Source organism: Mytilus trossulus, chromosome 13, assembly GCF_036588685.1.
Source record: "Mytilus trossulus isolate FHL-02 chromosome 13, PNRI_Mtr1.1.1.hap1, whole genome shotgun sequence".
Taxonomy (NCBI): domain Eukaryota; kingdom Metazoa; phylum Mollusca; class Bivalvia; order Mytilida; family Mytilidae; genus Mytilus; species Mytilus trossulus.
The window spans coordinates 12,827,731-12,895,230 of record NC_086385.1 but is presented as its reverse complement, the minus strand read 5'-3'; the positions used below and the strand labels follow the sequence as shown (position 1 = coordinate 12,895,230).

Below are 67,500 nucleotides of genomic sequence, written 5' to 3'. Positions count from 1 at the left end.
CTGCTATCCAAAATATCATAATTAACTACAACAATTCTTCGAGAGTTGTTCGACTTGAAGTGAGCCCAAATTTGGTTCCATTCAATCATATTAAATTGTGATTTTAAATAATCATCGCTCAAAATCACTAAATACGAATTTGAATTTGCAACTTCAGTGAAAATCTGTTCGACTTGCACATCACCTGGAATGAAATCTCTAGGAGGCAAACAGACTTTGAAGCCATTTCGTTCTAAATTTTTAACGACAACTGTTGTTACCCATTTCATTGTATTGTAATTTTCAGTATCGAACGACAAGTACACATCAAATTTGTTTGGTTGCTGACTGGTTTTATTATTGAATCTGCCAAAGAACCGACTTTTGATATTTTTCGAGAGTAAATATATTTCGTACTTCCGTGTTAAGTAGAAAAACACAGATACAATTACGATTAACAATGAAGTAAAAAGTGCATATTGCACAGTTGACCGCGGATTTTTATCGGCACAAAATTGAGAGATAGAAATTGCCTCAACGTCTTTATCGGGAAAACGACAGGTAATAACGTTATTACCTCTACGTCTTCTGTTCTGATTTTCAAGCCAAACCCGAATCCACTTCATATCACAGGAACACGTGATCGTTATATTTCCGAACTGAACTGTTCGTTTATTTTTAAATAGCTGTACATTCTTATGAATCTGCGATATACCATTGTGCTTCAGATTGATATTGCTAATTTTCAGGATTTTATAAATGAACGGGTCCACTCTCTTTATTCGGTTATAAGACAAATCTATTGAAGACGTTCTTTCTAAATAAGTATGGTATTCGAAAACTGTTATTGAATTATGACTTAAATCAATATGTAAACCATTATGTTCCGGTAAAACACTTGGCAACTTATATTTTCCCCTCATAGTACAATTGACCACAAGTCTAGACCTCGATGGCTGTTCAAAACAACTGCAATTAAAAGGACATTTGTCTTTCATTGAGATATTACATATGAAAAGGTCTGCACTAATATTAAAAATCCGTCTACCACGAAGAAAGGGTGGATGTTCACAAGTTAAGTTCCGTTTTTCTTTAAAATTTTTGCTGCCAAATTTGAACTGTTCCATGAAAGGCTCTATCTTGCAATCACAATTTATAGGATTATCCTCAAGGTTTATAGGATATTTGAAAAAAGCACTAAAAATAATATCTCGAGTAAAACCTAATTTCGAAAAATTAGGTATTTCCGAAATTCGGTTAGAGTTTAAATTTATATTTCCCCCACTTTTTGAAAGCTTGAATTTAAAATCCAATTCATTTGTAAACTCCGATATACAATTATTACTCAGTTGTATAAAGTCAAACGAATAATCGAGATATAAGTTTGTTGAATCAATACTTCTTAGAAAATTGTGATGTAGAGAAATCTTCATAAGAGAACCTGGGCGGTAGTTAAATGTATTTGGCTCTATATATTGTATCTTATTATAAGATAAATCCAAAACTCTCAAATATTCCAATCTCCTGAATGTTGTATTTCTTAACACTGCAATTCTATTTAAAGACAGGTTTAATGTGTCCAGCATATGAAAACATGCGATGTGAGTAATATTTTCAACCTGGTTTTTTGAAAAATTTATATCCACTATTCCTTCTAATTTACAAAGACTGATTGGAATAACTTCTAAATTGCCCTGCTGGTATAAAATCTTGTAAAACAATGTGCCTATAGCGCCATCGTTTAATATAACAGAATCGTTTTCTTCTTTTGATTTCAAGTGTAAAATTCTAATCAACTTCTCAATTATCCAGGATGGTCGTGCATATTTCACGCAGCAATTGGCCACATTTCTCCCTGCAAAACTACGCCGTTTTGTGATACTTTGTTTACATGATTTTGGACACATCAGGTATTTACTAGCAACTGTATATTCTGTCCAATGGAAATATTCAGCGATCGGTTTTTTAGTAATATCACTAAAGTTTGCTTCTAAAAACATGTGAAAACTAGAAGTAATGAAGAACAAATTCATCTGAAAAAGAAGGTACCACTCATTATTTCAAAACTGATCACTTGCAAAAAGGAAGATATGCAGTTGGCAATATAAAATAATAGTATATGTCACAGAAAAGAAAAAAAAAGTTTGAAAAAGACACATGAAGAAAAAAAACACAAAAATACAAAAAACATAACAACAGTTCACGCATTACTCCACTGGAACTGCTAAATAATGTACTACATGAACCGGATGTAAGCGCGTGTATCTTTGTCCTTCTTTGCTCAATATATGATACATGTAGTCTTATTAGGATAGCGTTTCTCGTGATGAATAAGACATAGTAAACGTTTAAGTTTTTGACCATAAACTTTGCATATCTATGGACAGGTCATTGACAGGTAATTGTTTTTAAGAATTCAGAGGATATTACTTTTTCAGAAATACATAACAATAACTTGATTTTTTAAAATTTGTTCATCAGAAAAAAAAAACTGTTTTTTAAAGCCGTCAACACAATATGAAGTACATAATATAAGTTCTTGTTATATTTACCTGACTTTATATTGGAGTAATTTACTGTATTATGCTTTTGTTATATCATATGCGTCTTTGTATTCAATGATGTTCATTTTTTTTTCTGTTAAGACGGTTCTAATAATTATGTCAAATTTGACATATCAATAAAAAAAAGAAGATGTGGTATGATTGCCAATGAGACAACTATCAAAGACCAAAATGACACAGACATTAACAACTATAGGTCACCGTACGGCCTTCAACAATGAGCAAAGCCCATATTGCATAGTCAGCTATAAAAGACCCCGATAAGACAATGTAAAACAATTCAAACGAGAAAACTAACGGCCTCATTTATGTAAAAAAAATAACGAAAAGCAAATATGTTACACATAAACAAACGACAACAACTGAATTGACAGGCTCCTGACTTGGGACAGGTATATATTTTTTAAAAGGCATTCTTATCTAATCTATGGGTAACAATAATACCTTTAGATGCAGTGAAGGTAAGATATTGGTTTAAAAAAAAAACTAATCAAAGATAAAATACCAGGCTTTCAATTTTGTACGCCATACCCCCATTTGGTCTACAAAAAACTCGTCGGTGACGCTCGAACAAAACTGTTTTAAAAATTAAATCAAGTACACATGAACAGCATTGATGACCCAAATTTCAGAAAGTTTTGTCAGTTACAGTTAAGGTATTCTATTCCTGAGGTAAAAAATCTTTAGTGTTTCGAACAATTATATTTTGTAAAAAATGAATACAACAGTTTATAATTTTCACGCATTTATAAATAAGACCATACAAAGGATATCATAAGAATATCCTTCTCATTCATGATTTGTTTAAGGTGATACCTAACACTACAGGGAGATAACTCTGTAAAATCAGCTAAACGTTTTAATTGCGTTGTGTTTTAATGGAATATTAAGCTTCTCAGTGATCAAAATAAGTGTTTGTCAAACTGCTATATAACCAGTGTAATTTGTCTGATAAAACGGTTGGTTCAAATTGTTTGAAATTTTTATATTTTTGTCAAAGGGTCAAAGTAAGTACTTTGTAAAAATTTAAGGAAAATTAAACCAGCCAAATTAGTTTTAGTGAAAGTGTTGGGAACCACATTAAATATTTCTTAATTGTAGTTTATGGTATTTGATATGAAAGAGTACATACATAAATCGATTTTGATTAATAGTGTAAACAGTTAGAAAATGACCATGATAGTGAAATTAATTCAAAAACAACGATTGGTCCTACCTCGTTTGAAAAAACAAGGTTCTTGATTGATCATTTATTAACTTACCATATTACAACGCTCCATCATACTTCTCATTCAAAACACAACTACTGAATTAATATATGTGTCTATGTATAGGTCATTCGTATTTTTGATAAGCAGAAATTTAATATTTGGAAGTTATATCCTACTAAGCTTCCGACCACAAATGAAACTTATGAAAAAAATCCCCTACTTATAGTGAATTAAATTTTGCAAATTGACACGATATAATTGGAAGATAGTTCTTCGATGAAAGATTGTTAGGCTGCTGCTTTGCCAACATAAAAAAATCTTTTCCGTAATTTTCAGGTGACAATAGTGGGCTGCGAGCGAAGTTAAAAACAAAATTAATGAATCTGTAGAAGAATTTTCTTTCGGTTATTGAAATTGAAAATTACAGTATAAGCAAAATTATTAAGAATCAAATATAGCATCTTTTGTCTTTCATACATCCATCACTTTAATTCATTGTATTCATATGCGTGTTGCAGTGAATATAGAGCCCTTCCTGTTTTGAGGAAGTTTAATTTAATAAGATCTTCTTAGTAATCAGTTATCCTTAAACAGAAGAAGGCGTGACACCTTTTAGAAGAATCCTGACGTTGTGAGGCATAAATGTAGTTGATGTCACTCCCAGCTTTTGTGTTGTGAGATTATGACGTTAAAGGAAAGATTTCAAACCAGTTAAAGAATGTATTGAACATGTTCAGAATAGAACATCATCTTTATTGAATCAACAATAGCTCCACAAGCCATCAACGACTCCATTTCCCCACTCACCATTTGACACTGAACTTGGTCCTAAACTTTCAACAATGTATTGTCATTACCGCGGAGTTTTTCACAAACACACTAAATAAAAATGACTATTTTTATCTCGTGCGACTGAAGCGTGTTTTTGAATTACCTTCAGCATAAGTTTTCAAACCTAAAAATATTTGAAAGTCAGGGATTTATCAATCGGCAATCCTCGGGTTAATCCGCTACTCTCCTACGGAATCTGCCGAGTTGTGACAAATGACTCTTGTATCAATCGGCAATCCTCGGGTTAATCCGTTACTCTCCTACGGAATTGGCCGAGTTGTGACGGATGAAGGATGCATAAAACCCAAATTGTAGCCTGAATCTGCATATGAATTATAGTGTTTGGCATCAGGACGTTTTATTTTTGCAAAACAAAATCGACATAGTTGGTGAACTAATTTTTTTGGGGTCGAATTTGTACTCGTAATAAAACTATACCGCTTCTTACCTGAAACGTTCTCTTAAACTAAGATCCGAAAATAAATTAGTAAAAAACCCCACGTTTTCGATCGAAATTTAAAAAAAGAATAGAAACATGAATTTGGTGTTGCCTATAATATGTACTGCACTAATAAACAGGACGATGATTTTTAAAAAGATTGTGTAGTAGAAGGACAAACTTGTATTTTTCTTGATAACGGGATCTTACCAACCTTCCGGCCTCTTACACTCGTTACACACACATTTCCTTAAAGGATGTAAAAAACCTCTATAATGTAACTTTTGTTCTTGTATATCACAACAAAATATACTACACCAGTCATACAGGTCAAAGTTCGGTTAAAGAGCAAGCTATAAAGGGCCCAATAAATAACTAGTGTATAGCCATTCAAACAGGACAACAACGGTGGAATCCAGATAAAAACGAGAAACGAGAAACACCTATAAACTACATCAACAAAGGACAACTACTAAACATCAGATTCCTGACTTAGGACATATTAAAACCAGTGAACTTACGCTGAACGAATAAATTTTATATATGATACAATCTTAATACAAAATCAATAAAATAATGGATGAAAAACAAGTAAAATCACCATGATACTGAATTCAGAGGAAAATCAATCGGAAAGTCCTTTATCACAAGGCAAAACCAAATGACAAAACAAATAAAAACGAACGGACAAGAATTGTAATATTCCTGACTTGGTTTAGGCAATTTTAAATGTAGAAAATGGTGGATTTAACCTGGTTTTATAGTGATCCATTTCCTGTTATATTGGATAATTTATAAAATAAAATCCCAGTTTTACATAATCGTACATACGAAACCCTTTTTCGTTTTCAGTGCTCTTCAACTTAATTTTTTATTTGAACTGTTTGCCTTCGATCCTAAACTATGTGTCATATTTAAATGAAACGCGCTTCTTGCGTTTTTGATAAGAAGACATCTTTGATCATTTTGAAGACATGATAAAGGCAATGGAAATGATAAATCAACCAACTTCCTTGGATTTTTTTAAATTTATTTTAGCTTTAAAAAAAAATACTATTTTTTCCACATTTACCTAAATATAATTAAAGATATTTTGATCATTGGTATCTTTTTCCTTTTTACTAAAACCGAAACTTCAATTTCGGTAATTTTAGACTGAAAATGCATGATTTCACCAAAATACAACTTCATACCCATTGATATATATATAAAGTCTTAAATGATAATTCTTTACAAATAAGAATCCTAGTCATTGGTGAATAAGATCAATGTTTATCAAATGTTGCATTTATACAACATGATTTGATCCCGAAATACATTTCTTATACAATAATGGGAATTGTATGCGACTGTCAGTACGATGTTTAGTTACATTTATCTAAAAAAACAGATTAATTTGATAAATTTGCCGATGTATAATACTATTCAGGATCGAACCTAGTTTACAAAACCAATGAATAAAAGAAATCAATTCACTACTTAATATATATATATATATAGGTACGTCTGAGTTAGTATCCATCGGATCGCCATCAATGATGGTGATACACGGCTGTGTACATAATGTATATACAACTCGTCTAAACATCAACCCAGCAATGTTAGATCTGTAAATTTGCTTTCGCAAATTTTTGCTTCTTCCCTCGCCGGGATTCGAACCCATGCTACTGTGATATCGTGACACCAAATCGCCTGCACTGCAGCCGTCCCGCTAGACCACACGACCACCTGGGCTCTACTACAGGTGGTCGTGTGGTCTAGCGGGACTGCTGCATATATATATACAACTTGTCTAAACATCAACCCACCAATGTTATCGCTTAAAATTTCAATACCCTTATGGAAAAAAACCCATGTCAAATTGATACGGAAGAATATGAATAATCAGTCTTTAATCTGTAAATTTGTTGTTCGTAGCTTCATTTCTAATTCATTTATCAGTTTGTTGTTAAAGTTACAAAAGTCACAAGTCTGTTTAATTCTAACAAAGGCTTTTAGTCTTCTATCTTTGATATTCCAACTATCCAACATATCATAATTTATAACAACAATATTGCGCGATATGTTTATCTTGTAATGAGCCCAAATCTTGTTCAATTCAATCATTTGAAATTGTGATTTTAAATAATCGTCACTCAAAATGACTAAATATGAACTTGAGTTAGCTATTTCGGTCGAAATTTGGTCGACGTGCACACCGCCTACATCGAAATCTCTTGGAGGAAAACAACATTTGAAGCCATTTTGTTCGAGATTGAAAACGACTGTCTTGATCCATTTCATTATATTGTCATTATCTGCATTGAAAGAAATATACACGTCAAATTTAGTTTGTTGACTATCGTTGTTACTGTTTCTATTGAGGTACTGACGTTTGAAATTCCTTAAAAGTAGAAACAGTTCGTATTTCATTTTCAAGCATAGCAGTAATGATACAAATATAGATATCATGAAGCTAAGTAGTACATATTTAACAGTGGACTTCGGTTTGACAGCGGAACAAATCTCAGAAATCGAAATCGCATCTATATCTCTACCTCGTATATGACAGTTAATGGAGTTATTTACTCCATGTCTTCTGTGCTGGTTTTCTAGCCATGATCCAATCCACTTCATTTTACATGAACACTTGATTGATATACGTCCAAACGATATTTTGTGATCATTTGTCATTAAAAGTACATTCTTATGAATCTGAACTATTTTATTATGCTGAAGATTAATATTCCGTAGTTTCATGATTCCATAAACAAATGGATCTACACTTGCTATTCTATTATAAGACAAATTAATTGAAAATGTTCTATTCAGAAAAGTACGGTATTCAAAAACAGAAATAAAGTTATGACTTAAATTAATATCTAAATCATCTTGTTGTGGACAAACACTTGGTATTTTATACTTTCCAGTCGAAGAACAATTAATCACAACCTTAAATTTCGATGGTTGTTCATAATAATTACATTTAGGAGGGCATCCGTTTTTCATAGTGATATCACATGTTAATAGGTCTTCATTGATATCAATAATCCTCTTCTCGCGAAGTAAGGGCGGCTCTTTACAAAGTACATTACGTATTCCTGTGAAGTGTTTAGCAGCAAATTTCATGTGTTTGATAAATCTTTCAAGCTTACAATCACATCTTATTGGATTGTTAATCAAATCTAGGGGATATTTAAAAACAGTGCTTAAAAAAGTTTTTACGGTCATTCCTAATTCCTGAAAATTCGGCATTTCGGACAAGTGATTGCCGTGTAATCCTATAGTCCCCCCACCCTTTGATAAATTGAATTGAGTAGATAATTCATTTGTCAGCTTCGATATTCTGTTGAGATCCAACCATATATAGTCAAACCAATAATCGAGATAAAGGTTTGATATATCAATTCTTTTCAGAAGGTTTCTTTCAAGATCAATCTTCATGAGAGAACCTGGACGATAATTAAACGTATTAGGCTCTATGTATTGTATCTCATTGTCAGATAAAACCAAAACTCTCAAATATTTCATCATCCTGAAGGTTGTATTTTCCAATCTTGAAACATAATTAGAGGACAGGTTTAATGTGTCAAGAATGTGTAAACATTCTATGTTATCGATGGTTTCAATTTGATTTCCATGGAAATTGATTTTCACTATTTTGTTATTGTTATTGTTACATAAACAATCTGGAATTTCTTTTAAATATCCTTGTTGGTATATAATCTTATAGTACGACATTACATCAGCTCCTTCGGCATCCGGAACACACCCATATTCATCAGCTGGTTCCAAATGTAGTACGCCGAGTAAATTCTTTGATTTTGAAATCATCCAATATGGTAAAGCATTTTCTACGCAGCATGTGACAAGATTGTTCCCTGCAAAATCACGCCGAGTTGAAATCTTGTGTTTACATGCATCCGGGCACATAAGAAAGTTACTAACAATCGTATCTGTTATCCATTGAAAATAACCAGGAAAAGATTCTTGATCAATCTCGCTAATATGTGATGTTGAACACATTTGAACATAGAAAACTATGAAGAATAATTCTATCTGAAATATAAAGTAAGTACACTTGCATATTGAATCATTTACAAATAGTGAAAACACATATTCAAAAGAATGCTAAAAAAGGAGATACCTGGGTAGCATGCAAAACGCTGATTAAACACTTTCAAGGCTATTGAAATGCAAATGAAAAATTCGAACAGACTTACAACGCACTTTTACAAAAGCATAATTCAAATTACTTTTTTAATGATTTTGTTTCCTAATGATGGTTTCATCTAAATATTCAAATGTGTTTAAATATATCTTGATATCCATATCATTAACGGTAAACTTGATACTAAAACTTATGAGAAAAGAGAAGATTTTTCATGTCCTTTCGATTATTATACATGTTAAGTTGGTGACGTTCCCTTGTCACCATCTAACGGTGTTTATATATCTCAACTTGTACGATTCGCTTGTGTGTTTAACAATGTTTAAGATTTAAACGAGAAAAAAATATGCATTACTGAAAAATTATTACACGAAATTTTTCGATATCACAAACTAGTCATAACATTCACTGAATGTTATCATCGGTATAAAGACATCATTAGTAAATATAGCTCGACATGCAGATTTCTTATATGTTTAGGTATTTCACATCCAATTTTTTATGGAAATATTCTTTATCAAGCACACAAATGTCAATAATTACCTCAGATGCTTACAAAACTCTGAGAATAGACTTATTAAGAAGGGATATAGATACGGTATTGTTGTCAGGTCATGAAAGATTGCATATTTTGGCGTTAATATTGATTCACTTATGGGGTATTTACATCGGAACTAAATACATTTATTTAGAAACCATTTGTTGGCATGACACGGGTTATGTTCTTCTCATATATGTTATAATGGAATCATACTAAAACCCTGACGGGAAGAATTGTGCTTGATATTTATATGATGAAGACATACTCTTTCAATGAGTTTAATTGAAGTCTAGAGCTGGCATGTCAGTTAACTGCTTGTAGTCTTTGTTATTTATGTTTTTCTTCATTTTGTTTATTTTCTTTGGTTACATCTTCTGACACCAGACTCGGACTTCTCTTGCACTGAATTTTAATGTGAGTATTATTATGCGTTTACTTCTACATTGGCTAGAGGTATAGAGGGGGGGTTAATTTCTCATAAACATGTTTAACCAAGCCGCATTTTTGTGCATGTCCCAAGTCAGGGGCACCTGGTCTTTGTTTGTCTTGTATTGTTTTCAATTTTAGTTTCTTGTGTACAATTTGGGGTTAAGTATGGCGTTCATTATCACTGAACTAGTATATGTTTTTGTTTAAGGGTCAGCTGAAAGACATTCCAGGTTCGGGAATTTCTCGCTGCATTGAAGACCTTTTGTTGACATTCTGTTGTTGTCTGTTCTATGGCTAGGTTGTTGTCTCTTTGACACATTCCCAATTTCCAATCTCAATTTTATTCAATATTAGTTTAAGAGGTTGTGGTATTATTACAGCTGTCCAACTATAAGCGCAATAAACAAAGGCAACTGTTGTATACTGCTGTTCGAAATTCATAAATCATTTGAACAAAAAATCCTGGTTACAATCTAAAACTGAACGAAACTCATGAAATAGAAGAGGAGAACTGCGACACGACAGAAACACAACACATAAAAATGTAACACACAGAAACAAAATATAATATAACAATGGCCATTTTCCTGACTTTGTACAAGACATGATCAGACACAAATGGTGGGCTGGACCTGGTTGTGCAGCAAGCCAAACCTTGTACTTTTATGGCAATGTTAAATATAACTTTAAAATGACACCATTACATGACAGGACCTCAGTACAAATAAATTGCACGAATTATAATGTTATACACCATACGTGCGTTTCGTTTATTTAAAACTCACCAGTGACGCTCAAATCAAAATATTAAAGAAAGCCAAACAAGTACAAAGTTTAGGATCATTAGTGACCCTACGAAGTGGTGCCAAATACGACTAAATCCATGCCATGGATAAGAAAAATCCTTAATCCCTAGAATAGTTCTTACTTTTGCAAACAGTAGATTTATCAGGTATTTCTGAACACTCGTTTCGTTTCCTATCTTATGAAAGTATATGTTGAATAGTCTTGATACTATTGTATTGTAAATTATTGTCATTCGGAGAGGACCAATCCAATTTACTTTGAGTAAATAAAATATGTTTAAACTAAACTATTCTTGACAGAATCATTGTTAAGAAAACATCAAATGCAATTTAGTGTTCTAATCTCGGTTTTAGGGAACCTGCAAACTTTAAGTATTTTTTAACAAAAACGGAGATGCGAAATGTAGCAACACACATTGGGGAATATTTTCCTTAATTTATATCTCTCTCCCTTTCAAAATCAGATTATCTGAAGGGTATAAGAAAGTCAAAACGGAAACATACATATTGTGTTGTCATTGAATTATACATAATATTTTACCCTCTTGTAATCAGTTTTGCACATACGTTAGAAGTTGTATCGTTCTGTTAAAAAATGTACGAAGTATACAAGAGGGACAGTCAAACTCATAACTCGAAAATAAACTGACAATGCCATGGATAAAAATGAAAAAGACAAACAGACAAATAATAGAGAAAACTAAATAATAAGCAACACGAACCCCACCAAAAAACTAGGGGTGATCTCAAGTGCTCCGTAAAAGTAGGCATATCCTGTTTCAAATGCGGACACGTCGTGTTACTCGTGTTATAACAAATCAGGTAAATAGTCTAATTCGGTAGGTCACATTCATGAAATTAAAGGGGATTGTAGTTACGACGTAAGAAACATATCCTATATCATTTGTGAAACGGTTATTCCATAACGGTTAATCAACTCGTGATGGTGTCCATAAAATTTACGAAGGGATGATTTCAAATTCATTATTTGAAACTCTTGGTTTTATAGCTTCTTTGTGAGCAGAAACCCTCTATTAAGAAAATCATGATAGGAAATGCAAGCACAGGGATATCGTATCAATTGGGCGATATATACCCCGTATGCAGATACTGCTGTAATGTTGCTACTTAGAAATGAAAAGTTCGCAATTGGAATGCTATCATCATCTTTTTTGTCGTCCAGTTTTGTTTTCAACCGACCCTCTTTGTCAAATTCTAGATGTAAGACAAGATATGAGGCCGACTGAACTGTATCTGTTGTATCTTTATATAAAGTTTGATGGAATGGATGCGTTCAACAAAGTCACCAATTTTTGAATAACGCAGCGAAAGAACATCATCTAAATAGCGGAAAATAGAAGTAAAGGATTATGCTAATTTCTTATCTTTCTCCCCAAGACGATCCTGTGTTGAGTAAAATGAGACAGAAGATGCTAGATATCGCTTGCTTCTTTATATATAATCAGAAAAATCCAGAGAAAATCGCAACGTTAATATACGAAAGATAGAAAAAAGTAAAAACACTAAAATACTGAACTCCGAGGAAAATTATAAAAAGATAAGTCCCAAAATTAAAATAAACTCATTTTTATATTGAATTGTCATCTTTATTGATTTTTTCAAAAGTCTACAAAATATTTAGTAATTCAATTATTTTTTCATTAATGACCTTGCGGCCTTAAACCTTTTGAAAATGATACATCCTTTTTTTCCATTTATGCTACCGGCCTCGAGCCCATTAGATTTTCAAAGTTGAATTTTACAAAAAATTGAGAGTAATTTCTTATATAAATAAAAGCAACTTATATAACACATACACTAACTTAATTTCAAGACTTTTTTTTATTAAGTACCGTGACAATAGAGCGTTGCAAATATGTAAAATTAAAATTTATTCTTATATGAAAATTTCTTGAAAATGAAAAAAATAGCGATTAGTCTTAGTCGGCTAGAAAAAAATAAACGCAGTATAAAGTATTCAGGAAGATAAACCTATTTACAGTATGGCAGCTATGTGGACCCTCTATTTGACAGTTAAATCTATTTAGATAACAAATGATTCCTGAATTCGATATATGTATGTCCTTTTTGTAAACCACATTCGAATGTAGTAATATTAACCTTCTTTAAACTATTAACGCAAGCTTGAGTTTAAATACAGAAATAAGAAAGAAACTTACCAATATCATGATGGTACTAAAATCAGCTATTCGTCTCTATACATACTAAACCGTTGAATGAAAATGTGTGTCTACAAACAAAGAGTTGCACTCTCTGTTAAGTAATATTTAAGTTGCATACTTCTACAACTTTAACATAAACATTTCTTAGATTGTTATCATATTAAACAAAATAGACTCTGCATTTGTTCACTTGTTTTCAAAATCATTGTTATTTATTTTTAGATATTCTTCATTTTAACAATGAGCTTAAGTCATGTTACTGTTTTCCACAAAAATAAGTAGTTTGAAAATAATTTAAAGTACATCTATGATTCATTGTCTTATATTGCATTTTGATTTTGGCAACTTTAAATACCATTAAGAATGATTTTCAGCATTTATAGTCATGTTTTTTATAACAAATTTAACACTAACAGAGGTAACAGTAGTTTACCGACCATCATAATGCAAATCAAAACTTCGACCAAAATAGCGAAAAAGAGACTCATAAGTGGCGATAATTGATGGTTCCAAATAACAAGAGTACTCTGCTATATACGAACCTTCAATCACGCATTTCCAAACTCAATAGCAATTTTCAAAATTGGGATTTAGACATGAGTACCGGTATTTTAACATCTAAAACTACTCAAACCTGTCCATAAAAACTCATGCTCCAAAGACCAAGTTGTTGCTTAACACATATCCTTCATACATGCAAAAACTCTATTGTTCCCACAACCAAAAGCACAAACAACATCATTTTTGTTTGTAAATCACAATTTAAAAAATTATATGATAAAAAAATTAAAGTAAGGCATTGCATATTTACTTTGAAACTCAATTTATACTCCCTCTATATATACCAAAGATATCTTTAATAACTATAGATATGTTCTAGTTTTCCCGTTGAATTTTAACGGAAGACACTAAACTTAATCGTCCTTCGTTTAATTTTTAAATTGTTCCTAGAAACAATGTTTCAAATCTCGAACACATTCGCAAAGTGTCACTTTTTAATTTCTTTTCCTATCCAGACGGACCCTTATGTAGAAAATGACTACAATGACACAATAGTTTAAGTTTTGAACCCTCTGAGAGAATCTTTTAAGATTATCTCAAACACATATTTAATTGTTTATTTCTTTTTTTATTTAAATGTATATCTTACATTGACCCAGCATCTGTGTTTGTGGATTTCTTTTTCAGTCATCATACTACTTTTCAAAATTACGATTAAATTATTTCAAAATAATTTTACAACAGTCAGGAATAAAACAAATTAAAAAAGATTCCTAAATTACTGAAAGGAAAGTCCATAATCAAATATAAAAAATCAAAAGCTCAAACACTTTAAACGAATGGATAACAACTGTCAAAATTCAACCAGAATATTATTCCTTTAAAATATATTTTATATGTATTTATACAAAACAATTATATGACAATATAATTTAAAATCAATAACAAGCGAAAATATGATATGTTTAAAGTGCAAAGCAAAACAATGGAAGATTTTAAAAACAATTTATGCCGAAAAATTTACATTTTCCATTAAAACAGTTTAATCAAGTGTTAACATGTCCATTTTGACAATGTTCTGCTAGTATCAAGGGAGTTAAGAACATTTTGTTTGAATACACATAATATTTAACCGTAAAGTGCATGTCAGACTTTTTTTTATAGCTTGTTATACGGTATGAGTTTTTGTACCTGTTGAACTCTGGTTGTCGCATTGGCAATCACGCCACATCTCTTTATATTCTATTTTAGTAGATGATGAATGTACCTCTACCCTTTCAGTGTTGTAGGTATAAACGATATAAATGAGAGGAAAATAACCGGGCTGCAAAAGTTTGAATTATTCGAAATACTAAGGATCTCTTATCCGAGGCATATATAACCTTAGGCGTATTTGGCTCAACTTTCTTGATGAGTATTATGTAGACGCTTGGGTAGCGTAATACATTTCAAGCTTGGTACCTTTGAAGGTTATAACCACTTTAATTTTCCTCAATTTTCGGGTATTTAGTATTCCTCAAAACAAGAAAGCATGCAAAGAGCTCCACATGGGTTAAATTTATAGATGTTCAATGCTATTGGGTCGATTGCTGTTCATTTTAACTATATGTCTCCTTTCATATTACTAACACAGATTTTAGTTATTTGCCATATAATTTGTTATAACCACTGACACTGTTAAACTCACAGAGTAGCATCCCGAAATCCATGGGAAATAAGATCGCTACAGGTGATTTTCTTTTGTTTTATAATCTTTTATGTTATCGGATATGTTCCTTAAGTCGTAACTACAATCTCCTCTCCTGTCATGAATGTGACCTACCGAATTCGACTATTTCCCGGATTTGATATCACATAAGCAACACGACAGGTACCACATGTGGAGCAGGATCTGCTTTCCCTTCCGGAGCACCTGAGATCACCCATAGTTTTGGTAGGGTTCGTGTTGTTTATTGTTTAGTTTTCTATGTTGTGTCATGTGTAGTATTATTTGTCTGTTTGTTTTTTTTATTTTTCGCCATGGCGTCGTCAGTTTATTTTAGATTTATGATTGATAATTTATTCTTTGTCCCTCTTTTACCTTGGTTGAAGTTGTATTTCTGTATAAAGAAGAACGGAAAACAACTGTTGCCTCTCTTTTTGTTAATTCATAGAAGTAAAAATGATAATTCATTCTTAATTACCTTTAAACCTACCAGAATCAAAATGTTATATAAGACAGTGGTTCTTCGATATTAATTGAAAATGAACTGAAAATGGATTTCAAAAACTGTACTTTTTATGGACATGTTTGAGCTAATTGTCAATTTGACGAGTATCTAAAAATGATAACAATGATATCGTTTACAAGTGCGCATCTGCAGAGTTTTTTTTATAATTTGAAAACAATCTAAGAAATTTTTGTTTTACTTGTCAAAGGTTTGGCAGGATGCAACTTAAATACCGGTATTACATAACGGAAAGAACAAATCTTTGTAAGTAGACACACATTTTCATTCAACAATTAAGTACTTACAGAGAACAATTATTTTATTATCATCATAATTATGGTACGTTTGTGTATTATTTCATTTTTTAAATCGAGAATGCGTTCGTGGTTTTGAAGGAGGAACACATTGCTAAATTCGATTATGGTTCCAAAAAAGACATAGATATATTGAGTTCAAGACGGTCTCTTTAATATATTCCAGTGTCCTATAAAAAGTTAAGATTTGATGGAAATTCGGGTTACAACATAACTGTCAAACTGTTAACAGACTTATCTTTATAGATACATTATTCTGCGTGGATCGCTTTCAGACCAACTTCGTAGCGTATTATATTTGCTATTTGTCTTTATTTCAAAAATACTCACATAGGGAGAAATTCCGATTTTTCATTTTTGCGAAAATCTACTGTCGTCCTATTTTATCCAGAAATTCGCGGCATGGAGTTATTTTACGATATTTGTACTACAAAGAACTTATGCAGCAGAATATGCAGGACGGCAGTATAAATGTAAGAAAAGGGGGATATATCAGTATCAAATGGGTTTAAGCTGCAAGGTCGTGAAACATGATTTAAATAATGATTTCTGAGAACTTTTGACAAATCAATAACACGACAAATCAATATATAAATTAATTAATTAGTTAATGCAAATTTGATATTAGTTTCTATCTTTCGAAAACTAACCATGGTAACGTTACGGGTTTTTTCTCCGTTGTTCTTATAATATCAAAAGAAGCAAGTGATATTCACCAACTTGTATCTTAGTATAGAATTTGCTTATGTTTTTGTAAATAGAAATTTTTGAGCTAAGGAAGTTTTATATGAAAAGATAAATGGGTGTTGTGTGGCAAAGTAGTTTTTATGAAATCGTACGTAAAACACAAAGAGTCCGTACATTTGACAAAAATTCCCAAACCTGATCTGAGAACATTCTAAAACGATACAGTTTTTTTTACGAAAATTTGCATACCGGCTATTTTTTACTTAGTTTATTCCAATATATCATAGAAAAAGTATTTCATTTGCTAAATTTAGAGATCGATAGTTCGAAAATTGATACATTTACTAAATTTTGTGTATTCATTTCATTCCTTACACATGTTAGACAGACATTCTTAACTTTTTGGTTCCAAAATATAAACAAAAGCGGATTTTGAATATCTTTTTTATATTCTTATCAAAAATAAAACAAGTGTGTCCTTTTACAACACGATCTAGTTAACAAAACATCGTCCTGTTTATTTTTCAAGAACGTGTTATATGTTTGACGTTTGGGGAAATAGTTGTATAGTTCTTATAATTTGTCAAAAGATTGGTATTGTATTTGTTGTTGTGATATAGAAGAACAAAAAATGCATTATTGAAGTTTCTATTCTTTTCAGGAAATGTGTATACAAGGAGCGTAAGAGGCTTGTAGGTTGGTAAGAAACAGATACCGAGAAAACATATGCTTTTTCTTCTAGTACACGATCTAATAAATAGATCATTATCCTGTTTTAACGGAATGAATTTGTCTCATTGTTAAAGACCGTACGGTTGAATATAATATACACAAACAAAACCAACAATATTGACAAAACTAACTTCTTCCATTTTACATGACCCATTTCTTTCCTTAAATACAAACACATACAAGTATTGAGGTGCACAAAACAGCTAATTGTGCAAATCTCCCTGTCAATATCTTTCTATCCGTACCTTCTGTCTGTTAAATGAAAGGCAGAATCAAAGCAGAAAAAAGAACCATTAACGGTTTTGAAGTGTAAAAATTTCTTTGGATGTTTTAGATAAATAACGGTTTTTTGATAGTCCTTTTGATTCTTTTAAAAGTTTTGATTTTTCTACTCTTTACACTACACTCCCACACTATCTTGTTAAACAAAAGTTTTTCTATTTAGTTAAATGGTCGTTTGGTTAAGCTGAATGTAGATATATTTGCTGCAACTCATTCTTCTCTAATGTGAAAGGTAAACAGCTAGATATACTAACTGGAGGTGTGATGAGATGATTGAAGCTGTTAGTTTTCTCCTTGATAATATTGATGTACGTTTCGGCAACAAAGTTTATCGACAGATTGTAGGTATCCTCATGGGCACTAATTGTGCCCCTTAAATAGCAGACTTGTTTTTGTACTGTTACGAATCAAAGTTTATGACTAAACTCAGTAAAGACCCGTCAAAATTGCATTTAATTGATAAATTCAACAACACTTACCGTTATCTTGATGATATTTTTTCGTTAAATAATCAAGTATTTTCTAAATTTACTGCTGAAATTTACCCCAAGGAACTTACTTTAAATAAATCAAATATATTCGATAATTGCTGTCCTTTCCTGGATTTAGATATTTCGGTTTTAAACGGGAAACTACACACTAAAATTTACGACAAAAGAGACGATTTTTCGTTCCCTATTTGTTAATTTTCCATTTTTAGATGGTGATGTTCCTTTGGCACCATCTTACGGTGTTTATATTTCACAACTTGTTCGCTATGCCCGTGCCTGTTGTGACGTTTTTGATTTTAACGGAACGCAACCTTTGTATTACTGGTAAATTATTAAACCAGGGATATCGTTACCATAAATTACTTAAAACCTTTACTAAATTTTTCCATAGATATAAACATTTGGTTTCTAAGTTTGGTTGTACTTGTAGAAAAATTACTTCAAGCGGGATAGCACATCCTCATTTTTATGGAAATGTTGTTAACCGTGCCCGGAAATTTAGAAATGATCCATGTAAACTTGTTGCTCCTTTAGATAAACTTTTTCTAAAAGGTTACCTATTTAACACTTTAATGAGATCACTGAATATTGTTTTTATTTGTATAAATATTGATTTTGTTATCAGTAGACTAAAAGCTAACTAAATATTACTAGTATGTTATATACATATACATTTTCATGGATCTACAATCCGTCGATACCTGTAACTTGGCATTGAACAAGGTCATGTTTTCTGTGGCTGTTTATGACGTCTTTACACTTAATCCTTTGTATGTTGTATGTGTACGGAGTGATTGTTTAGTCTTAGAGGCATGATTTTTTAATAGTTGTAAGTGGCTTTGAACTAGCTGTCAGATAACTGCGAGTATTCTCAGATTTGTTCATTGTGTCTTTTTATGTCGAAATGTATAAGTACCCGGCCACGTCCACTTGTATTTTTTGTCTATCTGATGAGTTAAGCCTTTTACAACTGATTTTTATGGTTCGTTCTTATGATGAACTGTTATACCAATGTCCCAGGTTAGGAGAGGGCTGGGATCCCGCTAAAATGTTTAACCCCGCCACATTATTTAAGTATGAGCCTGTCTCAAGTCAGAAGCCTGTAATTAAGTAATAGTCGTTTGTTTGAATGTTACATATTTGCTTTTCGTTCATTTCTTTTAAAATAAATAAGGGCGTTAATTATCTCGTTTGAATTGTTTTACATTGTCTTTTCGGGCCCTTTTATATTTGACTTTGCGGTATGGGCTTTGCTCATTGTTGAAGGCCGTACGGTGACCTATAGTTGTTAATGTTTGTGTTATTTTTGTCTTGTTGTGGGTAGTTGTCTCATTGGCAATCATACCACATCCTCTTTTTTTATACATTACAAGGCAACAACATATTTATGTTTTTGTTCCTTTTTTTTCTAATTCTACAATTTTGGTCTTATACATGTCTGCCTTTCACGTGTATGGAATCGAATGTTTAAGAGGAGGGTTCGTGTTGCTTATTCTTTAGTTTTCTATGTTGTGTCATGTGTAGTATTGTTTGTCTGTTTGTCTTTTTTCATTTTAAGCCATGGCGTTGTCAGTTATTTTTTTATTTATGTGTTTGACTGTCCCTTTGGTATCTTTCGTCCCTCTTTTAATCAGAAACTAGCTCCAGGCGCACGAGTTAATAAGTGCCATGTTTAGAGTATGAACAAAACTCAGCGGTATTGACATGAAATTGATGAAATCGATTTATATAAGTCTCAGTGAAAAACCAGATGTGATAAATTGAGTCGAGTAATAGCATAAAAAAAGGAAAGGCAGAAAAACAAACAAACAAACAATAGTACACAAAACATAACATAAAACATTCAAGACTGAGCACCACCAAATACTGTGACTGATTCCGGGTGTTCTGAAAAGATATTAGAATCTGACCCAAATAACGCATTAAAAGGCGGAACTTCAAATACTCCTTTTGATTATGACTGATGTACCCATATTTTGACTATTTTATTAATTGTAACTGTTTATTTAACGCATCATGTGAATATAACGGAGTTTGATGATACTGTTATTAAAGTTAGAGGGTTAGCGCTATAGAACCAGGTTTAATCCATCATTTTCTACATTTAAAAAATGCCTGTACCAAGTCAGGAATATGACAGTTCTTGTCCATTCGTTTTTAATGCGTTTTGTTATTTGATTTTGCCATGTGATTATGACTTTCCTAATTGATTTTTCTCTGAGTTCAGTATTTTTGTGATTTTACTTTTTTCATATTGAACATTGTCATATCCCGTTAGCCAGGAAAATATAACCTGAAAAATATTCAAGCATTCCAACCACTAATACATGTGTATTATACGTATGATTTAGTCCTACTGAAGGTTAAAGTTTCTCTTCGGGCATGTATATATAAAAAAGAAGATGTGGTATGATTACCAATGAGACAACTATCCACAAGAGACCAAAATGACACATAAATTAACAACTATAGGTAATTGTATGGTATCCAAATAAAGGCAACAGTAGTATACCGCTGTTCAAAACTCATAAATCCATGGACAAAAAAACAAATCGGGGTAACAAACTAAAACCAAAGGAAACGCATTAAATATAAGAGGAGAACAACTACACAACACTTGACGGACCAAGCATCAGACAAAACACCACGAGAATAACAAATATAACATGAAAACCAAAATACATGAATTTGGGATAGACAAGTACCGTGCCACATCTTATCTAAATATCTCAAAAATAAGAGAAAACACAAACGACTCAACGTTAACAATGAACAAAACATGGTCAGTTATAAAAGGTCCCGAAATGACAATGTAAATCAAATCAATTCAAACCAGAAAAACAAACGGCCTAATACATAAAAAATTAACGAAAAACAAATATGTAACACATAAATAAACAACAGCCACTGAATCACAGGCTCCTGACTTGGGACAGGCAAATACTAAACTGTTGGTTCCTCAACTATAAAACAAAGCTGACCACATCGAAATAATATAGTAGTGCTCAACGTGGCATATAAAAAAACAGATTATATCATATATAGACAAATGTAATGACAGGCAGAGAACACTGTCTTATGAAATTGCGGAATCAGAAATGAACCTCCCATGTTTGTTTTCGCACGTTTTTAATAGCAATGGTATCAATCCAGTTTGACGAAATATTATTCCATTGCATGTTGATTTCGATAGCGAAAACAACATTTATTTAGTTGATACTTTCACACTTGACATCCAACAAAACTTCATATTCCCCTCTGAAATGATCCCCCCTTATTGGCACTCAGTTTAAGATTATTTTTTCTCTATTGATTTATGAATTTTGAACAGCAGTATACTACTGTTGCCTTTATAATTTTATATTATTTATAAAGTCATTTTGAGTGACATTTCCCTCTACAAAAACTACATACAATTGCCTACTGTAATGTGTATCCGCCCTACCATTATAAATAGAAAGACAACACCCAAAATGTATCTGCATCTTCTGATGAGGTCAAGTACTGGAAGTATTAGATATGGATCATACATTTCTTCAAACATGGAAATTGAGAAATTGAAAAACTGTCAAAAAAGATATTCATATGAATGATAACGATTTATGATAATACAAATAGTTATCAATGTACCTGGTTTAATACACCACACACACGTTTTGTCTACATAAGACTCATCAGAAACGCGCAAATTAATTATTTAACATACTTAACACGTACAAATGTTGAAGAACATTGATTACCAAAAACATCAAAAAGTGTAGCCAAATAAGACTAAGGTTATCCTGAGATAAAAAAAAACTTAAGTATTTCGAATAATTCACACTTTTGTAAACAGTACAAAATAAACAAGACTTGCGTTCTTATTTGTTAATATTCATTATGCGCTGTCTGCTTACGGATGAGAGGCATTGAGATTTAGAAATTAACAGAAAAAGGCAAAAAAAATATGAAGAGAGATAAAAACAGAAAAAAAAGAATAAAAGACAAGAAGTAGGGTGTTGAAATATAGAGAATTGTGAAGAACTAACCAATTTAAGAAAGAGTAGAGAAACATGACAGTAAAAAAATAAGGAATACGAATATGCGTACTTTGGCCTTTTACTTTTATAAATTATAACTTGGATTCAGAGGTGTCTGTTTTGCCCTATTACCACATCTTCTATGTTTATCAAGAACTTCAATTCAGATCTTCCTTCACGCTAAAGGAAATTAAATTTCTTAACGTTGTTGATACAAAGACATAAGGAACTTGAAAAGTAACGAGAATATGAGAACCGAATGAATAAAAGAATTGTCAATAGGAGGCGAAGATGGATTGATGATTCACACTAGAGCTAAATATTTGGCAGCAATGGTATCAATCTTATGTACCTATATTGATTGATTGGTTATTGATTGCTTAACGTCTAACTAGTTTAAAATTTTTTCAGATACGGTGATGGTTTTTTACCTTTGAAGCATGATTTTTGGTTCATTTAATTGGCTGAGAAATTACTGTCAGTAACTTCGAATACTCTCATATCTGCATTTAATGTCTTTTTGTTGTTGAAATGTACAGGTATACATTATCGTCCACTCTTTTTTTTGTGTATATGTATTTCTAAATGTATCCATTTGATGAGCTAAGTCAAATAAATCAATCTATTTTTTTCCACAGTAACACTTGATTGATATAATGTCCAAACGATATTGTGAAGTCATTAGTCATTAAAAGTACATCCTTATGAATCTACATTATCTTATTGTGCTGAAGATTAATATTCCATAGTTTTTCGATTCCATAAACAAATGGATCTACACTTTTTATTCTATTATTAGACAAATCAATTGAAAATGTTCTATTCAGATAAGTACGACATTCAAAAACAGAAATAAGGTTATGGCTAAAATTTATTTCTAAATCATCTTGTTGCGAACAAACACGCGATATTTTATTTCTCCTGGTCGAGGAACAATTAACAACAACCCTAGAACTTGATGGTTGTTCGTAACAATAACATTCCGGCGGGCATCCATTCTTCATTGAGATATTATATGTTAAATGGTCTTCATTGATATCAATTATCTTTTTCTCGCGAAGTGAGGACTGATCTTTGCACATTATATTATGTATTCATGTGAAGTGTTTCGCAGCATGTTTAACAGTTCCCCAACTATTTAAAAAATTGAATTGAGTAGATAATTCATTTGTCAGGTTCGATATTCTATTGTAATTCAACCATATAAAGTTGAACCAATGGTCCAGATATAGGTTTGATATATCACTGCTTTTCAGCAGGTTTCTATGTAGGCTAATCTTCATGAGGGAACCGGGACGAAGGTTAAACGTATTTGGCTCAATATACTATATCTTGTTATGAAATAAATTCAAAACTCTCAAATATTTCAACATCCTGAAGATTGTATTTTCCAGTCCTGAAATGTTATTAGACGACAGGTTTAATGTGTCAAGAATGTGTAAACATTCAATGTTATCGGTGGTTTTAAATGTGATTTGCATGAAAATTGATTACCACTATTTTGTCATTTTTACACAAAATATCTGGAATTTTTTTTAAATGTCCTTGTTGGTAGATTATCTTATAGTACGATATTAAACCATCTCCGACGGCTTCCGGAACAAACTGATATGCATCTGCTGGTTTCAAATGTATGACGCCAAGTTCATTCCTAGATTTAGAAATATTCCATATTGGTTGAGCATTTGTTACGCAACATGTAACAACATTGTTCCCTGCAAAATTACGCCGAAATGTTATGTTGTACAGATATCCATCCGGACAGATCAAAAAGTTACTAACGACCGTATTGGTTATCCAGTGGAAATATCAGGATATGATTCTTGGTCAATTTTACTCAAATGTGAAGCTGAAAGCATCCGAACACACAAAACTAAAAAGAATAATTTTACCTGAAACAAAAAGTAAGCACTTTTGTTCACACAGTGTATCATTTATAGATAGTTATACAATACATGCATAACCCATGATAAAGGACCTTTATAACAAGCAAAACATTGGTGAAAGGCTATCAAAAAGTCAAAATTAAATGGACATGTTACTTCTAGAATGGGTACTTCTAGAATTGGAATTCCAATGGGGACTAACTGTGCACCATTTATTGCGGACCTGTTTTTGTATTGTTATGAGGTACAATTTATGACTAAAATGAGCAAAGACCCATCAAAACAACATTTGATACAAAAATTTAACAATACTTTAAGATATTTGGATGATAAATTGGCTCTCAATAATGACGACTTCAGTATGTATACTAAAGAAATTTATCCTGTAGAACTTTCTTTGAATAAAGCTAATGATAATAATGATCACTGCCCTTTCCTCGATCTTGATATCTACATCATAAACGGGAAGCTTAATACAAACATTTATGATAAAAGAGATGAGTTTTCATTCCCTATTGTTAATTATCCATTTTTAGATGGTAACGTTCCCTTGTCACCATCTTATGGTGTTTATATATCTCAACTTGTACGATTCGCTGGTGCATGTAACAGCGTATTAGATTTTAGCGAGAGAAATTTATGTATTACTGAAAAATTATTACACCAGGGTTTTCGATATCACAAACTGGTCAAAATATTTACTAAATTTTATCACCGGTATAAGGAAATAATTCGTAAATATAACGCAACATGCAGACATCTTATACGTTCAGGTATTTCACATCCAATTTTTTATGGAAATATTCTTTATAAGGCACAAAAATGTCAGTATTCTCCTCAGAAACTAACAAAACCTTTAAATAGACTTATTAGAAGGGGATATAGTTACGACACTGCTGTCAGGTCATTAAAGATTGCATATTTTGGCTTTAGTATTGATTCACTGATAGGGTCTTTGCATCGGAACTAAACACATTTATTTCTAAAAAAACAGTTGTTGGCATGACACGGGTTATGTTCTTCTCATATATTTTATGATAGTATGATACTAAACCCCTAATGGGAGGGATTGTGCCTGATATTCATATGATGAAGACATAATCTTTCAATCAGTTTAATTGAGGTCTGGAGCTGGCATGTCAGTTAACTGCTAGTAGTCTGTTGTTATTTATGTATTATTGTCATTTTATTTATTGTCTTTTGTTACATCTTTTGACATCGGACTCGGACTTCTCTTGAACTGAATTTTAATGTGCGTATTGTTATTCTTTTACTTTTTTACATTGGCTAGAGGTATAAGGGAGGGTTGAGATCTCATAAACATGTTTAACCCCGCCGCAATTTTGCGCCTGTCCCAAGTCAGGAGCCTCTGGCCTTTGTTAGTCTTGTATGATTTTAAATTTTAGTTTCTTGTGTATAATTCGGAGTTTAGTATGACGTCCATTATCACTGTACTATTATGCATATTTTTAGGGGCCAGCTGAAGGACACCTACGGGTGCGGGAATTCTCGCTACATTGAAGACCCATTGGTTGCCTTCGGCTGTTGTCTGCTCTATGGTCGAGTAGTTGTCGCTTTGACATATTCACCATTTCCTTTCTCAATTTTACATCTAATTTTAATATTTATTATATCTGGATTATTAACATTTAGAGTGGCATCTAAATATTTGCATGTGTTACTTAAAGAAAAGAATTGCAATTTTCAAATTATCATCTAGATGTGTTCACTATAATATCAAAAACACATTCATACAGTTTTAAATATTCATCAATCATAACGGAGAAAATCGAATGCCGAGTAGGCAATGAAAATCAATAATAATAATAATCGCTTGTTGAATTTTCCCGTTTAAATGTAAACTTTGAAATTATCACTATTTAAGTAATTCTAAAATGAAAAAAGCAAATATATAATTCACCGCGAATTCGGTTTGAAAATTATATAGTGTCTATTCAGATAAGTTTGTTTCAGTATGACAGTTAATCAAAGGGGAATATTTAGAAATTCAAATGTGACGTCACTTTGTGCGTTCTTAGCTTTTGTTTACTCAGCTGTGAATTTTCATGTGCTAGTTTAGGTTGTTTTTTGTATCCCATTTTATTCCGTAGTAAGTCGACACTTCAGTTTTGATCATGTATATCTATTATATAGTCATAATGAAAAAAAACATATTTTTTTCTCTCAATAATAAGAAGCTTCTCATCCCAGGCAGAACATCCTACCTGTAGTTGGCACAAATATTTGGATCTTTTGGTCCTCAATGCTCTTCAACTTTGTACTTGTTTTGATATTTCAAACATTTGTTTTAATCAGAGCGTCACTGGTTAGTCTTGTGTGGACGAAACGCGAGTCTGAGGTAGTAAAATTTACACCTGACTTTTGTAAGCTTGTATTCGTGTTTTTCTCTGACCTATATATTCTCCCATTTATTAATATTGTAGTCCTGTCATGTAATGTTGTCATTTCAATGTTAAAATTAGCATTTCCATAAAAGAAGAAAGCTTGGCATTCCAAAAAACCGGATTCAATCAACCACTTTTCTTAAAATGTCCTGTACCAAGACCGGAAAATGACCATAGTTATATTTTATTATAGTTCTGTGTGTGTTACATTTTAATTTTGTGTTTCTTATTTTTTATGTGCTTTCCTCAGTTTTAGTTTATGAACCTGAATTGGTTTTTTTCCTCAATCGATTTATGAATTTTAAAGAACAGTAAGTAAGAACAACAGTAGTATACCGCTGTTCAAAACTCATAAATCCATTCACAAATAAATACTGCTGCGTTATTTATGAATTGACCCGAATTTCTATCCAATCTGCATTTTTTATTGGACACTTAAATTTTAAAAAATCACATTGCTGAATTCAATATATGAATGGTTGTTTTTTGTAACCACAAATCGAATTTAGTAATACTTACCTTTTAAAAAAACCATGAACGTATGCTCGGTTTCAATTTGGAAATTATACAAAATCTTACCAATATCATGATGATATCAAAATCAACCATTTTTCTCTATCAGTACTAAACTATTCAATGAACGTCTGTGTTTACGATATCATTGCTATTATTTTTAGATACTCTTCAAATTAATAATGAGCTTAAATATTTCCTTAAAATGTAAAATTTTAGAAATAGATTTTCAGTACAATATCAATATACATGTATATATATGCGTCATTGTCTTATATAACATGTATTTTTTTTTTATATTTTTATAGGTTGAAAGGAAATAAAGAATTACTTTTATCAATTATTATCATGTTTCCTATTACGATTTTAACAAGAAGAGAGCCAACGGAAGTTAATCGATCTTCTTTAAGCTGGGGTCACACATTCACGATTTTAACTACCGTCCTCGACAGGACCATTCCCGATTAAAATTTATCAATTGTCTGATAAAGATCCTGTGAATCGTGAATGGAAATTCAAACTTAAATCAAAATTTGTAAAAAAAAAATTAATTTGATCGCGACAACAATTAGATAGTTTTCAGGAAGCGACGGTATTCAACCGTTCCTAAGCGAATAAGTACCGATAATCCTGTTCTGAAGCCGCTTCTAACCCGATTTGTATTTTTCGCCAGGTAAAATTCGACCGAGTATGTCACGAAATCGTCCCGATTCTATCGAACGTAATCCGACAGAGATCAGACAGTGACCAGACAGTGAACCGATGCTGACGGAAGATATCAGTTAGAAAACTGTCGGCATATTCGGGATGATCAGGTATTGACGGAACGTAATCCTATCACGGTCCGCTCTATCGCATTGCAAACGGCGTTGTCTGGTCTCAGTCGTATTGTATTCTGTAAATATCGGGACTCTGACGTGGGTATCATTGATTTATTTCGTATTAATAACGGGACTGTTTCGGAACGGTTTCGGCTAAAAACGGTTCGCAATCGACAAGATCTGGATGCAATCTGGACTCAATCGACAGAAAAACAACTATGAAAAATTACTCCAGATCATTCCCGTTCCACAAAACACCGTCAGGAATACACAAGACATTGTTCGGAATTCAATCCGATACAGCAGAATCTGGCACGACATAGCCACGATTGTAATCCGACTAGACAAAATCGGCTGCGTTGTCCCGAATGTTACGGGACGCACCTAACTGTCGGGGTGCTTTGCCGAACTATTCAGACCTTTCCCGACCCGTAAGAATCTGTTACGAACTAAAACGACTGTGTTCAGACAATGATAGGACATTCCAGATAATTGAGGATACTAATCCGACTTTTTCACTTTTCTTGTAGTATTGCTGTTTGATCTCAAACGGGAGCAATAATCGGCAATGTGTGAACCCCGCATTATGCAGAAATACAACTCCAACCAGATAACACAGCGATACCTAGTGGCTCCACATGGCAGGAGTAATCACGATCCAACGAGATAATATTTTTGGTTATCTGCATTCAGATGGAAACTTCCTGTGCAACATTTATTGCGGACCTGGTTCTGTGTTCAGTATTGTTATGAGTTATAAATTCTGACTAATATTCATAAAAGAAACATTAAATAACACTTTTAATTATTTAGATGACATTTTGGCTCTCAATAATGACGACTTTAGTCTGTACACTACCAAATTTTATCCGACTAACTATTTTTAACGAAGTTAATACTAACACCGAATACCGCCACTACATTGATTTCGATATATGTATCTTTCAAGGGAAGTTTAATATCAACATTTACGACAAAAGAAAGAATTTTTCAACTCCTATTGTTCATCATATTTTTTTGTCACTATCTCATGGTGTTTAAACATCTCAACTTGTTCGATTGGGTCGTGTTTGTAACAAAGTTTTTGATTCCAACGAAAAAAAAACCGCTGTTTTACTGAAAATATTACTTCAGGGTTTTCGATATACCAAACTTTGTTTTATCATCGGTATAAGGTTGCACTTTGTAAATACAGCTGTTACTCAAACCACACCTCTTGTGGCGGGAAATATAATATTCAAAGATAATTAATTTTGTTTACATACTGGTTCCCATTTGTTGTAGGTTGTATCTCATAGAGACCCTGCAGTCTTTGAAGGGATAGTTAAACAAATAGTGTTAGTTTAAACTCTTAGAAGTTCGTGGCATATAATTGTTGAAAATATGTCGCACAGTCCTATATTTTGACCTTTGAAAAAATTATAGTGGTGCATATGAACCTTCCATTCTAGGATATGATTTTTTTTCTTCAAAACTTCGTAGTGAAAGTGGTACAGTTTTAGCCGTAAAGGGAAGTCCTATAGGAAAATGCATTGTCAATATTTACAGAAATGCAGCCTATAATGACATAATTCGGAAATATAAGTCAACAAGCGGTCATCTTATACGTTTAGATTTTAAAACATTCAATAGTTTATAGTAATATTCTATAAAAAGCACAGGCATGTTCGTCGTTTGCTTCAACAGCTATCCAATCCTTAAAGAAGACTTATTCAGAAGGGATATAGTTCCGGTACTATTACCAGGTCATTATATATGGCATAAATTGGACTTAATATTATTTCACTCATAGGGTATTTGCATCGGAAATTAACATATTTTATTATAAAATCACTTTTTGGCATATTACGGGTAATGTTTTTTCGCATCAATTCTATGATGGTATCATACTATCAGGAAAGAATGTGTTTGATTTTCATATGATGAAAACAATATCTTTCTATTATTTAAATTGAGGTTTTTAGCTGGTAAATAAGTAACTGCTAGTAGTCCTTTGTGAATTATTATGTTTGATTGTCATTTCGTTTAGTTTATTGTGTTAATTCAGTACCTATTCTGAAATCAAACTAGGACTTCTTGTTAACTGATTACAAATAATAGCGGAAAATTAATATGTTTTAAGAACTAAACAAAGCAGTAGATCAACAAATGTGTATGTAGATAAATTGCCTTTTTCATTGCAAACGTTTAAATATCAAGTGTTTACATAAATAAAGATAAATACTGATTTCTGAACAATGAAAGGGGAAAAAACGCCTTGACAATTTTCTGATAGTGTTAATGTGGATTAAGACCTTTAGCTTTTTAAATAAACATAACATTCAACCGTAAGTTTTATTTCAGAGCCTTCAATAGCTGATTTTCTAGAATGAGTGTTTCTTGCTGATGATGCCCGTATGATGATAACATTAATTTTCATCATTTTCACTCTGCTGAATAACTGTCTCATTAGCAGTTATACCACATCTTATTGTTTTTATTTTGAAAGATGATAAAAAGTAAAATAACAAAAATAAATTCTTGGATTTGTAGAGCATATCATGGACTGTGCCATTGGTTTATATCCAGGGTAGGGGTCCCAAGTTTGTTTACCCTACTATTTCAAAAAAAGATATGCATGGCATTTATAAAATTTACAAAACCGCTCTCATGATTTGAACCCACTTATAGTTCCATAGTGCCATTTTTATTTTGTGTTCAGATTTATGGAATGTCTGATCAGAAATATACTCGTTTATGTGTGTCAAAAAAGATATAAGTATTCCTTTCATTCATTAGTTTAAACATATTTATTTATCTTGGATTGGGAAACAAGTTATTGCAACTTATTTAAATCCCTTTCCACTTTGCCTTCATTCATCAACATGAAGGTGTAATACCTCCAAGTCATAGTAAGTCACACCCGGTTGCATTAAAAATAAACTCTTGAATTTTACAGTTTTGGGTAATTTATTCTACATTTCATTGCAGTAAAAACATTTGGGTCATAAACAGATATCTTCGGTAATCCAAAGCAACATTCTTTTTCTATTTGATATTCATAAAGAATATTGTGTAAACTTGATGTTACATGGTTACTCAAGCTAGCACGCAGGTAGAAAAAGAGGTGAACATTTGATTGGTGAATTTTCGGTGATGATTTTTTTCTAATATGCAATGAAATGTTATGTGAGATTTCGACTGTAGTACTGGATAGAATTAAGCTTTACTCATGTTAAATATTTCTTTACAGGAAACAATAAGACATTCTGCACATGTTTTACAAACTGCAAATTAACAAAGATATATTGGGGAAATTAATGGTGTTAAACATGTTAAAACAGCGTGAGAGTTCCTAAATAATATTCAAGATTGATAAAAACTCCCTGGTAGAAATGGCTTTTCAAATTATCTTCATACGTTTATTATCAGGTTAAAGTAGTACATAATCATTTTTGATGTATTACAAATTTTCATTCCTTTTTGTGTTATGTCAAAGCAAATGTGTGTGTATTGGGAAGTATATTCAGTTTGTGGCGATCTACTTTAATATTTGACATTATTTGCACATACACACTACTAACTTACAACTTACAACTCCCGTTAGCGCCATGCGTCGCAATAAGGCGCGAATGGAAGCCTTCCATCTGAGTCTGTCTGCTGCTGCTTGCTGTGCTTCTACCCATGTTATCCGTCAACATTCTGTTCTTTCCTTATCTTTAATTTGGTTTCATTTGGTCTTCCTACATTTCACTTTCCTGGTGATGTCCATGTCAAGGCAATCATTCCATGAGTTCATCCTCCTGTTCTTAATGGTGTTGGTTATGCTGCACATGTAGGCTTTTTGTAGCATTTCTACATTGTATATCATAGTTGGCCAACATATCTTAAAAGATTCTACGCAAGTTCCTGGTGTTGGAGGTGTTAAGTCTATCTCCATCTCGTCTCCTTATCTTCCAAAATTCTGCCCCATATATCAACACTGATATTTCATTGCTTTTATAAATTTTCCTTTTAAAGTTGCTACTGTATTGAATCGATGTCCATATTTTTGGTAGCGTATAGGATGCTGCTCTTGCTTTTTTTTTTATTCTATTCCATATGTCGGCTGTTGCATTGCCATTGGTTTGTATGACTGACCCAAGGTATGTAAATTCAGTCATTAGTCTTTGGTTGATATGTCGTAATGATTTCGAGATATCAAATTTGTCAGTTAACTGTCTCGATTAGCAACAAATGTATAATGATTATTAAAGTTAAACGTTTTGAAATGATAATAGTGGGATCATTTGCATATTGCTAAAAAGTGTGTATTTGTAAAGCTAAATTTACAACCAATGTAATCTTTTGGATAATAACTCTTCATCTTTTATATAAGCTTTTGATTTCAAATATTTTGACCACGAGCATCACTGAAGAGACATGTTTTGTCGAATTGCGTATCTGATGCAAAGAAATTGGTACCGTTAATTTTATTACTACCACTGGGTCGATGCATCTGCTGGTATACTATTAGTCCCCGATGGTATCACCAGCCAAGTAGCCAGTACTTCGGTACTGGCATGAAAATACGTATTTTATTTTTTAAATTGGCTGTTACAAAATATAAGAAATTATTATAAATTAAGGAGGGTATCTCCCTCATGCAAAGCTCTGATTCCTTTCACGGATTTGGCTATACTTTTTGAACCTTTTGGATAATAGCATCACTGAAGAGACATGTATAGTCGAAATGCGCGTCTGGTGCAAGACAATTGGTACCGTTAATTTCATTAATCAACCATTTTCTACATGACAAGTCTGTACCTAGTCAGGAATATGACAGTTTTTATCGATGTGTTTAAGCTTTTTATTTGCCTTTTGTCATATACAAGTAAAGTAGTTCATATACTAAGAACGATAACTTGTGTTTTCTTTGAAATGCAAAGATTTAACATGGGAGGCTACTCTGCTGTTCTCAAACCTGGTATAGTCGATAGTGTCTTTTTTTAATGTAATGTTATTTATTATGCTTTGTGTTGATGTTGCGTTTTAATTAATGAAATTGAGAAAAGAAGAGATGCAAGTTCTGTGACATTTCGTGAGGCTATTCATGCTAAACTCCCCGTTGACATCATTTCCGAGTATGGTTTAAGCCGTGAAGATAAGTTGGTTTACAAGACTTATGTATTTATATTAATTTCACCAATATTATACTCATATCTGATAAAATATGCGTTTGTCTCTGCATGTGGCGTCTCCCACGTAAGAGTTAGTGGCTATTCGATTAATATTTTATGTTTGTTTAAGTTTACGAATAGAATTTAAATTAATTAATTTAAAATTGACACCAACGATATCTAATTTTTAGTCGTTACGAAACCTAATAATATCGAAAATCGAAAAACAACGAAGAATATATGTGTATAGCAATATTTTTACTATTTATAGAAATACAATAATCTCTTATAATTAATCACAATCGCTGACAATGCCTAAGATTCCACCTGAGATTACCCCTAGTTTTTGATGGGGTTGGAGATGCTTCTTCGTAAGTTTTCTATGTTGTGTCATGTGAACTATTGTTTGTCTGTTTGTCTTTTAATTTTTAGCCATGGCATAGTCAGTTTATTTTCTATTGGTAAGTTTGACTGTCCCTCTGGTTAATTTCTTCCTTCTTAAGCATATCAGCTTTTGCAAAAAAGACTTTCGTTTTTTATCCATGTACATTTAAAGCCTTCGAACCTTGTCATATTGATACATCGCACTTGAGCGTGATATACCGTTGTACTTAACCAAACAAACAACAATGAATTATCGTAATTTAGCGCGATACACCATCGTTCTTTAGCATAGACCATCGTACTTTAGCGTGACCATCGGACTTTAGAGTACCATCGCACTTTAGAGTACCATCGCACTTTAGAGTCCTACATATGTATTTTCAAATATCCTTGAAAAGAAAACTAGCTCGATTCTAAAGAAACGCCAGTATAAAAAGAAAAAAAACTTATCATGAAAGTTCAACAGTAAAACTGATCATGAAAGTTCAACCCTAGAAATGTTTTGAAAGTATTTCCCTAGAACTGATCGAGAAAGGTTAATCCTAGAACTGATCGTAAAATTTCTACTCGACAACAAATCGTGACAGTTCAACTCTAGAACCGATCGTGAAAGTTTAACCCTAGAACTGATCGTAAAAGTTCTTCACTAGAACTAATCGATAAAGTTCAACTCTAGAACTGCATGATCGTGAAAGTTCAACCCTGGAACTGAACGTTAAAAGTTCTACCTTAGAACTGATCGAGAAAGTTCAACCCTAGAAAAGATTATGATTGTTGTACCCTAGACCCGATCGCTAAAGTTCTATCATAGAAAATATTCTTGTACCCTAAAATTGATCGTAAGAATTCAAACTTAATCCGATCGTAATAGTTCAACCCTAGAACTGATATTAAAAATCTACCCTAGAACTGATCGTGAAAGTTCAACCCTAGAACTGATATGAAAATCCAACCCTAGAACTGATCATGTAAGTTCTACCCTAGAACTGTTCGTGACAGTTTTACCCCCGAACAGATCGTGAAAGTTCAACCCTAGAAAAAAATTGTGATTGGTGTATCCTAGAATCGATCGTTATATAATAAAGTTATTAAATCCCTTTAAATGAAAAAATGCTCTGGACAAGACTCCATTGTAAATGAGGTGATTAAATATTGTAGTTCTGTAAATATTAGATGCTACACTAAATTATATAACCTTCTTGTTCTTAATTCAACATATTCCCCTGAAATATGGCCATATTCTGTATTAGTGCCAATATTTAAGTCGGGAGATTCCAAAGACCCAAATAACTACAGAGGAATATCTCTTATAAAGGGTATTGCCAAAATATGTAGTTCAAATTTAAATAACAGAATAATTAAATACAAGTCAGGATTCTGTAACTCAGTGGTTGTCGTTTGTTTATGTGTAACATATTTGTTTTTCGTTAATTTTTTTTTTAAATATATAGCGCCGTTAGTTTTCTTGATTGAATTGTTTTTCATTGTCTTATCGGGACCTCTTATAGATGACTATGCGGTATGGGCTTTGCTCATTGTTGAAGGCCGTACGGTTACCTATAGTTGTTGATGTTTGTGTCATTTTTGGTCCTTTGTGGATAGTTGTCTCATAGGCAATAATACCACATCTTCTTTTTTATATGTACATATATATGGAAAACAAATTTAGCCAGGAAACAATTTGATTTCTTCCAAGATTAAGAAATAAAGATAGTCTATTTCTATAAAACTTTAATTAATAACTATTTAAATTTAAAAAAAAAGAAACCATTATATATTTGTTTTGTTGGCTTACGTAAAGCATTTAACCCCATTTGGAGAACAGCTTTATCATATACAATTTTGTCTAAGGGTATTGACAGTAAAATGTATCAAGTAATAAAAAATATGTATTCAATCACAAAATCTTCAAATATGATTAATGGTAAACTCACTAACTGGTTTGAAGTAACTAGAGGGGTAAGACAAGGGGATTCTTTTAGCCCACCTCATTCAATATTTTCATAAATAATCTACCTCAGATTTTTAAACAGGATGACTGTGATCCCTTGAAAATAGAACAGACAAATATTGGAAGCCTCATATTTGCTGATGATATTTTGATAATGTCTGAAACTAAAGAGGGTCTTCAAGCAAATTTAAACCATTTGTTTCAATACTGTGGAAGTTAAGGTTTATGTACCCTTCTGTAGCCATTTTTGTACGAACTTTGCAAACTTCAATTGTATCAAAACTATAGATATAATGAATAATAGAGATAGCCCTATAAAAATCTTGATTTATTTGCCACAAAGACCTCTTTTTCTATCAAATGCAAAGAAACAGTAAAAATAATGCTTTGCATCAAGTTTCCTCTTGGAATATGTACTAAATGGCCTGTCTCTATTAATCATTATATTTGTAGTTTTGATACAGTTGAGGTTTGAAAAATTCGTACAAAAATGGCTACAGAAAGGTACATAAACCTTAACAGTTTACTGTAAATTGTAAAAACAGCATAAAACTTTGATTTTAAGCACAAGGAACAATAGGAAAAATCTTAACCATTCTTTAAATTATAATAGTCCAAATAAGAGGAAATGAAAAAAATAAATTTCTTTGTAATAACATTAGTCAGAATGGAAATCTTATTCATCCAGCACAAGAATTAGCCAAAAAATCTATGAAAGTAATATATTCTATAAAAACATATTGTAATCCGATTCATCAGACTCCTGTCAAACCATTTACTTATCTCACTCGTTAGACCAATATTAACTTATAACAGTGAAATATAGTATATGAATGCATACTCAGATTCTTTTAAAGTTAAAGTTAACTTTAGGAGTAAAAAAATGCTCTTGTAATATAGCTGCTCGATCTGAATTAGGCAGCTACCCTATTGATTGCTTTATATAAAGACAAACTCTGCTTTTTCATGATAGACTATTAAGGGAAGAAACTAGTCTCTTACTAAGAGAGAGACACTAAATTTGGCAAAAACTTTACATAATGCAGGTATTTATTCTTGGTACTCCTATGTAAATCATGTCAGAAGTCAAAATTATTTAAAAATTGTTAACCAAAATAAGGATAAAAATAATAGGCTAATATACAAACAAAATTCAGAAAACTCCTATGAAAATGATAAAACCTTTAATTAACAAGAGAATAGCATACTTCAACTTTTAAAAAAATATAAAGAAAAGCTATAACTTTGAACCATACCTACTTTCTCAAAACTTTGAATTTAGACAACTAATTTGTAAATTTTGAATAAGTGACCACTACTTATTAATAAAAACTGGTAGATACAGGAAAATTCCCAGAGATTCAAGACTTTGTACACATTGTGTTGTACTAGATGATGAGTTTCATTTCTTTTTCAAATGAAAAATAAATGGACAATTATGATAAGATTTTTTTAATAAAAATAAATATATTTACTTGAATGATATAGATAAATTAAAACATATCGTCAATCCTGAAACAAAACAGGACACAATTAGGCTCCTGTTTTAAAAAAAGACTAAGACTGAGGACAGGAGTTCCTTGACATAGTTTAAATCTCTTATATATATATATATATATATATATATATAAAATGACTGAATAAATAGTCAACGATAAATCTTACGGGGCGATGGATCATATAAACATGATGCTGTACACTACATAATATAATATATAACAAGTCTTAAAGAATACAACATCACCAAAAACACAATAAAACGAACAATATGTTGATATTTCGGATAACAGATATCCTTCTTCGGTAATTGCACGATGACAAATGAATCATGTCAATTCAAATTAAGACTCTATCAAAATCTTGATTTATACAAATTGAGACCAGTGATCTATCGAAGCGAGCAAGTATTCGATGATGTTAGCATCACTACTTCCGTTGATCCTACTAGACACAAATGCCAACAAAAACAACTTCTAAGATTAAAATGTTTTATGAATTTATTTCAATCTTAATTATCAATTTCTTCCTCTGTTGGAACCTTTTAGAGTTTTTCTAAATAACGTTTTGTTTTAAAAGGGACGTAACATCACTACTAACCGTGTATGAAATAAGCCCCGCCTCCTTACCAACCTAATATCAAATATTCACGGTCTCCACGAGGACACTTTTAACCAATCATATTCCTAGAAATCCTTATCAGGTAAGATAAACCTTTATATTTGAGGATTTGTTGCTTATGAAGATTATGCTTCTTAAACATATTATAATTGATAACAATTATATGAGTTACAAGAATACTTAATTGGTAAAATATCTGTAATAAATTGGCTAATAAGTCTTTTTGTTTGAATTATTGGAAGCACAAAAGTGTATCTACTTTTAATGTGTTTTTTTCTAAATAAACATTGTATGTTTAGTCTATCTGACGAGTTAAGCACTTTTCAACTGATTTTTATAGTTCGTTCGTATGTTGTACTGTTATACCACTGTCCCAGGTTTGGGGGAGGGTTGGGATCCCGCTAACATGATTAACCCCGCCACATTATTTATGTATACACCTGTCGCAAGTCAGGAGTCTGTAATTCAGTCGTTGTCGTTTTTTTTTATGTATTACATATTTGTTTTTTCGTTAATGTTTTTTACATACATAAGGCCGTTAGTATTCTCGTTTGAACTGTTTTACATTGTGTTATCGGGGCCTTTTATAGCTGACTATGCGGTATGGGCGTTGCTCATTGTTGAAGGCCGTACTGTAACCTATAGTTGTTAATGTTTGTGTCATTTTGGTCTTTTTTGGGATAGTTGACTCATTGGCAATCATACCACATCCTCTATTTTATATTGCCTTACAAATTCCTATTCTTTAATTTCTGATAGTGTGTCAAAAAAGACATTTAAGATTGACACCCTTAAATCATTCCATTCAAGGGTGAGTACATTTCTGGTGCAACTACATACAAACAATACATTAACATTCATTCTGATTCCACAGATTACATTACATGGAAAAAGCTCATTGACCTTCGAGCTACAGATAATATCAAAATGAATAAGGTATTCTTAATCTCCGTAGGGTTTGCTTTCCCTTCCTTTGAAAATGCTGGCCATGATATTGCACATGTAATATGTGTCATTCAACGAATTGGGTTTTTATTGCCCCTCTGCTATCTTTCGATTAACATGCGCAATATAATGGATTTACTCTATTTATGATCACAATATAGAGTGTTTGTCTTATGATTATACAATAATATAAAAGAACAACAAAAACCTAAAACATTTGCTAAGATGCTTTGGAAATAATGGTTGAGAAATTAATAAAAACCTAAAACATTTGCTAAGATGCTTTGGAAATAATGGTTGAAAATTAATAAAAACCTAAAACATTTGCTAAGATGCTTTGGAAATAATGGTTGAGAAATTAATAAAACCTAAAACATTTGCTAAGATGCTTTGGAAATAATGGTTGAGAAATTAATAAAACCTAAAACATTTGCTAAGATGCTTTGGAAATAATGGTTGAGAAATTAATAAAACCTAAAACATTTGCTAAGATGCTTTGGAAATAGTGGTTGAGAAATTAATAAAACCTAAAACATTTGCTAAGATGCTTTGGAAATAATGGTTGAGAAATTAATAAAACCTAAAACATTTGCTAAGATGCTTTGGAAATAATGGTTGAGAAATTAATAAAAACCTAAAACATTTGCTAAGATGCTTTGGAAATAATGGTTGAGAAATTAATAAAAACCTAAAACATTTGCTAAGATGCTTTGGAAATAATGGTTGAGAAATTAATAAAACCTAAAACATTTGCTAAGATGCTTTGGAAATAATGGTTGAGAAATTAATAAAACCTAAAACATTTGCTAAGATGCTTTGGAAATAATGGTTGAGAAATTAATAAAACCTAAAACATTTGCTAAGATGCTTTGGAAATAGTGGTTGAGAAATTAATAAAAACCTAAAACATTTGCTAAGATGCTTTGAAAATAATGGTTGAGAAATTAATAAAACCTAAAACATTTGCTAAGATGCTTTGGAAATAATGGTTGAGAAATTAATAAAACCTAAAACATTTGCTAAGATGCTTTGGAAATAGTGGTTGAGAAATTAATAAAAACCTAAAACATTTGCTAAGATGCTTTGGAAATAATGGTTGAGAAATTAATAAAACCTAAAACATTTGCTAAGATGCTTTGGAAATAATGGTTGAGAAATTAATAAAACCTAAAACATTTGCTAAGATGCTTTGGAAATAGTGGTTGAGAAATTAATAAAAACCTAAAACATTTGCTAAGATGCTTTGGAAATAATGGTTAAGAAATTAATAAAAAACCTAAAACATTTGCTAAGATGCTTTGGAAATAATGGTTGAGAAATTAATAAAACCTAAAACATTTGCTAAGATGCTTTGGAAATAATGGTTGAGAAATTAATAAAACCTAAAACATTTGCTAAGATGCTTTGGAAATAATGGTTGAGAAATTAATAAAACCTAAAACATTTGCTAAGATGCTTTGGAAATAGTGGTTGAGAAATTAATAAAACCTAAAACATTTGCTAAGATGCTTTGGAAATAATGGTTGAGAAATTAATAAAACCTAAAACATTTGCTAAGATGCTTTGGAAATAATGGTTGAGAAATTATTTAATAAACAATAAAACTTTAATGACAGCTGTTTAAAAACTTGAAAGCTTTCACATACATGCATTGCACATCTCAAATCATAATTTCCAAAACAGGAAAGTAGAACATTTTATAGAGTACGTAGTATTAATCACATTTCGCATTTATGTATGCATATATAAAACAGCTATTGAACTGTTTTTTCAATGTGTTTCCTACCAAGTTTTTCTTAACCGTTTACTGTCTTCCCTTATACGTGCATCATTTTCTTTTCCTTCTGGCTCGTCCAGGACTTCAAAATAGTGTACACTTGAACAACTAGCATATTGTCTGAACTCGTCCTGTCGATTGAATCGTATGGGTTGGTAAAGATTGTCGTACGCTCTGTTCTCTTCATTAGGATGGCTATATTCATCCGAATCATCCTGGTCGTTCCCCGACTGCTGCAAGGAAGTCAACAACGACTCGTAAGGGTTTAAAAGGTCATTGCTTGGTGGACTGATCTGATCATATGAATCATTTGAGCTGTCGTCTTGTACTAGATGTAGTTGTTCGGATGGTGTGAGAATGAATTCAGACATTTCAAGTTCGTCGATTTCGGCATATCCGTAACCACTTCCCCTTTCTGATGAAATAGTGGGGCTTCTTTGAGTTTCACTGTCTAAATTAATTTGATTAATTCCTAGATTTTGGTTATTTCGATATTTTTTAACAACGTAAAAGCAAGCCATACTGAAGCTCAGAATGAAAAAAAAGCCAACTCCACACGATAAATAAACAATTACTTCAGTCTTCCTTATATCTGCAAAACATTAACAATCAATTGCTATACAACTGATTAAAATCAATATTTTAGTTAGTTACGTTTGAATTTAGATTCACTTATCCAAAGGTCGTCAACCATCACTTGAAAATTAATGTTGCGGATCCAATCAAAATTTTCACTTATTATGTCAGTATGTGTATTGTTACCCATTTGAAACATTGAATGGTTTTCTGTAGGATACTATTTAGATTTATCGGTAACTCGTATATTTTCCCTTTGAATTTACTGCCTAATATTTTCGAGTATCAACGTACTGGCTGGATCACTGAAAATATTAGGCAATACATTGTGTGACGTCATAATTACTTATAAACAGAATAATAGGTAGTTTCGTTTTTGATACTGTTACGGGCTCGTCTAGATATTCCACTTGATATAGTAAGTATCAAAAACGAAACTACCTATTGTTCTTTATATACTAAAGCTAATCGTTGTTCTTACCATTCAACTTCTTGTAAGCGTTCCTCAAAATGACATAGCAATAACGTTCAAATGTCTTAATCTTTATAAATTTGCGGTTCGACTGAAACAATATTAATATAAAATGATGAATTAGTTCTACCACTCTAAGCTCACGGGTAACCATTAAAATTTAAAGCACACACAATCAATTCAAGAGATGATTGTTAATGCAATGTAACGTAATGCAGATTAATATACTTTTTTGTATATCTTTGTTCAACTTAGGTGTTACCACAATGAAATACTATATAATAAATGTGCATACCAAATCTAAATTTAATGTCTGATTTAGTGTTGACAACTTTAAAGTGTTCTTCAAATAAGCAGATTTACATATGTTTTTCCCATCTAGTCTGTATATATTAAATATGTTTTAGTGGAATGTGTTTCATTTTTTGATAAATATTTAATTTTCTCTTCCGTTAATTAAACGAGGTCAGATCGTACCTGAACTACTTTCCGTTGTTCTTTCTGAACTATCTGTTACAACAGAAGATTGAAATGCTTCTGTTGTTACTGATTCTGAAAAAAAGTATGAAAATAATAATTTTCACAAGCAAAAATCAATCACAAAGATGAGTAAGAACATGTCTTTTGCAGAAAATAGCTATTCAACAAATAAACATCATACAAAGAAGTAATGCAATTGTCGGCAACTACTTTCACAAGAAATCAAAGTATTAACTATTCAAGTACTAAATCATATTTAAATGATTGAAAGGGTTTGGCTTCTCTTGACATAATTGATGGTGGCGAAAAAAGATGATTGCGAAAAAAATATTAAATACTGATACGACAAGAATATATGTTTACAAAGAGATTACCAGAATTCGGGTACAGAAAGTTATCATGATGAATGTGACCTACCGAATTATACTATTTACCGGATTTGTAATCACATAAGCAACACGACGGGTGCCACATGTGGAGCAGGATCTGCTTACTCTTCCTGAGCACCTGATTTCACCCCTAGTTTTTGGGGGGTTCGTGTTGTTTATTCTTTAGTTTTCGATGATGTGTCATGTGTACTATTGTTTTTCTGTTTGTCTTTTCATTTTGAGCCATGGCGTTGTCAGTTTGTTTTAGATTTATGAGTTTGACTGTCCCTTCGGTATCTTTCGTCCTTCTTTTAGAGACACATTTGAAATACAATCAATTCTTAGTATCAACAACTAATTGAAGACGTTTTTCGAATATACGAGTACGAAGTACACAAATCGCAAACCCAGATAAAGGTCTCAAAGTACAGCATACTGTATTGGCTATATATATGTTAGTTTGAACATTTTATAAAGTAAAACAGCTTAAAACAGAAAAAAATCCAAGTCGGAGCCAGACATATTAGTTTGTCAAATTCAACACAGGTTTCAGTATTGTCTGAATTTGCTTATCCTCAGTTAGGAATGTTACAATGCTGTTCAAAGCTAGACCACTTAACTTCGTTGCCCTCTAAATTGAATCAATAGACAAGGGCAACTCATTCAATTGACTGGTTAGTACAAAGTTATTGAGAAAAACTGCCTATTTTAGAGGTGGGGCGAATCAGATTATCAGATGTGAATACTTATAAAGTCAAAAAGTATTTCAATCTAAGATTCTTTCATCTTGCAACAGAATTAAAAAAAAATGAATTTTATACACTTTACATAAGTATTTCTCGTTCCAAACTAAAAGACCAATTAAAAATATGGTTATTGCTTTGTTTCATAACAATAAAGAATGGCAAACGTAAACATAAGCGTCTTGTTTTACGGAGGCTGAATCCTATTCTGTATTTTTGATCACGATTTCCTATGATAAAGGGTTGCTTCTCACAAGGACGTAAGAGAGTTCAAAATCGTTTAGTTGAAATCATTCCTTCGTTAAAACGACGGACGGCACTGCCAGTTGGTAGACTGTTACGGAATATCCGTTTTACAGATATTTATCGAACATGTCCCTTATGTAGTACAACAATCCCATTCCCTTTTCACAAAAGTGGCCTGTCGAATAAGCCTATTTACCAGGTTTGTTATACCACGAGCAACACGACAGATGCCTCATGTAAAGCAGGATCTTCAAACCCTCCCGGAGCACCAGATATCACGCTAAATATTTGGTGGGGTACGTGTTGCTCAATGTTGCTTAGTCTTACGTTTTCTATGTTGTCTCTTGTTTACCTTTGTTTATTTGTCTGTCTTTTTCCATGGCGTTGTCACTTTATTTTCGATCTATGAGGTGGAATGTCTCTGTGGTATATATCGCATTTCTCTTTTTATGGTACGATATTATTGCAAACTTTCATTTGTAATTCTAATCATGGTAAAAATAAAATATTTAAACTCAATACCAAGCAGAAATTTAGTCTTACCTGTACGTAATAAAACGTGTTTGCTGTTTGGAAACAGTTGATTGTTCTTCATTATGTTCTGATGTTATCTCTAATAAAAACAATTAAAAAAAAACTGATTTAAGTCCTTTTTTAAGTTTTATTTTTGATTCAACAAATACTTTTTATTCAGCAGTGCAATACACAAATTATGAGAACAGTCTTATTGCTGTAAAACGTAGAAACATTAAAGAAGGTACTCCGAGGAAAGTTCAAAACGGATAAGTACCTAACCATATTGTAAAATCCAAAGCTCAAACACGCCTAACGAATGAATAACAACTGTCATATTCCTGACCTGATACAGACAATTTTTCATAAGAGACCAAATGGCACAGAAATTAATAAATATAGGTCATCATACGACCTTCAACAATAAGCGAAGTTCAAACCGAATAGTCAGTTTTTTTTAAAAGTCCGGGAATGACAAGTGTACAACAATTTAAACGAGAAAATTGACGGCCTACTATATGCATTATAACCTTGTTGTATAGCCTTTTAAACCTGTCACCTCATCATGTTCAAATTACATCATATTGTGAACAAAATAAACGGACACAATAGGTCAGCATTGTCTAATAATCACCTTAAAAAAACAAATATTTAACAAAGAAGCAAACAAAAAGTCACATTGTTTTTTTATGATTTTGAATTTAGTTCGGTTATAAATTTTTAATAGTATGACGTTCAATTTCGCTGTAATAGTAGTTATTTTTGTTTGAAGCAAGCTGATGCACACCTTTGAGTGCTGGATATTTTCGCTGTATTGAAGACCCCTTGATGACCTCTAGTTGTTTCCTGATCTTTGGTAGGGTTTTTATTTTTTTGACAAATTCCCCATTTCATTTCTTAATTTTATATATACAATGAACTCGAACAAAAACGAAAAACAAGAATACTACTAAAATCTACCATAGCTCAATTACACAATGACATGAATTATAGGAACAGAGTAAGGTCATTTGTATAGAAAAACACAAAAAGGCATATAGAAAATGCAGATAAGCAAAAAACAGAAAGAGCGAGACAAATACACGTTTAATACTTTATATATTAAACGATCTAACAGAATATGCACAAATGGGTAAATACCCAGAATGCACTTAGTGTGAGGAAATTAACTACATTGTATGCAATAATTGGGACATGAGTTTGTAGTAATTTACCGAGGTTAATCATGTGTGCTTTTTGAAGAAATGAAGACTAAACAAAACAGTTGTAAAAACTTATAAATTGTTAAATTTGTGTACTGAATTTAATTCTTAGAGAATTTAACTGTATCGAATAAAAGACTTTATACTCGCTGAAGCGGCATCAGGAGGAGCCTTTCGGGATTGTCCAATTTATTTGTTTGAAAAACATAACTGCATGCTGCATACCGCTGTTTTCATTCCACAGAATAAAATGTTTCTTTGTTTCAATTATAAGCTACATTTGATATACTACCTGTGCAGTTGGTGAAGATATGATCAATAAGTGGTGTGTGGTCACACGAAGCAGTGGAATTAGTCATTTTTCGCAGCAATTTTTTTAACTTTTTTAATTCACATGTTGAGCAGTCCAATGGATTATTGTCTAAGTACCTGTTGATTACAGTACAAATGTAATATTAGTTGATTCTATTTCAAACAAAACAAAACTTATTTCATCTTTTACCATATTGAAAGAAAAAATAAATGTCGGTTTCAATTACTGATTGACTATTCTATAGGTTATTTGTCGTTCAACCCTGTTTGTCATATCTGATATTTTAGTTTATGTTTGTAGTATCAAACTGGTCATTTGTTTCCCCCTCGTTCAATTTTTAATATGTTGCTGGTTTTTTTTGGCTTTTTAAAGCTTACAATAGGGTTAAGGTTTGTCTTAATTGTTGAAATCGTGCTGTATGTAGCCTGTACTGAACTTTCATTTTTGGTCTATAGATAATTTTGTCGTACACCACATTTTCATCATGTCAATGTCTTTAAATTAAATACTGTAAAACCACTTTTTTGGCGTTATACCGATTTGAGTCCATTTTGCAGCTTTTTAGAATCGCGTTTTTCTCATTTAATTGGTGTAAGTTTAAAAAAGATTTATTTGATCGCGACGATTTATATTCGCGTTATTTTTCTACTCGCGAAAATAAAATCTCCCACGAAAATAAGATAGTTTACAGTATAATAGATGTATTTTAAAATTAACAATTTAACTGATTATGAAATGTTAATCATAAACTAATTTGCAGACTAGTATACTTTCACTATGTGCAAGCATATTTGACATCCATTAGGAATAGTTTCGGCTTTATGTTGTACATGCAATATCAAGAATAAAAGTAAACACTCTTTCCCGATAAACTAAAATATCTGTAATAAGTTGTGCGTTAATATTTAAATATTTAATAACAAAAAGAAAATGTATGGTTGTTTGGATTTATACTTAAGTTTTGTATGTTCTGAGATGCACTAATTGTTGAAGTATGAGGTCACTTGTATCTATTCATTTAAAAAAGTTACACTGTTCAGTCATTAATCTTATTTCCGAGGTAAAAAATGATCATTTGGTGGATCGTTTGCCTATCAAAAGATATAAGTTTGTTGACGTTTGTTTATTTATAATGAAACTTAACTTTCATGAATGTGACCTAAAGCATTAGACTTTTTACCGGATTTGTTATCACATAACTAAGCAACACGATGAGTGCCGCATGTGGAGCAGGATCTGCTAACCCGTCCGGAGAACCTGCGATCACCCCAAGTTTTTGTAGGGTTCGTGTTGCTTTATTCCTTAGTTTTCTACGTTGTGTTATGTGTACATTTGTTAAAAAATTAAATAGATAAAGGAAATGGGGAATGTGTCAAAGCGACGACAAGCCGACCAAAGAGCAGACAACAGCCGAAGACCACAATGGGTCTTTAAGGTAGGGACCTAATATCTCCCCTGGTTTTTGGTGGGATTCGTGTTTCTTATTCTTTTTTAAGTCTTAAATTCAACACTTTGTAGGGCCGGATATTTAATTTTTTCTGTGTTGTGTCATGTGTACTATTGTGTGTCTGTCTTTTTCATTTTTAGCCCGGGTGTTGTCAGTTTATTTTCGATTAATGAGTTTGACTGTCCCTCTGGTACCTTTTGACCCTCTTTTAGAAATTAGTTTTTCAAGATAGTTTTTTTTTGTTGCTTCACAAATCTATTTTTTGAAAAAAAGGATTGTTTGATCAATTGATTTACTCTTGTCAGTAGAACATGATTTCATAACGACGCATATTTTTATACTATTTCACGTAAAATTAAAGTTTGCATAGTTTAGTTTTTTTTTACCACAGTTAAAACATCTGTTAAAAAAACCAACTATAAACTGGTCCGGGTTTGTCATTTGAAACATGAAAAGAAAGAGTGCATCTGTGACTTTAGGACTGACTTGCTTGTTACTTGTGTGTATCACTAAGTGAAAGATCATATCATATTAACGTCGAAGACCTAAAAAATATGTCAAAAGAAAGAATCAAAATTCTTATTTTCTTTTCTCTTACAAATGGTATCGTCAAACTCAAAATCACAAAACTACTGAACTTTGAGGAAAATTCAACACGCAAAGGCCCTTACGAAATAGCAAAATCTTTAGCTTTTTTTTGTGTATATATTTATATATATATGACATTTTATGCCGTGTATATCATGAACTGTAGTACGACGATAGATTAAAACTAACGTTGAAAGGTAACACCTGGCCACCAAAAGCTTCATTTAAATGAAGCTCATTTGGACATGTGATCATGTGGTCTAGAGCGCCGGTTATAGTGCAGGCGATTTGGTGTAACGATATCTCAGAAGCATGGGTTCGAATCCCAGCGAGGGAAGAACAAAATATTTGCGAAAGCACAAATCTAATATTGTTGTGTTGATGTTCAGACGAGTTGTATATATATATATAAATACATATAAAAAAATCTGTTTAGGATTAAATTAATAATAAGATCCATTTTGTTACATCTTGTGATCAATTTTATTTGACATCGCCAATGGCAGTCGGCAGGGTTAAAGAACATCAGTTGTTCGACCTGTTATTCAAATGCGTTTTGTTAAAATATACTTTTTCACTTTTTTGGTCTTTTGGAAAATGTTGTTTGTGCTGTTTTCAGACCCTTCTATAACGAAATATGTTTTACATGCACACGTATAAAAATTGCGGTTTTTATCAAAAGCAATCATAGGTTTATCCATCGGATTGCAATCAATAATGGTGATACATGGCTGTATATATAATGTATATACAACTCGTCTAAACATCAACCCAACAATGTTAGATCTGTTAATTTGCTTTCGAAAAGTTTTTGTTCTTCCCTCGCCGGGATTCGAACCCATGCTACTGTGATATCGTGACACCAAATCGCCTGCACTGAAGCCGTCTCGCTAGACCACACGACCACTTGTGTGTTACCTTTCCTCGTCAGTTTTAATCTAACGTCGTACTACAATACATGATATATAAGGCATGGAGATGTTATTGTTACAGATCAGCTCAATTGTCTCTAGTAAAACAAGAGGGACGAAAGATTCCAAAGGGACAGTCAAACTCATGAATCTAAAACAAACTGACAACGTCATGACTTAAAATGAAAAAGACAAACAGACAAACAATATTACACATGACACAACAAAGAATACTAAAGAATTAACAACACGAACCTAACCAAAAACTACGGGTGATTTCAGTTGCTTCGGAATGGCAAGCTGATCCTGTTTCACATGTGGAACCCGTCGTCCTGTTCATGTAATGACACATCCGGTAAATAGTCTAATTCGGTAGGTCATAATCATGAAAGGGAAGTGGATTATAGCTACGATGTAAGGAACATATTGGATATCATTTGTGAAACGGTTATTCCAGAACGGTCAACCATCTTGTGATGCCAAGATTTTATTACTTTGAAAAAATTGTTTAAAACATTTCCTCTCTTCTCATTCTTGTCTTCTACAGTAAAGTATCTTGTCTAACACTAACACAGGGAAACCTTAACACTGACACAATCATCCTTAGATATATGATGAATTAAATAATCCTGATTTTTGGTTTCTTAAAAGTATCGCACCCAGCAGGTAATTTCAAATTAATTGATACAAATAGGAAAAGTATCGCACCCAGCAGGTAATACCAAATTAATTGAAACAAATAAGAAAAAAAAACTTTGGTTAGAACTTTTCAAAATTAAAAATCAAAATGCTTATTATCTTGATAGAACCGTCAAACCTCGAAAAAAACTGACCTCTACTGTTGACATATTATTATTGTTTAACCACCTGCAAAATAGCATTTGAAAAAGGATGCATCTTAAAATCATTTAAGATAAAACATGTTTATTGATCATCTTTGAAGGAAATATGGCCTTCAAACAGTTTATATCCATAATCAAAATTGAATTGAAGACATATACTATTATAGTACTGACTGAATTGACAACACCTATCTTTAAACCATTGTTCGCATATCTTAATACGGATCTTCTGACCGAGATATTACCTGACTAAATTAAAATCTGATAAATTACTCCACATTTATGTACTCGTTTAAGTCAAATTTTAGCAAATAATTCAAAGTTTGGTATTTATTGTTATATACATATGTCATAATTGTTTTTCGTTTACTGTTTTACATTATTCAGGCCGTATATGTGTAGTTTGAACTGTTTGAAAATGCAGGTCTAAAAGTGTAAACTTTTGAATTGTTGTTAATAAGAATGAACCCCTGTATCGACAAAATTCATATCAATTTAGTTGCTTTATCATTCACATCAATCATAACCATCCAAATGTTCTAACTGATTACTTATTTGAAATCGTACCACGTTAAATAAAAACAAAATGTATACACATCTCCCTAACTTTTACGTATATTTTGTTTTAAAAAAACACAAGGACTAGAAATAATCTTAGGCATTAATTCGGTGATACATTTTTTTATAAAATATAAAATATTCAACTAAAAATTGAAACATAGTACAACTTGTGTTCAATTAAAAAAACAATGAATGACTAATCGTAGACGTTATCACTGGATTTATCAATGTACTTCGAAATAAAATAACACAGCCTGCCCATTGCAAACATTGAGATGAGCTCAAGGTAACTCATATATGAAGTTGCATTATATTAAACGACTTTTATTTGATATAAACAAAATAAGATGACATGGTATGATTGCAACCTATCAGAATCAGACTAGTATTTTTGACCATCTGATGAGTTTTGCCTTTTTCAACGGTTGTTTATAGTTCGTTCTTATGTTGTACTGTTATACCACTGTCCCAGATTAGGGGAGGGTTGGGATCCCGCTAACATGTTTATCACCGCCACACTATTTATGTATGTGCCTGTCTCAAGTCAGGAGCCTGCAAATTCAGTGGTTGTCGTTTTTTTATGTTTTACATATTTGTACCTCGTTTGAGTTGTTTGTCATTGTCTTATCAGGGCATTTTATAGCTGACTATGCGGTATGGGCTTTGTTATGTTCATTGTTGAAGGCCGTACGGCGACCTATAGTTGTTAATGTCTTTGTCAATTTGGTCTTTTGTTGATAGTTGTCTCATTGGCAATCATACCACATCTTCTTTTTTACATTGTCACATTACATAGAGATATTTTCTTTTAAATATCATATATAACATTGAATACTGTACATTGCTCTTAAATTGGATATCATAGACGAAAGTAACATTTCAGATGGGTTTATTAAACGATAGGGTCTAATAAAGTTCGTGTTTTTTTTAAATAATTAGATGTGTTATTATTGCCAATGAGACAACTATCCACAACATTCAAATAAAAAGGATGTAAGCAATTATAAAGAACAAGAACCTTTTATCAAGGAGTTTGCGTTTGAAAAAAAAACCTCAAGAAAGTCAAATTTCAGTAGTACAAAGTGGAAAACTTTTACTGCTCCGATATGAGTATATCTTATCAAAGGTGCACTTATGCATGGCACCTGATTGCCAATGTTATTTCTTTTGCTCTCAATTTCAATAAAAAAATGTTATCTCTTCTCAATTGAGCTTTGTTTTTTTTATTATTTTTTACCTGAAACGATCTAGGGTAATTTCCCCATTGATAAAATTTGATATCATCTTGAGACATCTCGTTAATTTAATATCATAAATCTCAACTTCCCTATGTTATTCTAACAAAATAGTACACTTAGACGTAATACGAAATTCAGTGTTACGAATTAGTAAACCTTTGTAGGAAATTTAAAAATTGTAAATAAGCAACACACGAAGGCAAAAATGTTTACTTACAGACTGGAAAGAGCCGTCAATTTATCAAAGAGATTAATGTCCAGTGTTGTTATTTGGTTCTGTCCCAGGTCCCTGCAAAATAAAACTTTTGAAACAAACTGCTACATCAATTCTATCATATACATAATAATCTTAGAAAAAGAAGACCAATGAAGTGTGAAACATATATTTAGAATTGATTCAAAAATTTGCATGAATACTGAAAGATATTTTAATTAATGTAAAAATCATGATTAATGGCTGACTTTAATGATTTATGTTATCGGTGGGATGTGTGTTCTATGCCTGCAATACAAACTTAACAATCTTATCTTTTGATAGTTTTGATGCTGGTGGACATTTCGTTCCCAAGGGTATCACCAGCCTAGTAGACAACACTTCGGTGTTGACATGAATATCAATAATGTGGTCATTTTTATAAATTTTACCAAAACTATTATTTTCTTATCCCAGGCATAGATTACCTTAGCCGTATTTCATGTATTTGGCACAATATTTGGAATGATTGATCCTCAATGATGTTCAAAAGAGGGACAAAAGATACCAAAGGGACAGTCAGACTCGTAAATCTAAAACAAACTGACAACGCCATGGCTAAAAATGAAAAAGACAAACAGAAAAACAAAAGTACACATGACACAACATAGAAAACTAAAGAATAAACAACACGAACCCCAACAAAAACTAGGGGTGATCTCAGGTGCTCCGGAAGGGTAAGCATATCCTGCTCCACATGCGGCACCCGTCGTGTTGCTTATGTGATTACAAATCCGGTAAAAAGTCTAATTCGGTAGGTCAAATTCATAAAAGGGAAGGGGATTGTAGTTACGACGTAAGGAACATATCCGATATCATTTGTGAAACGGTTATTCCATAACAGTCAACCAACTCGTGATGGCGTCAACTTTGTACTTGTTTGGCCTTATAAATATTTTGATATGAGCGTCACTGACGAGTCTTATGAAGACGAAACGCGCGTCTGACGTACACAATTATAATCTTGGTACCTTTGATAACTATTCAGATAGCTTTTTCAAACGATAGGGTCTAATAAAGTTCACGTTTTTAAACAAAGAGATGTGTTAGTATTGCCAATGAGACAACTATCCACAAAATTCAAGTAAAAAGGATAAAAGCAATTATAGAAAACAATAAGCCTTTAACAAAGAGTTTGCTTTTGGAAAAAAGAAAAGAAAGTTTAATTTCAGTAGTACAAAGTGGGAAAGGTTACTGTTCCGATGTACGTATTTCTTGTCATGGCACCTTATTGACAATGATATTTCTTTTGCTCTCAATATCAATGAAAATTTGTCATCTCTTTTCAATTGAACGGTTTTTTTATTTCTTTTTTTATCTCAAACTATTTAGGGTAATTTCCTTATTGATATTTTATATCAACTTGAGCTATCTTGTAAATTTAATATCATAAATCTCAATTTCCTTATGTTTATTCTTTGAAAAAAGTACACTTTGAAGACGTAATACGAAATTCATTGTCACGAATTTGTAAATTTGTGTAGGAAATATAAAAATTATTTTCAAAAAGCTGAATTAGATCATCCCAAAATCAAATCAGCAACACACGAAGGCAGATCATGTTTTGTAGAATCAGAATACTTACAGGCCGGAAAGAGCCGTCAAATTATTAAAGAGATTAATGTCCAGTGTTGTTATTCGGTTGTGTCTCAGATTCCTGCAAAATAAAACTTTTGTAGCAACTGTTGATCAATTCTGTCATACACATGATAATCTCGGAAAAAAAGACCAATGAAGTTGGAAACATATGTTTAAAATTGATTAAAAAATTGCACGAATACTGAAAGACGTTTTAATTAAAGTAAAAAGCATGATTAATGGCTGACTTTAATGATTTATATTACCATCGGGATGTTTGATATACGCCTGCAATAATAAAACTTAACAATCTGATCTTTTGACAGTTTTGCTGCTGGTGGACGTTTCGTCCCCGAGGGTATCACCAGCCTAGTAGACAACATTTCGGTGTTTGATTATAACAGGTACCAAACATTTATGTTGTTTACAATTGGTTATCAGAATGTTACATAACCATCTTAGAAAATGTGACAAGTTAGACTACACCAAGAATGCAATTTAAGTGATGCATTGTTTTACAAGATTCAGGAAATCTAAAAATGTTGAACCCTACCTTTTTTTGGACAAATTGATTTTAAATAGTTATCAAAAGTACCAGGATTATAATTTTATACGCAAGACGCGCGTTTCGTCTACATAAGACTCATCAGTGACGCTCAGATCGAAATATTTAAAAAGCCAAATAAATACAAAGTTGAAGAGCATTGAGGATCCAAAATTCCAAATAGTTATGCCAAATACGGCTAAGGTAATCTACTCCTGGGGTAAGAAAGTCCTTAGTTTTTCGAAAAATTCAAAGTTTAGTAAACAGAAAATTTATAAAAATGACCATATAATTGATATTCATGTCAACACCGAAGTGCTGACTACTGGGCTGGTGATACCCTCGGGGACGAAACGTCCACCAGCAGTGGCATCGACCCAGTGGTGTAAATAGTTATCAAAAGTACCAGGATTATAATTTTATACGCCAGACGCGCGTTTCGTCTACATAAGACTCACCAGTGACGCTCAAATCGAAATATTTAAAAAGCCAAATAATTACAAAGTTGAAGAGCATTGAGGATCCAAAATTCTAAATAGTTGTGCAAAATACGGCTAAGGTAATCTACTCCTGGGGTAAGAAAATCATTAGTTTTTCGAAAAATTCAAAGTTAAAAATTGATTTAATAATAAAGTTATAATTCTTTATTTAATAACTATAGGTTGCAATTTAATCTGTAATTGTCATGTTAGTTTTGGGACAGAATACGATAAAGTCGAATTGAAATAAAACAAAAGGGAAAACAAATACCAGAGGGACAGACAAACTCATAAATCGGAAATAAACTGACAACTCGATGGCTAAGAATTAAAAAAAAGACAAACAAACAATAGTACACATGACACAACATAGAAAACCAAAGAATAAGCAACACGTATTTTAGGTTTCTTAAAAGTATTGCATCCTACAGGTAATACCAATTGAATTGACACAAATTAAAAAAACTTTGGTTGGAAATTTTAAAAATGTTTGAAAAAAGATAGATTAAATTAACACGAGAGCAAACAAGCAAAATCAAATTACTTACAATTTTGATAGGGCTGTCAAACCTCGAAAGAGGTGGACCTCTACTGTTGTAATTTTATTATTGTCTAACCACCTGCAAAAGAACATTTAGAAAAGGATGCATCTTAAAATCATTTAACATAGAACATGTTTATTGTACATCTTTGAAGGAAATATGGTCTTCAAGTAGTTCATATGCATAATCAAAATTGAATTCAAGACATATACAATTATCGTACTGACTGAATTTACAACAGCTATGTTGAAACAATTGTTGTCATATCTTAATTCTGATCTTTTGACCGAAATATTTTCTGACTGAATCAAAATCTGATCAAGACCTCCACATTAATGTACTCGTTTAAGTCAAATTTTAGCAAATAATTCAAAGTTTGGTATTTATTGTTATATACATAATTATGTCATAATTGTTTTTCATTTACTGTTTTACATTATTCAGGCCGTATATGTGTAGTTTGAACTGTTTGAAAATGCAGGTCTAAAAGTTTAAACTTTTAAATTATTGTTAATTAGGATGACCCCCTGTATCGACAAAACTCATATCAATTTAGTTGCTTTATCATTCACATCAATCATAACCATCCAAATGTTCTAACTATTTACTTCTTTGAAATCGTACCACGTTAAATAAAAACGAAATGTATACACATCTCCTTAACTTTTACGTATATCTTTATAAAAAAAACACACAAGGATCGACAAGAAATAATCTTAGACATTATAAGCATCAATCATAACCATCCAAATGTTCTAACTATTTACTTCTTTGAAATCGTACCACGTTAAATAAAAACGAAATGTATACACACCTCCTTAACTTTTACGTATATCTTTATAAAAAAAAACACACAAGGATCGACAAGAAATAATCTTAGACATTAAGTGGGTGATACATTTTTTTATAAAATATAAAATGTTCAACTAAAAATTGTAACATTGTACAACTTGGTGTTCAATTAAATAAACAATAAATGACTAATCGTAGACGTTATAACTTGATTTATCAATGCACTTCAAAATAAAATGACACAGCCTCCCCATTGCAAACATTGAGATGAGCTCAAGGTAACTCATATATGAAGTTGCATTATATTAAACGACTTTTATTTGATATAAACAAAAAAGATGACATGGTATGGTTGCATCCTATCAGAATCAGACTTGTATTTTTGACCATCTGATGAATTAAGCCTTTTTCTGTTATTTAGTTCGTTCTTATGTTGTACTGTTATACCACTGTCCCAGATAAGGGGAGGGTTGGGATCCCGCTAACATGTTTATCCCCGCCACACTATGTATGTCTGTGCCTGTCTCAAGTCAGGAGCCTGCAAATTCAGTGGTTGTCGTTTGTTTATGTGTTACATATTTGTTTTTCGTTTATTTTTTTTTAGATAAACACGGCCGTTGGATATCTCGTTTGAGTTGTTTTACATTGTCTTATAAGGGCATTTTATAGCTGACTATGCGGTATGGGCTTTTTTATGCTGATTGTTGGAGGCCATACGGCAACCTATAGTTGTTAATGTCTGTGTCAGTTTGGTCTTTTGTTGATAGTTGTCTCATTGGCAATCATACCGCATCTTCTTTTTTATATTGTCACATTACATAGAGATATTTTCTTTTAAATATCATATATAACATTAAATATTGTACATTGCTCTAAAATTTGGTATCATAGACGAAAGTAACATCTCAGATGGGTTTATCAAACGATAGGGTCTAACAAAGTTCATGTTTTTTAAATAATCAGATGTGTTATTATTGCCAATGAGACAACTATCCACAAAATTCAGATAAGAAGGATGTAAGCAATTATAAAGAACAAGAACCTTTTATTAAGGAGTTTGCGTTTGGAAAAAAAACTCAAGGAAGTCAAATTTCAGTAGTACAAAGTGGAAAACTTTTACTGCTCCGATATGAGTATATCTTATCAAAGGTGTACTTATTCATGGCACCTGATTGCCAATGTTATTTCTTTTGCTGTCAATATCAATAAAAAATTGATTTCTCTTCTCAATTGAGCGTTGTTTTTTATTTTTTGTTTTACCTGACACGATCTAGGGTAATTTCCCCATTGATAAAATTTGATTTCATCTTGAGCTATCTTGTTAATTAAATATCATAAATCTCAACTTCCCTATGTTTATTCTTACAAAATAGTACACTTAGACGTAATACGAAATTCAGTGTTACGAATTTGTAAACCTTTGTAGGAAATTTAAAAATTGTAAATAAGCAACACACGAAGGCAAAAATGTTTACTTACAGACTGGAAAGAGCCGTCAAATTATCAAAGAGATTCATGTCCAGTGTTGTTATTTGGTTCTGTCCTAGGTCCCTGCAAATACCAAATAAAACGTTTGAAGCAAACTGCTACATCAATTTTGTCATATACATGATAGTCTTGGAAAAAAATAATTAAAATATTGCATGAACACTGAAAAATGTTTTAATTAAAATAAAAAGCATGATCGATTGCTGACCCTAATGATTTATGGTAACAGTAGGATGTTCGTTCTTTGTCTGCAATACAAACTTTACAATCTGATATTTGGACAGTTTTGTTGCACCATACCAGTACCCAACACTTCGGTGTTGACATGAATATCAATAATGTGGTAATTTTTATAAATTCCTGTTTACAAAGCTTTGAATTCTTCGAAAAACTAATGATTTTCTGGACCTAGGCATATATTACCTTAGCCGTATTTGGCATAACTTTTTGAAATTTTGAATCCTCAATGCTCTTCAACTTCAATGTATTTGATGGTTTAAAACTATTTTGATATGAGCGTCACTGACGAGTCTTATGTAGACGAAACGCGCGTATGGCGTACTAAATGATAATTCTGGTACCATTAATAACTATTTACACCACTGGGTCGATGCCATTGCTCGTGGACGTTTCGTCCTCGAGTGTATCACCAGTAGACAACACTTTTATAATGCTGAATCCTCAATGTCTTCAACTTTTCACTTGTTTGGCGTATTTGGAATATCTTTTTGGAATGCTGGATCCACAATGCTCTTCAACTTTTCACGTGTTTGGCTTAAAAACATTTTGTAATGCGCGTCACTGACGAGTAGACGAAACGCGCGTCTGACCAATTACATTATAATCCTGGTACCTATTCATATGGAAGTAGTACACTTTTAAGACGTTATACGAAATTCATTGTCACAGATTTGTAAACTTTTGTAGGATATCTAAAAAGTGTTTTCACAAAAAGCTGAATCTGATAATCCCAAAATCAAATCAGCAACACACGAAGGGAAATAATATTTTGAAGAATCAGATTACTTACAGGACGGAAAGAGCCGTACAATTCTTAAAGAGATTAATGTCCAGTGTTGTTATTTGGTTGTGTCTCAGATACCTGCAAAATAAAACTTTTGAAGCCAACTGCTACATCAATTCTGTCATATACATGATAAGCTTGGAAAAAGAAGACCAAAAAAGTGTGGTTATGCACATTATGTGATGCATTAATTTTTCAAGAATGCCTTTTTTGACAAATTGATTTGAAAAACGGATTCCATAATAAAGTTTTAGTTTTTATTAATTAACTTTAGGTTGAAACTTTTTTTTTACGTGGATAATATACTTAATTGCACTCTATTGCTGTTAGTATTGGTTGAAACTTAACCTGTAATTGTCATACTAGTTTTGAGAGAGAATGCGATAAAGTCGAATTGAAGAGGGAAGAAATATACCAGAGGGATAGAAAAACTCATAAATCGAAAATAAACTAACAACGCGATGACTTAAATTTGAAAAAAAGACAAACAAACAATAGTGCATACGACACAACATAGAAAACTAAAGAATAAGAATCACGAACCCACCAAAAACTAGGAGTGATCTCAGGTGCTCCGGAAGGGTAAGAAGATCCTACTCCACATGTGTCAACGTCGTGTTGTTCATGTTATGACAAATCCGGTAAATAGTCTAATTCGGTAGGTCATATTTATGAAAGGAAACAGGATTATAGTATCAACGTAAGGAACATATATTTTAATATAAATCAATTGCTTTTAAAAAGCAATTGTACACGGTCTTTCCCCCTTTGAAATTGATTATATGTTTTGTTTAAAAGTTTTTTTTATCTTATCTAAGGTACAGCGCGCGCGCCAGATAAAGGTTTAAACACTTGAGACCTAGCCTCGGTGAACACTTGAAAACGGCATTGAGAGCCTAGTGCCCGTGTTTAAACACTTAAGACCTAGCCTCTGTGAACACTTGAAAACGGCATTGTGAGCCTAGTGCCCGTGTTTAACCTCTTGAGACCTAGCCTCTATGAACACTTGAAAACTATGTATAAAGAATGTGCAAACGGATGTAATTTTCTTTCACTTACAGGTCATTGATGTCGAATCGTGCATGCTTTTTTCGTACACGTATCAACGGGAACACAGATTTTGGATTTTTAATACATGACTTTTTGTTTAGAAGTTTGAATCTAGGATTTTAATACTATTTACGAACTTTGGATTGATTTCTACGTCATTGATTTTAATTTCTCAATCCAGATTGAAACGTTAAGCGGACTGCACGTGAATTATATTGCTAACGGAAAATATATTTTCTCGATTTATTTTCCAGGTAGACTATTGTCCAATCACTGACCGCTGACCACTGGTCGACTCATTCATTGTATGCACACAAAAATAATGCTGGTGTTATATAGTACTTTAACAAACTGCTTATCGATTAATTTTCAGAAATACATGTACATGCTATGGAGCAGATATTTCATTTTTTCAGGAATAGATTTGCATTTCGGAAAGTAATGTATTCATAAAAAAGATGGATTAGCATTTTTATAATAGAATAGAAATAAGATTCATAAAAAGAAGAGGGTGGGCAGACGGGTAGTTGTGTCTGGGCATTGTATGATTGTATGATTTACAAAGATAAATTGCATGTACGCATCATGAGAGCTGTAAAGTTTGGAGCTATAATTAGTCAATTTGTTGATTTTCCCATTTCAGTGGCATGAAAACACCCAAAATACTACGCGTATTTTTTCGACAAAATTTCACGACATAAATAATGTCGTAACTAACATTTTGCTCACATTTTTTTCAAATTCACCCCTGACTTTTTTCAAAGAAAAAACAGTTTGAAGTGAATGTCAAAATTTAGATCGTGACCTTAACCCTTGACCTTGACCTCATTTTTTAAGTTGGGACCCAAGGACAGCAAATAAAGCGGTTCTAGGTTTATACGCCAAAAGGTTAATGAGTTCATATGCATATCACTTATCTCAAATGCGAAAGGGGAAATTACTCTCATATGCAGTCTCCGGATAGCTTCGGTCAATTTAAGATCCTAATCCTGAAGACGTAATGAGCAAATTGGTAAAACAAATTTGTCGTAATCTTTTACGGTTACGGAGGAGTAGTGGCCACAAGAAAGACAGTGTTTGGGGAGGTAACTCTTCCAACGTAAAGTATTTGGTTAGGCAGTTGTCAGTTTTTAAAGCGCATGCACTTTACGATATCATATTCCAAATATCTAAGCCACATCTTGTGAAACAACAATACTACGCAAGAAAGAAATTAGGCGGAAGAAAAAAAAAATAATCAGAATAAAAACAATAGGTCTTTCATCCAAAAGGTGAAAGACCTAATTATATTGAAACAAATGTATCAAACATTTCGTTTCTTCTACAGTAATGTATCGTGTCTAACACTGATTCAGGAAAACCAAACTATTGACACAATCATTCTAAGATGTATGATCAATTAAATAATCCTTATTTTGAACGTTAGGTTTCTTAAAAGTATCGCAACATACATTTTATACCAAATTAATTGACATAAATTAAAAAACACTTTGGTTGGAAATTAAAAAATGTTTGAAGATAGATAGCTTAAATTGAAGCGAGAGCAAACATGCAAAATCAAATTACTCACAATTCTTCTAGAGCTATCAGACCTCGAAAAAAATTGACCTCTACTGTTGTAATATTATTATTGTTTAACCACCTGCAAAATAACATTTGAAAAAGGATGCATCTAAAAATCATTTAAGATATAACATGTTTAATAAACATCTTTGAAGGAAATATGGTCTTTAAACAGTTTATATCCATACTCAAAATTGTATTCTAGACATATGCAAGTATCATACTGACTGAATATCACCAGCTATGTTGAAACCATTGTTGGTATATCTTATATGCTGACCGAGAAAATTTCTGACTGAATCAAAATCTGATCAAGACCTCCCCATTTATGTACTCGTTTAAGTCAACTTTTAGCACATAGTTCAAAGTTTGGTATTTCTTGTTATATACATATACATGTAATTGTTTTTCGTTTACTGTTTTACATTATTCAGGTCGTATATTTGAAGTTTGAATTGCTTGAAAATGCAGGTCTAATAGTTTCAACTTTTAAATTGTTGTCAATTAGTATTAACCCCTATATCGACAAAATTCATATCAATTTATTTGCTTTATCATTCACATCAATTATAAGCATCTAAAGGTTCTAACTATTTACTTCTTTGAAATCTTTTTTTTTTTAAATAATAATTGAGGTTCGTGTTTTTTATTCTTTAGTTTTCTATGTTGTGTAATGTGTGCTATTGTTTTTCTGTTTGTCTTTTTCATTGTTAGCCATGGCGTTGTCAGTTTGTTTAGATTTATGAGTTTGACTGTCCCGTTGGTATCTTTCGTCCCTCTTTTATTGCACTATTGGTTGTTAACAAATACCAGAAAAGGCACAACTATCCCAGATAGGTTCATCCCTGTGTGTGAATTATCAAATGAACCAGGGGATTCACAAGATAAACTAATTATAATTTTCAAAAGTGGTTAATAAATTATTACAATCTGTATCATGTATATAGTCTACAAAATCTGCATGGCAATACAACCCGGAAACATACGTTCTCTCTGTTTACGTTTTTCTACTTATTTGAATTGTATATCACGTGGTATAGATGTTTATAATGTATCTCGAACACGTGTATTTTATTCATTCTTGTATGTTGGAATATTTTTATTTTTTAAATCGTACCAATTTAAATAAAAACGAAATGTTTGTACATCTCCGTTACTTTATATATTGTAACATGTGTAAATGGCCCTAATATTTTCAATTGAACGTTCGGGTTTTTTTTTGTATTTTTTTTAATCTGAAACTATTTAGAGTAATTTCTCAATTGATAACATTATGTATCATCTTAAGATATTTTGTCAATATAATATCATAAATCTTAACTTTTCTTATATTTGTTCTTTAAAAATAATACACTTTTAAGACAAAATACGAAATTCATTGTCACAGGTTTGTAAACCTTTGTAGGAAATTTAAAAATTGTTTTTTTAAAGCTGAATTAGATCATTTCAAAATCAAATCAGCAAATCCCGAAGGCAAATAATGTTTTGTAGAATCAGATTACTTACAGGCCTGAAAAAGCCGTCAAATTATGAAAGAGATTAATGTCCAGTGTTGTTATTTGGTTGTGTACCAGGTCCCTCGAAAATGAAACTTTTGAAGCGAATTGCTGCATCAATTATGTCAAATCAATGATAATTCATGTTTAAAATTGATTAGAATAATTCATGGCTGACCCTATTGATTTATGTTAAAAGTAGGATGTTTGTTTTTTGTCTGCAATAAAAACTTAACAATCTGATATTTGGAAAGTTTCCTGCTGGTGGACATTTCGTCCCGAGGGTATCACCAGCCCAGTAGCCAACAGTTCGGTTTTGACATAAATATCAATAATATGGTAATTTGTATAATTCCTGTTTACAAAGCTTTGAATTCTTCGAAAAACTAATGATTTTCTTATCCCAGGCATATATTACCTTAGCCGTCAGAACTTTTAAGAATTTTGTATCATCAATGCTTTTCAACTTTGTACTTGTTTGGTCTTATGAATAGTTTAATATGAGCGTCACTGACGAGTTTTTTGAAGACGAAACGCGCGACTGGCGTACTAAATAATAATTCTGGTACCATTAATAACTATTAACACCACTGAATCGATGCCATTGCTGTTGGACGTTTCGTCCCCGAGGGAATCAACAGCCCATTCTAATGCAACAACGTTTGTAGCGTTCATTTTGATTGGATAACATCATTTATTTAAATGGCATCAATTGACAATTTATGCTATGGGACGTTGGCGCAAGCGCAGACGGCATTTTACAAATTTTAAATACATGTTTTAACGTTGATTTCTGTCAGTTTCATTAGAATGGAGATACCAATATTGTATTTTGAGCCCCGACGGCATCAATTGGGTATTTGATGGTCCTAAATTAAGTTTACTGGCGACGCGTTGGTGGAGACAGTAAACGGATATTTGCGACCATCAAATCCCCAATTGATGCCCTCGGCAATTAAAATACAATACAGTTATCTCCCAAGTAGTCAATGATTCAGTGTTGACACGAATATCAATAATGTGATCATTTTGTTTTAAATTTCCTGTTTACAAAACTTTTCGAAAAACTGATGATATTCTTAACCAAGGCATAGATTATCTAAGCCGTATCTGGCACATTTTTCTGAAATTATGGATCCTCCATGCTCTTATAATTTTGATTATGAGCATCAAGGATGAGTCTTATGTAGACGAAACCCGCGTCTGGGATTCTAAATTATAATCCTGGTACCTTTGATAACTATTCAGATGGCTTTATCAAACGATAGAGTCTAATAAGGTTCAAGCTTTGGAATAAAGAAATCTGTTATTATTGACAATGAGACAACACAATTCTAATAAAAAGGATGCAAGCAATTATAGAAAACAGTAAGCCTATAACAAGGAGTTTGCTTTGGAAAAAGGAAAACAAGAAAGTCAAATTGTAGTAGTACGAAGTGCAAAACATTTACTATTCTGATATGAGTATTTCAGATAAAAAAAGCACTTATTTGAGCACCTGAATGACAATGCTGCTTTTTGCTCTCAATGTCATCTAAAGATATCTTCTAAATTTGATATCATATATATCAACTTCCATATGTTTATTCTTTGAAAATAGTACGCTTAAGATGTAATAAGAAATTAATAAACCTTTGTAGGAAAAAAAATTGTGGTAAAATAGCTGAATTAGAATATTCCAAAAGCAAATCAGAAACACACGAAAGCAAATAATGTTTTAAAGAATCAAATTACTTACAGACCCAAAAGAGCCGTCAAATGTTTAGAGAGATTAATGTCCAGTGTTGTTATTCGGTTGTGTCTCAGGGTCCTGCAAAATAAGACTTTTGAAGCAAATTTCTGCATCGATTCTGTCATATACATGATACTCCAATGAAGTGTGAAATATATTTTTTAAATTGATTAAAAAAATGCATGAATACTGAAAGATGTTTTTATTAAAGTAAAAAGAATGATTCATGGCTGACTTTAATGATTTATGTTACCAGCAGGATGTTTGATCTATGTCTGCCAAAAAAAATTAACAATCTGATCTTTTAACAATTTTGTTGCTGGTGGACGTTCCGTCCCCGAGATATCACAAGCCAAGAGGTCAACACTCCAGTGTTGAATTATTAATAAATAATGTGGTCATTCATCGTGTCTGGCGTATATATATAAAATTTAGTCCTGGTCTATTCTGGGTTTATTTACAACCACTGGGTCGATGCCACTGCTGGTGGAGATTTATTTCCCCAAAAGTATAACAAGCCCAGCAGTCAGCACTTTTTGTGCTGACATGTATTATTATTGATATTGTTATACTAATAAATTAACTGTTTACACAATTTTGATTGATTTCTAAATACTAAAGCTTTCTTACCTGAGGCATATATAACCTTTGCTGTATTTGGCAACACTTTGAGGAATTTTAGATCTCAATGCTCTTCAACTTCGTTCATTATTTGGCTTATTTTTTTTTTTGGTTAGAGCGTCACTGATGAGTCTTTCGTAGACGAAACGCGCGTCTGCCGTATACATAGAATTTAGTCCAGGTATATATGATGAGTTTATTTATATAAATTTCCTGTAGACTTCTTAAAAAAACGAAGATTTTTTTATCCCAGGCATTGATTACCCTAGCCGTGTTTGGCACAATATTTTTGAATTTTGAATTATGTGAATTTCAGATCCTGCTCCACGTGTGACACTCGTCGAGTTGTTTATGTTATGACAAATTCGGTAAATAGTAATTCGGAAAGTCACATTCATGACAGGGAAGGGAATTGTAGTTGCAAAGTAGGAACACATCTGATATCATTTGGGAAACGGTTTTTCCATAACAGTAAACACGTGATGCCAAGATTTCATTATTTTGAAACAAATGTATAAAACATTTTCTCTCTTCTACAGTAAAGTATTGTGTCTACCACTGAGACAGGAAACTAACACCACTGACACAATTATCCTTAGATATATGATCAATTAAAAAACCCTTATTTTGTATTTTTGGTTTCTTAAAAGTATCGCACCCTACATGTAATACCTAATTAGTTGACACAAATTAAAAACAATTTGGTTGGAAATTTTAAAACGTTTAAATAGGATAGATTAAATCAACGCGAGAGCAAACAGGCAATATCAAATTACTTACAATTCTATTAGGCCCGTCAATCCTTGAAAAAAATTGACCTCTACTGTTAATATATTATTCTGATCTAACCACCTGCAAAATATCATTGGAAAAGAATGCATATAAAAATCTTTTAAGATACAGCATGTTAATAAGAAATATGGTCTTCAAGTAGGTCATATCCATAATTAAGATTGAATTCAAGACATATACAATTATCGTTCTGACTGAATTTACAACAGCTATGTTGAAACCATTGTTGGCATATCTTAATTCGAATTTTCTGACCGAGATATTTTCTGGATGAATCAAAATCTGATCAAGACCTCCACATTAATTTACCAGTTTTAGCATCGAATTCAAAGTTTGGTATTTATTGTTCTAAATATATGTTATAATTGTTTTTCGGTTCCTGTTTCAAATTAATCGTCGTATATTTGTAGTTTGAATTATTTGAAAATGCAGATCTTATAGTTTTAACTTTTAAATTATTGACAATTAGGATTAACCCCTGTATCGACAAAATTCATATCAATTTACTTGCTTTATCATTCGCATCAACCATAAACATCTAAATGTTCTAACTATTTACGTCTTTAAAATCGTACAACGTTAAATAAAAACGAAATGTATGCACTTATCTTTAACTTTTACAGATATCTTATTATAAAAACAACACATATATCGACTAGAAATAACGTTAGACATTAAGTAGGTGCATACATTTTTTTATTCTACGTTTTTGTCAAAATATAAAATATAATAATTAAAAAAATGTAACATAGTACAACGTGTGCTTAATTAAACAAACAATGTACAATTTGGAAATTAGTTTGGCTTTCATTATTACTGAACTAGTATATATTTGTTTAGGGGCCAGCTGAAGGACGCCTCCGGGTGCGGGAATTTCTCTCTACATTGAAGACCTGTTGGTGACCTTCTGCTGTTGTGTTTTTTTTCATTTGGTTGGGTTGTAGTCTCTTTGACACATTTCCCATTTCCATTCTCAATTTTAATTTTAATGTTAACCTATCCGTAGACGTTATCACTGGATTTATCAATGCACTTCTAAATAAAATGATACAGCCACTTCATTGAAAACAAGGTATCTAACATATGCAGTTGTATTATTTTAAACGACATTGTTTTGAAAATAAACAAAATAAGAAGACCTGGTATGATTGCACCCTACCAAAATCAGACTTGTCACATAATATAGCGAGATTTTGTTTTAAATATCATTTATACCATTAAATATTATCAATTGCCTTAAAATTGGGTATCATAGACTAAAGTAACATTTCAGATGGGTTTACAAAGTTCATGATTTTAGAATATAGAGATGTGTTAGTATGCCAATGAGACAACTATCCACAAAAATTCAAATGAAAAGGATGTAACAAGTTATAGAAAACGATAAGGCCTTTAACAAGGAGTTTCAATAGTACAAAGTGCAAACATTTTATTATTCCGATATGAGTATTTCTTATCAAAGGTGCACTTATTCATGGCACCTGATTGACAATGCTATTTCGTGTGCTCTCAATATTAATACAATGTGTCATCTCTTCTAATTCAACGTTATTTTTTTTTATTTTTTTTTTTTTCATCTGCAACGATAAAGGGTAATTTCCTAATTAATAAAATAGTACACTTAAGATGAAATACATAATTCATTGCCACAAAGGAGTAGGGGCTATAAGGTCTATTGTTGGCCCCTTCCCAAAATTTCATTTGATTTGTCATGTTGTAACTCTATACCATAGACCTTCTGAAAAAAGATGCAAAATGGGTCTCACTCATTTATTCTGTTACCTGGCAACACATATAATGTCGGAGTTAAACTCATCAAATATGATTATTATACAGCTTAAATATATCTTTATTTGAAAAATTAAACATGTTTAGCATATAGTGAACTTTACACTTGTACACTATTTTAATATTACGTAGTTAAATTCACATTGTTGCCAAATTCATTGTTGTTTCTCTCTAGCATCACATCTGTGCCCTTGGCAACGGCAATTTGTTTTCTGTTTTACGAGATGCAAATTAAAAAAAACCCAAAAAACTCCAAATTAAATATTACGGTAAAAAGCAATATTGACACATCAACAAACAAAACAAAACACCGGGTATTGCTGATATACACAGATTGTTCATGTAGTGCTGGGTGGGGTTTTATCAGTTACAAGAAGAATAATATAATGAGATGAACACCTTTTTAGCTCTAAGACATCTTAATATTCTTAAATAAATAAATACAGACACATGCATTAAAGGGTGTTTTTAAATATCTGTATATTTCATTACAGTATTTATGTTTCAAGTAGGGGTTGGAGGGTGAGGCACTTCTATTTACATGGTGATAGGACGTGCCTCTGGAATAGATCACCTTTGTAAACATAAAATAAGTGAAAAGTTAAGAAAACTATCAGATATATATGATAAGGACAATTAAAATTCTCATAACTTCTTCGACTGTCAACTTGTTTGGTGTTCCTGTTGTGTCGAAAGATACCAGAGAGACAGTCAAACTCAAAAAAGGAAAATAAACTGACAACGACATGGCTGAAATGAAAAATACAATTAGACAAACAATAGTACACACGACACAACATAGAAAACTAAATAATTATGCTCCACATGTGGCACCCATCGTGTTGCTTATGTAATAACAAATTTGGTAAATAGTATAATTCGGTAGGTCATATTCACGAAAGGGAAGAGGGATGTAGTTACGATGTTAGGCACATATCCGATGTCATTTGT

The 67,500-nt window shown here is 32.0% G+C and overlaps 2 protein-coding genes across 2 annotated transcripts; both read right to left on the bottom strand.

The window, feature by feature from the left end:
* Positions 1–6,908: 6,908 nt before the first annotated feature.
* On the bottom strand, positions 6,909–13,227 carry LOC134694098 (protein toll-like). Its single transcript, XM_063555093.1, has 2 exons — positions 13,131–13,227; positions 6,909–9,062 (listed from the first exon to the last, which is right to left on the bottom strand). The coding sequence occupies exons 1-2, from the start codon at positions 13,137–13,139 to the stop codon at positions 6,909–6,911; spliced, it is 2,163 nt and encodes a 720-aa protein (XP_063411163.1). The 5' UTR covers positions 13,140–13,227.
* Positions 13,228–40,265: 27,038 nt separating this feature from the next.
* Positions 40,266–56,648, bottom strand: LOC134694097 (uncharacterized). Its single transcript, XM_063555092.1, has 7 exons — positions 56,475–56,648; positions 54,210–54,281; positions 52,646–52,717; positions 51,025–51,096; positions 45,200–45,336; positions 41,833–41,907; positions 40,266–40,899 (listed from the first exon to the last, which is right to left on the bottom strand). Exons 1-7 carry the CDS (start codon positions 56,510–56,512, stop codon positions 40,313–40,315), a joined length of 1,053 nt encoding a protein of 350 aa, XP_063411162.1. The 5' UTR covers positions 56,513–56,648; the 3' UTR covers positions 40,266–40,312.
* Positions 56,649–67,500: the final 10,852 nt, after the last annotated feature.

What these genes read in the sequence shown, in the direction of transcription:
- LOC134694097 (XM_063555092.1), bottom strand. Translation starts at nt 56,512, where the DNA reads ATGAATCTCTTTGATAATTTGACGGCTCTTTCCAGTCT. An exon ending in TTGACAGCCCTATCAAAATT is followed by an intron (nt 52,718 to 54,209) that starts GTAAGTAATTTG and finishes TTTATTTTGCAG; the next exon opens with GAATCTGAGACACAACCGAA. An exon ending in AACAACGGAAAGTAGTTCAG is followed by an intron (nt 40,900 to 41,832) that starts GTACGATCTGAC and finishes AATGTTTTGCAG; the next exon opens with ATATAAGGAAGACTGAAGTA.